Source organism: Danio aesculapii, chromosome 5 (assembly GCF_903798145.1).
Source record: "Danio aesculapii chromosome 5, fDanAes4.1, whole genome shotgun sequence".
Taxonomy (NCBI): Eukaryota; Metazoa; Chordata; class Actinopteri; order Cypriniformes; family Danionidae; genus Danio; species Danio aesculapii.
The window spans coordinates 65,635,593-65,707,681 of NC_079439.1; the positions used below are offsets into that span (position 1 = coordinate 65,635,593).

The 72,089-nt window shown below is 35.4% G+C and overlaps 1 protein-coding gene across 2 annotated transcripts; it reads left to right on the forward strand.

The window, feature by feature from the left end:
• Positions 1 to 5,936: 5,936 nt before the first annotated feature.
• Positions 5,937 to 57,980, forward strand: olfm1a (olfactomedin 1a). Of its 2 annotated transcripts, none has more exons than XM_056458711.1 (6): positions 5,937 to 6,488; positions 22,410 to 22,559; positions 28,728 to 28,883; positions 33,752 to 33,971; positions 52,730 to 52,836; positions 53,880 to 57,980. In XM_056458711.1, the coding sequence occupies exons 1-6, from the start codon at positions 6,423 to 6,425 to the stop codon at positions 54,552 to 54,554; spliced, it is 1,374 nt and encodes a 457-aa protein (XP_056314686.1). In that variant the 5' UTR covers positions 5,937 to 6,422; the 3' UTR covers positions 54,555 to 57,980. The 2 variants fall into 2 exon arrangements, with proteins under 2 accessions (XP_056314686.1, XP_056314685.1); XM_056458710.1 differs by lacking the exon at positions 5,937 to 6,488 and adding an exon at positions 15,608 to 15,958.
• Positions 57,981 to 72,089: the final 14,109 nt, after the last annotated feature.

Here is a 72,089-nt window from a genome sequence, read left to right on the forward strand (position 1 = left end):
TACTAAAGTTCTGTACACACATACACCATCTAAAACAAAGGACAAATACAACAGACACAGGACTCTCATGGTATTAATAGCCAAAGAATAAAAATGGGTTTTAAGACTAGATTTAAATACAGAAAGGGTTTCGGCCTGCCTAACATGGGGAGGCAAATTATTCCAAAGTTTCGGGGCCACCACTGCAAAAGCACGGCCCCCCTGGTTTTTAACCTTGCGCGTGAAACAGCCAAAAGTAGCTGATCAGCACATCTAAGTGCCCTTGATGGAATGTACAATTGGATTAATGAGGAATTAATCTTGGTGCTAGTCCATTTAGGCATTTAAACACCAAAACTAAAATCCTAAAATGTATCCTAAACTGTACAGGAAGCCAATGAAGAGAAGCCAGTATGGGTGTAATGTGCTCCCGTTTGCGTGTCCCTGTCAGCAAACGAGCAGCAGCATTCTGCACCCTCTGCAGACGAGTAATAGAGGTATGGCTAATACCCACATAGAGGGCATTAAAATCATCTTACATTACAATAAGAGTCGAGATAAAAATATGTATTACCCTTTCAAAGTCGTTAAAAGACAAAAAAGACTTTAATTTGAATAATTGCCTCAACTGGAAAAAAACTAGCTTTAATTACCAAATTAATCTGTTTATCCAGTTTGAAGTCACTATCCATAATAACACCCAGTTTTTTTACATTAGGTTTCACAAAAGGATTTAACACACCAAAATCCAGACAATACTGAGTTCCCCCGGACCCAAATACCACCAGTTCTGTCTTTTCTTCATTGCACATTAAAAAATTTGTGCCAACCAAAATTTAATGTCTTTAAGACAGTCCAACAATGGTGTTATGGACCCAGCATCTTTCCATTTAAAGGGCAAATAAAGCTGTGCATCATCTGCATAAAGATGAAATTAAACCCCATACTTAATACAAATAGACCCCAACGGAAGCAGATATAAGGAAAACAGAATAGGTCCAAGAATGGAACCTTGAGGTACTCCACATGAGAGAGGTACTGACGAGGACATAATTTCCCCTAGGCGAACAGAGAAGCTTCTGTCAGATAAATATGACCGAAACCATTCCAAAGCAATACCTTTAATACCAACACAGTACTCTAAACGAGAAATTAATAAGGAACTAAGCCGACAGAAAATGAATGAATGAATTATTTATTTATTTTATTTTTACCCCGTTACAAGTGGACCTCTACATTTTTTTGTCTATCTCTGTTCTTGATGGTTGTTGTTTAAGTTTGATGTATACACTTTAGAGCTAGTGTTTGAATGATTCTCTAGCATAATGTCTAAAGTGATGACAAAACAGGTGATTTTGCTCACATTTTAAGATTATGAGACTGAACAGCATGAAATGTCATCAGTCTACAGATATTTCCAAGTATTTCTCTGTTGAAATCGGGAGATTACAATAATTAACCCCAAAGAAACCAAAGCAAAGCAAATACTACCAGATTACTATGGTATAAATACAGCACTACAATATACAAAAGAGAGAGATGGACTTAGAATGGCACTTACCTGATTTATAATGATTTGTTCAGCTGTAGTTTAAAACGTACCCTGAAAAAAACAACCCAGGCTCATTCTAAAAAAAGTACCTCAACATACATTTCTGGAGACCGCGAAATATGTCCCAGGGGTACTTTTTTTTGCAGTTTTTGTTTTCGCGAAGCCACAAGTGGCCGTTGTGTATGCTTTTTGAGATCTCAAAATTCTCTCAAGATTCTGTTCTCGTGTAAACCCACCAGAGGCCGCTGATGATTGACTGTTTGACTGACTGACTGAATGACTGACTGACTGATCAATTGACTGACCCACCCTCCTCCTTCCCTAAACCCAACCAATTTTATCGATTGACCCACTCACCCACTTCCCTAAACCCAACCAACAATTTTCAAAAGCAATCCAGAAAAAGAAAAGCCCTCGTCTGATTTTTTACACATTTTCAGATTATACCGCATTCTCTCCCTGTTATTTACTTGTTTATTTTATAGCTTCTGTTTTTGTTTTACCTGCTTTCTGGAACCGTTCTTCACCGGACACAAACCCCACCGTCAGGTCAACTCCTCTCTGCATCTGAAGTCCACAGATGTACATGGCTAGCTAACGGGACAAACTGGTTACAGCGGGAAAGCTGTCCATACGGAGGTATCAGCTGGTAAGCACAAAAAGAAACGCCGTCATACAGCCTCTGGCTACATAATTTACGGTCTCCAGAAACGTATATAGGTCTACGTTTTCAGAATGAGCCTATCTTAGAAAAAAATGCTGGTTTTGCTGTCTTGTGGCAGAACATCAACCGTCTTTGCTCTGCTCATTATGGCAGGCTGGCCGCCAACGTGCTGAATCTGAGAAATTAAGAATATTTTAAATAGGCACCATCCTTATAAATAAACTGCATAGTTGCAATCTAAACAACTACACTCTCACCTAAAAAAGCCTCAAAAGTACATTATGTTGTCCAACAGCTGCAATATTTGTCAAACTGTAGTCCTCTGCTTGCAATACACAAGGATGAAGAGGCTGTACGAGAGTTGATATTACTTTAATATCTCACGGCTATCAGCAAATTAGATTCGAGAACCAGACAGAACTGATTACTAATAAATAACTAATTAAACATAAAAAAACTATATATACATACATACACACATATGTATGTATGTATTGTTTTTTATAATTAATATTTTGTCTTATTTAAGGCCCCCTAGAATATTACAGTTCAATTTCATTTTTTGAAGTCATCTATAAATAACTTTATGAATTCCCTTTGGCTGAGAATCACTAGTCTAGTGAGAGAGTTAGTGTAGCATTATGTATACATAGCAGTTGCAGTTAATGTGTTATTTTATGTATGTGATTATACGCCAGTGCATTACTCGACTTTCTACAGTATCTAAGTGAAGATCCCTGATCTCTCTGTATCCTTCATGAAGCCCCGTGTGATGAAAAACGACTATCCTGTTAATTTATTTACCTAGTGTTTACATATGTAAATGCATAAAGTGGTCTTCAAACAAAGGCTGTTTGCTGATTCTGTTTGTTGTAGTCGTGCACCAGCAGGTGTTAATTCGACCTTTAATACAAGGAGTTTGCTCTTGACTGTTGTGCTCCTTGAGGCCACTGTGGTGATGACATTTAGCCCAACGCTCTTTTGGCTCAGTCAATTACTGTCATTAAATGGAGAAACCTTAACCATGGCATTTAAGGCCATTTCTATTGATTAAAGGGGATGCTGAAACTTTAATATCCTGCATGTATTTGGTATAGGCCGGTTTGGTGAAGACTTCAGATTTTAAAGTCTGTGCGGAATCAAAATGAAGATGTTTATTTTGCTAGCACACATTGTTATTCTTTAGAGGAACAATTAATAAGTGTAAATTAAATAAGTGCACCATAAAAAATGTTAAAAAATAAAATAAATCGCTTATTTTCATTTAAACTGTCGAGTGCCGGTTCTTCTCTGATGATGTCAGTTTGGCGGCTTCAGCCACAATATTCATAACCACGCCCTTCTTACCATTAGTTTGCCAAAAGGGAATGATGCATAAAAAGAAAACCCCGCCCCCTATCAATATTCTGTTTCAGTTGTAAGTACATCAACATACTAAAATAAAAGTCAGCAACTTCCGATTTAGGCAGACTTTAAGTCATTGTGCTTATATAAATATTTTTACATTGAAAAAATGCTTATTTCAACATAAATTTGGGGTAAAATATGAACAAACACAACAGTTGATGTTAGGTTATAAATTTAATTGTCAAATACATTATATTCAACTGATATAATAATATACAGTAATAAAAATATTAAATAATACAAAAACTTACAATTTAAAAATAAAAAAATATTGCCGTTACTTAAAAACATTATACTATACCATATATAATAATACTCATTCATTCATTCATTTTCTTTTCGTCTTAGTCCCTTTATTAATCAAGTGTTGCCACAGCGGAGTGAACTGCCAACTTATCCAGGAGATGTTTTATGTAGCGGATGCCCTTCCAGCTGCAACCCATCACTGGGAAACACCTATACACTCTCATTCACACACAAACACCACAGACAATTTAGCTTACCCAATTTACCTATACCGCATGTCTTTGGCTACCCACTGTGCCACTGCGCTGCCCAATACCATAAATAATGATGATAATAATAATAATAATAATAATAATAATAATAATAATAATAATAATAATAATAATAAAATCAGACTCAATGGCTCAGGTTTCCCAGTGATGGGTTGCTGCTGGAAGGGCATCCGCCTCATAAAACATATGCTGGATAAGTTGGCAGTTGTCTCCGCTGTGATGACCCCTGATTAATAAAGGGACTAAGCCGAAAAGAAAATGAATGAATGAAATCACATACAAATGTCATAGTTCTGAATGACTAATCAATAAAAATATAAATCATTAAAGAGATGTAATTACTGGCTTAAAAGTGTTTATTATATTGTATAGCTATACAGGATACTGTTTTGTATTTTTATAAAATCAATAATGCACTGCAAATCATGCTTTGGATTAAAAAAATACTTCTACTACTACTACTACTACTATTACTACTACTACTACTACTATTACTACTACTACTTCTACTAATTATAATTATTATTAGTAATAATATTATTATTTATCACGTAAAATATATATTTTAATATTTTATATTTAAAAATATATATTTTTTAGCCAAAACAATCGGTCCGTGATCACCTGAATGAGGTGATCTCGGCTCGATTGAAACGTACTCTGGAATGGATTGATTGTAGTGAGAAAGCAATACAATCTGAGCCTGGATATATCACAGTGTATTATATATGTAATAGGCATATACAGCTATATGAAGAGATAATTATGAGTAGGGCGGGATGCCATTCCTACCTGTAAATGTGCGTTTCATGACGAATACAAAAGTGAAAGCATGCTAACTAATAACGAGAGCTGTTTATCCGTTAGGAAAACTGACAGAACTGCAGTCTTGGTTTATCTGTTATTTCTTTCTATAATGTAAAGCTTATAATGTATAATTCTAGGCAACGGATATGTATGAGAATGTCTTACCTCTGATTTATATTTGGTGACAATGACAACCGCCGACTTGCCGCAAAGGTTTCTATCAGGTTACCTGAGCCACGACTCAGGACACTGTTCATAATCCTGCCGCCCCACAGAGCGCCATCTGATTAGTTTCATGTTAAATATCATGCGAATGTGCGTGTCTGGTGTGTGATACTTTTAACTGTCATGTGCGTGCCGTGTTGTGGTGCTGAGCGGCGCTTCTGGTGTGCGACCTGCTTATGTCCCCTTGAAAGAGGGTTTTTTTTTTTCAGCAGGGGGCATTGTAAATGTGCAAAGACCTCAGCTTTTAGGAAAGCCTTTCCTAAACCAGATATTTATTTAAAAAAATGTAAAATCCCAGCACAGTCACGGTTTTAGTTTGTTTATATTAATGAGTCTTCTTTAGTTTGTATTCTTCTTTTTTATTAGTTTTTAAAATAGATATTTGATTATGGCAGAAAATACATTATTTTGCAAAAAATGTGCCACATTTAGAAAAATGGAAAGGGCTCTTCACCTTAAATTTGTTTCAAATAATTTTGTTTAGAATCGTGAATCGAATCGTGAGTCAGGTGAATCGTTATATAAAACACTTAAGTTGTCCCAAAAAACTCAAGAATTGTGTTGACTCAGCTAATTTTAAATATGTAACTTAAACAAACAGCAAACGTAATTTTTGAGTGTAAAGTTTTTCTGATCGATTAATATAATCTTGTTTCAGCTTTGAGTTGTTTTGCATTGTGATGCTGAAGGAGGACGCGGTCTTCCTCGCCTCTCCTGCCTGGTATTTATTATTCTCGAGTATACTGTATTGTATTACCCTCATCATTGTCCTAATAATGCACTGAGAGCTCAAGTCCAGCCTCGAGAGCAGATCAGATCACGGTCTCCTGCTCGAACTCCCGCAGCTCCTCCGCTCCCTCGGTGCGCTTTTCTTTCGAATTTCTCCCCGTCATCCCGTGTCACATCCGGTTCAGCACCGCCGCTTGGCCCCGCTTGTCAAATTTCCTGCCCACACCTACTCCCTCTCGTATTAACCAGCCAAGTTTGTCCTAGTGATGAAGTAATATTTACGGCGCTTTCCCCGTTCATCCCTGTTCATTCGCGATCGGGTCCAGAGAGGAAGCGTCGAGAAGCTGAGATGAGCTAAGAAAAAACAATGCAAAGCCAAAACCATCCCAAATCTCATCTTCACCTCATTCTGGCGCTGAATTAAAACACATTGGGTTAAGATCCGTTCAAGAGGAAGCATCGAGCCGGACAGCTGCACGGGAGAAACAGCCTTGCATGTGATTTTTTGTATCCCCGGATCAGGTGGCATCGGCGGCGGAAGATGCAGCCTGCAAACAAGCTCCTGAGTCTCACCCTCCTGGTGCTGATGGGCACCGAACTCACCCAAGTAGGTTTACAAACGCCATTTTCAGCGGGATAATTAGGCAGATATGCTCATAAATAAGCTTATTTTGTGATTATTAATCTGTTTGTTAATACTAATATGATTATAGAAGACAAAATCACAACGGGGTATTCTTCTAGCTTGAGGTTTATAGCGGCACATGGCTAGAAGGGTTATTTTATAGTAACTTTTATTGTGAATTGGTGGTTGAGGATAAATGCATTTTAGCAGTGCGAGAGAGATGGGTTTTATCATCTGTATGATTGTTCTTGACGATAAAGCACTGTGGGGTTTGCTTGTGCAGTGTATTCTCATTATCCACACGCTGTGATTGTCTCTGACACTCTACAATCTCACTTTGAAGACGAGAATAGCAAGTGAATTGCTTTCTCCACACTCCACGACGATGCTCTCTCTATTCAGAAATGAGTTTTCCCTTAAGCCTCTGACATTATTGTGGGAAAATCTCTGCTGGTGAGTTCATCAAATTGTAATAACAATTGAAAGGGGCAAGGTGATTAGACTTACAGGAAATTGAATTAGCACATTCATTCAGGCTCCTTTTTTATGTCCTCCACTAGCTGTTTTGCGTAAAACATGTTTTAACTCCTGCTAGAACTGTGATTTATTGGATGATTCATTTAACTGAGTTTTCTGAAACTATAAGTGCCTTGTGTGTAATTTTAAATCGATGAAAATCACAATATAATGCAATGATTGTTCATCCCTATCTCAGAAATAAAGGTACAGGAGCTGTCACTGGGGCAGTACCTTTTCAAAAGGAACATATTTGGACCTGAAGGGTCCTTTCATGGTCATTTTAGGTACATTTGGGTACTAATAAACACCTTTTAGGTACCACTGTGGACTATTTGGGTACAAATATCTATTTTAAAAAGGTACTGCACCAGTAACAGCTCCTGTACCTTTATTTCTGAGAGTGTATAATCATTTAGGCTCTTTTTGTATTCATTGTGAGTTGTTTTTGCACAAGAAACCAAATGTCATTCATTTATTCATTTTCCTTCGGCTTAGTTACTGATTTCTCAGCAGAATCGCCACAGCAGAATGAACTGACAACAATTCTAGCATATGTTTTACACAGCGAATGACCTTCCGGCCACAACCAACTACTGGGAAACTCCCATACACACTCTTATTCACACACACTCTTACATTATTGCCAATTTAGCTTTTTTAATTCACCTATCTTTGGACTGTGGGGGAAGTCAGAGCACCCGGAGGAACCCGAACATGCAAACTGCAAAACCAAATATGTTATTTCATATTATTATTATTATTATTATTTCAGTTTTCACTTAATAATAGTAAAATAATTTAAACACTTACACAAATGGTGCCAGATTTCTTTTAAAATCTGAAACTAGTGCCTGTGATGATTGTATTTTGTACCAAATTATGAATTACTGGGAGAAAGAAAAAATTTCTTGAATGATGTAATAAAAGCTGTGGTTGATGTGATACATTTTTCCATCCCTACAATTACAATATCATAACTATAGAGTTAGTATTACTCCATATTAAAGAATACAATTTTTTTTTCAAGATGTGAAACATTTTAGGTAGTATGTACTTAATTTTTCAAATTAAGTCTTTCACCCATTATTAATAATTGCTTAAAGATTAGATTAGATTAATTTCAACTTTACTGTCATCACATATGTACAAGTACAAGGCAACAAAATGCAGTTTAGGTCTAATCAGGAGTGCAAAAGCAGCAAGTGCAGGATACAGGTATAAGTTATAAAGTGCAGTTATAGAAAAACTATATATAGGTTTACAGGTTGTATTAGCAGATTTACAACAGATGAATATATGTACAGATTGCTATTAATAATTTGAAGTGTGCAGATACATATGAACATAATTGCAAATGTATATACAGTGAGTATGTACATAATTACAAATGTATATGTACAATTCAAAATGAATGAATCAGTGCAATGAATATGTGCGATTTTAAAGATTTTAAAAATGACTTAACCTGCTATTGTTACTATAAATATCCTGTTCTACCTTATTTAACCCATATTAATAATCAGTTTTGCTAGAATAAATTGATGTAAATGGGTTGAAGGGGGTGATGACTGAATATTTTAATAAAACCAGTTTTATTTTCAGGAGACAGCTGACACAATGCTGCAGCTAAAGTACAAAAGCTACTTATTTAACCCTAAATGGTTCATATAAGTGCATTAAAAAAAGCATATTAGCACCTAAAAGTGTGTCTTTTATTGCATATATTGTGAGAGACTTGATGTTATATAAATACATATATAAATACACCTTTTTAAAAGCTACACGTTTGTATCTAAAGGGTCCCTATTAGTACCTCAAGGGTACATATTAGTACCTAAAAAGTACAAAAGTGTACCTCTTTTAATGTTTAGGTACAAATATAAGCTTTTGATGTACCATTGTGGACTCTTTAGGTACAAATGTGTTTCTTTTGAAAAGGTACCACCACAGTGACAGCTCTTGTAACTTTATTTTCGAGAGTGTATGTGTAATCTGAAAAGTGCATGAAAAAGGACAGGTAATTAGGGATATGAGGATGAGCTCAGACTCATTCTGTGTGAAAGAAGAGTCTGGCTGTGAGAGCTAATTTGTCTGCACTTCATTAGGAATGTGTCTACAGTATGTGAACTAAAGATGTCTGATTGGAAAATAAAGTGGTGTATTTGGGAATGGGGTGCAGGTGGAGGTGGGGACTGATTGGAACTTTAGTCTAAGAAAAAAAATGTTTAAATGAGAATGAAACCTGCACTGCCCTCTGTTGGTTAAATAATGTCAAGTCAATTTAAGAAAGAGTGAATGATAAAATCCTGATAAAATCCCCTGTTCAGAACTGGCTCGTGAATAAAAAGTGTGCATGAGTGAGTTATCTTTTTAATCTCACATCTGCTGATAGTTTAGAGTTTAATGATATGATCAGAGAGCATTGCAAATCGTGGTTATTTTATTCTAGAACATAAATAATGTGTATTCTGTCTACTGCATGCTGTATTCTGTATTTAGGCGATGAGCAGTGATACACTCTTTAAAATAAACATTATTTAGAGTTGAAGTCAGAATTTTTAGCCCCCCTGGATTATTTCCCCCCTGTTTATTTTATTCTGTTTATTTTATTAAGATTTTTTCAACACATTTCTAAACATAATAGTTTTAATAACTCATTTCTAATAACTGATTTATTTTATCTTTGCCATGATGACAGTAAATAATATTTTACTAGATATTTTTCAAGACACTTCTATACAACTTAAAGTAACATTTAAAGGCTTAACTACGTTAATTAGATTAACTAGGCAGGTTAGGGTAATTAGGCAATTTATTGTATAATGATGGTTTGTTCTGTAGACTGTAGAAAAATATATAGCTTAAAGGGGCTAATAATTTTGACCTTAAAATGGAAACTTAAAAAAATGCTTTTATTCTAGCCGAAATAAAACAAATAAGACTTTCTCCAGAAGAAAAAATATTATTAGACATACTGTGAAAATTTCCTTGCTCTGTTAAACATCATTTGGGAAATATTTGAAAAGGAAAAAAAAAAATTCAAATGGGGGCTAATAATTCTGACTTCTAACTGTAACTTGTCCTTGTCGGGTAAGATTCTTAAACGTGAGATAAGGTTGTTTGTTTTTAGTGTTCTTCTCACTTATCAAAAATAATTTAATTATATAAATCACTGAATGGTTCTTTGTGGAACCCCAAAAAAAGGTTTTTCTATAGCATCACTGCAAAAAAAATATTACTTTTAAGAATGTTGTAAACATCGGGCAACATTCATTCATTATTTTTCCTTTGGCTTAATCCCTTATTTATCAGGGGTCGCCACAGAGGAATGAAATGAAAACTATTCTGGCATATGTTTTTATGCCCTTCTCATACACACCGATACACACAATCATACACTATGGCCAATTTACAGTGCATGTGGAAAGTATTCATAGCGCTTCACTTTTTCCACATTTTTTTATGTTACAGCCTTATTCCAAAATGGATTAAATTCATTTATTTACTCAAAATTCTACACACAATACCCCATAATGACGATGTGAAAAAATATTTTTTTTAAATAGTTGCAAATTTATTAAAAATAAAAAACCTGAAAAATCACATGTACAGAAGTATTCACAACCTTTGCTCAATACTTTGTTGATGCACCTTTGGCAGCAATTACAGTCTCAAGTCTTTTTGAATATGATGCTACAAGCTTGGCACACCTGTCTTTGGGAATTTTTGCCCATTCCTCATTGCAGTACTTCTCAAGCTCTATCAGGTTGGATGGGAAGCGACGGCGTACAGCCATTTTCAGATCTCTCCAGAGATGTTCAATAGGATTTAGGTCTGGGCTCTGGCTGGGCCACTCAAGGACATTCACAGAGTTGTTGTGAAGCCACTCCATTGATATTTGGGCGGTGTGCTTTGGGTCATTGTCCTGCTGGAAGATGAACCGTCGCCCCAGTCTGAGGTCAAGAGCACTCTGAAGCAAGTTTTCATTCAGGATGTCTCTGTCCATTGCTGCATTCATCTTTCCCTCTATCCTGACTAGTCTTCCCGTTCCTGCTGCTACAAACATCCCTACAGCATGATGCTGCCACCACCATGCTTCACTCTAGGGATGGTATATGATCATGGTGATGAGCGGTGCCTCGTTTTCTCCAAACGTAACGGCTGGCATTCACTCCAAAGAGTAAAATTTTAGTCTCATCAGACCAGAGAATTTTGTTTTTTATGGTCTGAGAGTCCTTCAGATGCCTTTTGGTAAATTCCAGGTGTGGAGTGGCTTCCATATGGCCACTGTACCAAACAGGCCTGATTGGTGGACTGCTGCAGAGATGGTTGTCCTTCTGTAAGGTTCTCCTCTCTCCACAGAAGTTGGCTGGAGCTCAGACAGAGTGACCATCAGGTTATTGATCACCTCCCTGGCTAAGGCCCTTCTCCCCCAAACACTCAGTTAAGGTGGCCGGTTAGCTCTAGGAAGAGTCCTGGTTGTTCCAAACATCTTCCACTTATGAATGATGGATGTCGCTGTGCTCACTGGAACTGTGCTCAGAGCAGCAGAAATGTTTCTGTAACCTTCCCCAGCCTTGTGCCTCAAGACATTCCTGTCTCGAAGGTCTCCTGACAATTCCTTTGTCTTCATGCTTGATTTGTGCTTTGACATGCACTGTCAACCCTGGGACCTTATATAGACAGGTGTATGCCTTTTCAAACATGTCCAATCAACTGAATTTACCACAGGTGAACACCAATTAAGCTGCTGAAACATCTCAAGAATGATCAGTGGAAACAGAATGTACCTGAGCTCAATTTAGAGCTTCACTGCAAAGGCTGTGAATACTGATGTACATGTGATGTTTCATGTTTTTTATTTTTAATAAATTTGCAACAATTAAAAAGAATCTTTTTTCACATTGTCATTATGGGGTATAGTGTGTAGAATTTTGAGGAAATAAATTAATTTAATCCATTTCAAATTCCACTACCAAATCTAATATTGGATTTTATTTTATTTGCTTGTTTGTGTAAAACAATATAATTTGCACAAAGAAATGATAGGGTTCTTCTCTAAAGAAGCAGTTACTCCACCCCGTTTAGAGCATCATTATGGGCGTTTTACGGTATAACTAACGTGGTTCAAGCAATGGATCTGCCACAGAAACTACGCGTTTTTCTCGTCACTACATCGTTCTTTTCCCAAAAGATGCATCGTACTATGATAGTTCAGCTGCGAGTTAGGCAAGTTATTGCGTAACTATGGTTTGTTCTGTAGACTATTGGAAAAAAAATGCTTAAAGGGGCTAATAATTTTGACCTTAAAATGTTTTTAAAAAAATTTAAAACTGCTTTTATTTTAGCTGAAATAAAACAAATAGGACTTTCTCTGGAAGAAAAGATATTATCAGACATACTGTGAAAAGTCCTTGCTTTGTTAAACATATTTGGGAAATATTTAAAAAAGAAAAAGAATCAAAGGGGGGCTAATAATTCTGACTTCAACTGTATATCGTTTCGATATTGCAATGTGCACATACACAATAGTCACATCACAGGATCCGCAGTGTTGAGTTAATATTTTCACTATTAGCCATGCACAACTAAAACGTATAAATTAATCTAAATTTTAAAATATATAAATTTATCATTTGCATGTGTTTTTTTAAAGGCTTGTCATTGTGTGAGGATTTCAGCAGAGTTTAAAGCATTTAGAGACAAGAATTTTTTATAGTTTGTAACTTCAATAAAGGTTAAAATTATAGAATTGTTAACATGATGAAGAGTACTATTTTACATTTAATTATTGCACTGTTTATTTGACTTGTGTCTTTGATCTGTTGTATTTATCTTGATTTATTATTTATTTATTATTTATTATGAAATCTTGATGCAAATCAAACTATATCTGCAGGGTCTTAAAAAGTCCCAAAATGTCTTAAATGTCAAAAGGAAAATTGTAGGCCTTAAAAAGTCTTAAATCTGCTGAAATGTTGTGTTGTAGGTCTTAAATCTTTTTAACAGGTCTTAATTTTCATTTGTAAAATGTGTAGCTACCCAATCTGGCCATTAACACCCAAACAATCACCAACAGTCTCTCAATAAATCTTTTAACTTTTTATTTAAAAATAGCATTTCATTACTTTACTTACAGTAACATTTGCTTAAAAGTTCTCTGTTAATTTACTGCTGAGGATACTGGCCTGACCTTTATTTTTTATTATTAAATTATTTTATTATTATTATTATTATTATTATTATTATTATTATTATTATTATTATTATTATTATTATTATTGTTGTTGTTGTTATTATTATTACACTGTAAAACTATCAAATGAGCGTAGTTAACTCAAAATTGACTGAAAGTTAATTCTACTCATTTGAAAAGAGTTTTGAGCTGTGTTGGAGGTAATGAGTTAATTAAATACCTCATTACTTCAATTCAAATGGGGTAAGTTCACAGTACTCATATAGATTAGTTTTTTTTAACTCAAATGGTTTGTAGCAATCGGTTTCCTCAAACTTTTTGAGTTGACTTAACTTATTGGGTTTTACAGTACTCAGTTGGTTTGAGTTCTCTTAATTTATTGGGTTTTACTGTACTCAAATTGCTTCGTTTACTCAAATGGATAAAGTTCACAGTACTCATTTGGATTAGTTTTTGAACTTAAATGGCTTGTTGAAATCGGTTTCCTCAAATGGTTTGAGTTACCTTAACTTTTTGGGTTTTACAGTGTATTATTGTTGTATACTGAAGTAATTGTTTTGTTCTATTCTAAGGGTTATAGGGTTTGTGAATGGATATATAAAATATTCAAACAAAACTTTTATTATTATTGTATTATTAAATGTAATAAATTGTAATAATTTTTTGATAAGGCAAGTCAAAATCTATTCGAACTGGGATATTCGGAAAATAATATCCTTAGCATTTAGCGCTGTGTAAGTCTAAAATTTCATTAATAATGGTCTTAAAAATGTCTTTAAAAGTCTTAAATTTAACTTGGTGAAACTTGCAGAAACCCTGACACTAAATTTGAATGAATTATTTCTTAACGGAGCTAGTAAAGTCATCTGGTAAAATGATATTTATATCGTAATATACAGTTAAAATTATTAGCCCTCCTGTTGAATTTTTTTTTCTTTGTCAAATATTTCCCAAATGATGGTTAAGAGAGCAAGGAATTTTTCACAGTATTTCCTATAATATTTTTTCTTCTGGAGAAAATCTTATTTGTTTTATTTTGGCTAGAATAAAAGCTGTTTTTTTAAACCATTTTAAGGTCAGTATTATTAGCCCTCTTAAATTATTTTTATTATTATTATTTTATTTTATTATTATTATTATTATTATTATTATTATAGACTGAAGTAATTGACAGCTATTCTTGGCAAGGGTTATAGGGTTTGTGAATGGATATACTTGAAAATTAACTAAAAAAAATATTCAAACAAAATTATTATTATTGTATCATTAAATGCATTAAATTGTCATATTTTTTTGATAGAGCAAGTCAAAATATATTCAAACTGTGATATTCCAAAAAAAAAAAAAAAATCCTTAGCATTTATAAAATTTCCTTCATAATTGTCTTTAAAAAGTCTTAAAAACCTGCAGAAACCCTGAACTAATAAATTATTTCCAAACGGAGCTGTTAAAGTTATCTGGTATAATGGTATGTTGCAATATACATTCATTTTATTTTCGGCTTAGTCCCTTTATGGCAATATACAGTTAAAGTCAAAACTATTAGCCCTCCTGTGAATTTTTTTCTGTCAAATATTTCCCAAATGATGGTTAAGAGAGCAAGGAATTTTTCACAGTATTTCCTATAATATTTTATCTTCCGCAAAAAGTCTTATTTGTTTTATTTTGGCTAGAATAAAAGCAGTTTTTAATTTTTTTAAACCGTTTTAAGGTCAATATTATAACCCCCCTTATACAATATTTTTATTTCAATTGTTTACAGAACAAACCATCATCATACTACGATTTGCCCAATAACCATAACATACAAGTATCTTGAAAAATATCTAGTCAAATATTATGTTCTGTCATCATGGCAAAGATAAAAGAAATCAGTTATTAGAAATGAGTTAATAAAAGTATTATGTTAGAAATGTGTTAAAAAAATCTTATGTTAAACAGAAATTGGGAAAAACATATATACAAAGGGGCTAATAATTCAGGAGGGCTAGTAATTCTTCAGCTGTATATTGCAGAAAATATAAATAACGCAATGTCAGATTTTTTCCAATATTGTCCAGCCCTAATAATAACGCATTATTATCATTTTTCAAGTATTCATTTTTTAGGTTATTACATATTAAGACATCCCTCTGGAATTAATCCTCTTTAAGGCTTTAAAAGCAGTCTTGTCTTTTAAATACTGCCGACAGCGTGTGTATCGTGAGACCACGAGAAAACTTTGTAGGTGCTAAGTGATTTAGTATGTCCGTGCGTCAAGCGCCGGGAGGAGGCTTTAGTGATATTTATGAATATTTCAGCAGTATAGCGAGCGGGTGGGCGGGGCGCGGAACCAATGAGACGAGATGCTCCGCCGAACTGCCGTCATTATTCGCGTGGAGAGAGAAGACAGAGCAGCTCTCATCCTCACAAAGCGCAATTATAAAGTTCGCTGTATAGTATGGTGCGCGTAGAAATGCCTGAGATGAATTTATTTACACCGGGAGCTTCGCAGGAGCGCGTAACCCCATTCAGCCGCGCAGGTTACCCGCACAGCTCTCCACTGGAATGTGTATAATGAAGGATACTGGGAAAGAGGAGAGCAGAGATGTCGGTGCCTTTGCTGAAAATTGGAGTAGTGCTCAGCACGATGGCGATGATCACCAACTGGATGTCGCAAACCTTGCCCTCTCTAGTAGGTCTGAATAGCACCAAATTAAGCGTGGCACCTCCGGGTGTGCCGGACAGGAGCACTGGCGTGAGTTTTACTCGTTCTCTTTGTTCATCTTCTAATTAAAATACAAACATAATTAATATTTACACTGTATGTTAATTGAAATGTGGTATAAAATATCCACTCAGACTTCGAAAAAGTCAGTTTTTAATATATTAAACAATACAAACATCTGAATTTTTCGACTGTTAGCCTGGTAGTATCGTACACTCTAAAAACGTTATTTTTTAACCCAATGGTTGAGTTAAACATATTTGATGCTTTGTTGGGTTATTTTTAATCTTTATTGGGCTATTTAATAATAACTCAACCAGTTAAGTTAAATATTTGGTGCTTTGTTGAGTTATTTTTAACATATATTGTATTATTTATTAAATAACTTAACCGTACTAAATAGGATAGCTACCATGTTTTATCATATGAGTTATTGTAACATTGTTTTACCATACACCTCTTATATAGGTATTGTTAGTTCTTATATATCAGATTTTATGCAACTGTTTCATAACTATACTACATTATATATTAACTATTTGTTGTGTTTGGCATCTTTGATATAGATTTTTTTATATTGTGCATTATAGATGTCATTCTTTTCTTAAAATGTTACTGCACATATGCATTTTAGTGTAGAAGTACAAAAGGTGGCAGATAATAACATCTCATCTTCTGTACAGGAGTGTACAATTTTGTTATATTTATTACATTTTTATTTAGTTTGGTGATTTTTCTTTTTCTTTTTTTCGTTTTACGGTGTTTCTTGGATAGAGGTGATAGGAACCATCTGGCTAGAGTTGACCTGACTGTGCTTTTTTCTCATTCTCTTTGTTCATCTTCTAGTTAAAATACCAAAATGTTTATTATTTACAGGGCATGTTAATTGAAATGTAATATCAAATATCCACTCCGACTTGGGAAAAGTCCATTTTGAGTATACTAAACTATGCAAATAATTTTTCGACTTATAGCCAGTATCGTACACTAAAAACATTGAGTTATGTATTTAACCCAATGGTTGAGTTAAACATATTTGGTCTTTTGATGGGTTATTTTTAACCTTTATTTTTTCATTTCAAGGTGTTAGTTTCTGGGACAGAGGTGATAGGAACCATCTACTTGACTGACCTTTTTTTCTTATTCTTTTTGTTAATTTTCTAGTTAAAATACAAACATGTTTATTATTTACAGGGTACACTCAGACCCGGAAAAAGTCAGTTTTGAATATATTAAATTATGCAAATATCTTAATTTTTCGACTTAGTTTTGTAGTATCATAGTAGCTAAATAGACTACCTACCATGTTGCTAAATATTAAATGAGTGTGGTTAGGCTTATAGATTGTAACATTGTATTACCGTAAACCTCTTATTTAGGTATCAGTATTTATTATATGCCAGATTTAGTGCTTTAACTATTTAATAACTATTATATTTGAACTATTTGTTGTTTTTGGAAACTTTGATATAAATTGATATTGATTGTTCTGAAAATATATTTTATATTTCTGCACAAAAGGTGGCACATAATAACATCTCATCTCCTGTACAGGAATGAAAAATTTTGTGTGTATATATATATATATATATATATATATATATATATATATATATATATATATATATATATATATATATATATATATATATATATATATATATATATATATATACATATGAAGTTAGAATTATTAGCGCCCCTGTTTTTTTTTTTCTCCTAATTTCTGTTTAACAAAGAGAAGATTTTTTCAACATATTGCTAAACATAATAGGTTTAATAACTCATTTCTAATAACTGATTTATTTTATCTTTGCCATGATGACAGTAAATAATATTTGACTAGATATTTTTCAAGACACTTCTATACAGCTTAAAGTGACATTTAAAGGTTTAACTATGATAATTAGGTTAACTAGGCAGACTAGGGTAATTAGGCAAGTTAGTGTATAACAATGGTTTGTTCTGTAGATTATCGAAAAAAATATATAGCTTAAAGGGGCTAATAATTTTGACCTTAAAATGATTTGAATGAACTATATATATATATATATATATATATATATATATATATATATATATATATATATATATATATATATATATATATATATATATATATATATATGTTTATTTTTATTATATTTATTTATTTTTTTCAATATTTATTTTTAAGTCAGTACTAAAGTCAATCTGGAGCTTATCTAACAAAATAACTTATGATAATGATCCAAAAACTAGTACAACCAAATTTACAGAAAAATATTAAGTACAAATTTAAAAAAGAGGAAAAATCAAGAGAAGCAAAAAAATAAATAAGCTGAAATTTTGTAGGTTGTAATTTATTTTTGCAAAAATTTTATTGTATTATCTTTCCATTTCTAAATATATTTGGTGACTAAAATATTTTAATAGAAATATCAGTTTAATAAATCTGTTGTATCAAAATATTCATTTTCAAAATGGGCGGTATACTCAATTATGCTGAGCACTTATCTATATATATATATATATATATATATATATATATATATATATATATATATATATATATATATATATATATATATATATATATGAGGAGTTCAGATGCAAAAAACTCTAAGCGCCGTCTGACATTTCCATCAAAAATAAACATTTTCCTTTGTTTATATTGAGATATTTCACTTTAAATACCAGGAAAAGGACTTATTTTTTGCCATAAAAGTGAAGTTACTAAACACACATAGGAGCTTGATAAAAATTCTCATTTTAAAGGAAAATATCAGGCGGCATTTAGAGATTTTTGCATCTAAAGTCTTCATTTATATTCTATATTTTAATAGTTTGGTGATTTTGTTTTCTTTTTCTTCGTTTCAAGAGATCTTGAGTTCATCAGAAGGTGTGTGGGACAGGGGTGATAGGAGCCATCTGGCTAGAGTTGAGCCGACTGTGACAGTGTTATTAATTTAAATTGATATCCAATATTATGCAGCTCTTCCAATTTACAAAAACCTTTGTTTCCTCTGGTTCAAACGGCGCAATCAGGTGAAAATGGGTCTCAGCGGGGACATTATTGACTTTGAGTGTGTTTATAAGATTGGCTCATTTTATTATCAGTCACCTGCTACCTTAGAAATCCTGAGTTAAAATCAATACTTGTTTAATCAGTTGGTTGTGAGAAAGATAAAGATGTGATTTTCTTTTATTGTTTTTTTTTTTTTAACTGTATACAATATATTGTTTGTTCTTAGACAATACAACATTGTTTTATAATCTGAATTCAGCACTGTGGTGGTGGCAGATTTGCAAAGATATTCCTTTGACTTTAATAAAAAAGTGCTTTCTGTCCACATTGGATATGAATATGGATTATTCATTAGATTACTCAGGATTAGGGCAAGACATACGGAAACGCTCTCTCTTCCAGATGGCTCTTTTATGTAAAGCCACTGGGTCATAAAATCCCCTTCGAGAAAAAGATCATTTCGCATCAAAGCAGCTACTGTCAAAATCCTTAGAAAAGTGTGTTCTGTCAGTATATATTGACCACTAATACACTGCTCTGCTCCTGATGGACATGAAGAAACAAAACGGGAGTGAGTGGGTGAACATAATAAAGAATACACACACACACACATACACACACACACACACACTGTAGCAGGGTTTAATAATATGATTGTTTCATGTTCTTGATTTGCTGGCCTAAATAGAATTTACTGATACAGTGCTCACAAGTCTCTCTTTTAAATTCATATTTTTAATAAGAAGCTCTACAATATTATATTTGTGCATATACATTAGATTAGTCAGTACTGAAGCCAAATCTGGAGCTTATCTAACAAAATAACTTATGATAACGGTCCATAAACTAGTACACCCAAATTTATATGTTATAGAAAATATTAAATACAAATTTAAAAAAGAGAAAAAAAATCAAAAGAAGCAAAAAAATCTAAAAATTTAGTTGAAATTTTTGTAGGTTGTAATTTAATTTTGCAATATATTTCTTGAATTTAATTGTATTATCTTTCAGTTTCTAAATATGTTTGGTGAGTAAAATATTATTTTAATAAATATATCTGTTCAATAAATCTGTTTTGTTTAAATGCACCAAAATACATATATTCACTGAGAAATTAATCAAAATATTCATTTTTAAAATGGGATGTACTCAATTATATATGCTGAGCACTGTACATACTGATTTACTAGAATGTTTACTGTTTTAATAATGCATAAAAAAAAAATCTTTAAAATTAAATTACAAAATTGTGTGCGTGTGTGTGTGTGTGTGTGTGTGTGTGTGTTGTGTCAGTGTTTGCTGGAAAATTATTGTATATATTGGAGCATGCTATTATTTTCTCACTGAAAAAACTTTCAAGGTATGAAAATATTTTTTTCTGGCCTGCCATAAAATATGCATATCAATTTGTTAACAATTTATATAAAAAATATATTATATTTTTATCGCAACATAATAATAATAATAATAATAATAATAATAATAATAATAATAATAATAATAATAATAATAATAATAATAACAATAATAATAATAACAATAATTATTATTGTTATTATTATCATTATTATTAATAATAATAACATGATTGTTAAATAATAATAAAACAATTGTTATTATTAAATAAATAATAGTAAATTATTAATAATATTATTAGTATTAGTATTAATGGCTTTTCAAGGTAACTTTTAAAAAGAAATATTTTACAATTTATTAGTACATTTATTTATTACAATTATTTATTAGTAATTTATCATTAATTTGTTAAATATACCCCCTGTCTGATTATAATATAACGTTGGATACACACAATTTACTTCTACATTAACTAAACCGTCAGTGACATCATGCGGGTTTTGGAGTGATAACATTTGCTAATTAAATTTGAGATCGACATACACAGAACATGTACACTCTTCAAAACAGCTCTTTAAATCTCCAAGCGCAGACACAGAATGTAATGTTATGAAGAGTATAGATTGCACTGCTTGTTAGCTTGTTAGTTATGGAGCCAGATCAGTCTCAAAAAGAATACATTTACAAAATAGAATCACACAGCACAGCACAATTCACATTTACAATATCCAATTTGTAAATTTGTAAACCAACAATTCTTGAATTCACATGTAAAAATCATAAATATTTTCGGCAAATGAATTGGATTTGCGCATTTATGAATCTTTTTTTGAATTTATTAATTGGAATTGTGTATTTATGAATCGTGTTTTGATTTTAGGTACTGGATTTGCATATTCATGAATCCTGTTTTGAATGTACAAATTTGATTTGCATATTCATGAACCTTGCTTTGAATTTACGAATTAGAATTGTGTATTTATGAATCGTGTTTTGATTTTAAGTACTGGATTTGCATATTCATGAATCCTGTTTTGAATGTACAAATTGGATTTGCATATTCATGAACCTTGTTTTGAATTTACGAATTGGAATTGTGTACTTATGATTCGTGTTTTGAATTTAGGTATTGGATTTGCATATTCATGAATCCCGTTTTGAATTTAAGAATTGGATTTGCATATTTATGAATCATGTTCTGAATTTACTTATTGGAATTGTGTATTTATAAATCGTGTTTTGAATTTAGGTATTGGATTTGCATATTCATGAATCCCGTTTTAAATTTACGAATTGGATTTGCATATTTATGAATCATGTTCTGAATTTACTTATTGTAATTGTGTATTTATAAATCGTGTTTTGAATTTAGGTATTGGATTTGCATATTCATGAATCCTGTTTTGAATTTACGAATTGGATTTGCATACTTTTAATCGTGTTTTGAATTTGCGTATTGGATTTGAATATTTATGAATCGTGTTTTGAAATTACAAATTGGATTTGTGTATTTCTGAATCATGTTTTGAATTTACAAGTTGCATTTGCATATTCATGAATCATGTTTTGAACTTATGAATTGGATTTGTATATTCATGAATCGTATCTTCAATTTGCAAATAGTTTTGGTGTATTTCTGAATCGTGTTTTTAATTCATGAATTGGATTTGCATATTCATGAATCGTGTCTTGAATTTCCTAATGTTATTTTGTAAATATATTATTTTTAACACTGATCTGGCTCCATAGCTAATTTGGTCACCTTAACGATCTGTCCATATGTCACATTTGGAATAAACTATGCTTTAACCACAGATTGAGAGCTGCGGTTCCAATCATAAAAGTTGGAGACGATGTTTGCGAATGTTCATCTGAATGACAGAATTTGCAAACTTAGTTGGCTAACAATAGTTTTGGCAAACTCACCCCTGTTTTAAAGTTCTTGCCCGGTGAAAAGCATCAACTGGCCAAAAACACTCACTCTGCCCTTGTGTAGTGTTCAGGCAATTAACCTTCTCAAAGACTGCAGTGGCAGAAAGGATAAATTTGCTACAAAGCTGCTTCCTATAAAACAAACGGCGACCAGTAACTGACCTTCTTTCTCTTTGTTTATCCCAGGTGCTGCCTGCGAACCCTGAGGAGTCGTGGCAGGTGTACAGCTCGGCGCAGGACAGCGAGGGCAGGTGTGTGTGCACGGTTGTGGCTCCTCAGCAGACCATGTGCTCACGGGATGCCAGGACCAAGCAACTGAGACAGCTTCTGGAAAAAGTAACCTTTAAAAATAATCCACACAAAGCTCTACTGACAGATTAAACCGCACAACAGGTGCTTTTAATAAATCTTTTCAGCAGTGATGCACCGATTTAGATTTTTCACAGCAAAAATCGTCTGATTCCAATTGTCGTTTTACATTTTATAAAGCACTAATTAGACTGCATAATACAGCAAAATATAAACTGAATACATGATTTGACTTTTAAACTATTCTACATAAAGCATGCCTGTACAAAACAAAAACCAACCCAGGCTCATTCTAAAAAAGTACCTCTATGGACGTTTCTGGAGACCGCGAAATATGTCCTGGCGGCACGTTTTTCTGCAGTTTTTGTTTTCGCAAATCAACGAGAGGCCGCCGTGTATGCTTTTTGAGGTCTCAAATTTCCCTCGCGAGTGCCATTTGCGCCTGCTGTTCTCACGTAAACCCACCAGAGGCCACTGTAGACTGACTTTTTGACAGACTTTTTGACTGACTGAGCGAACAATCGACTGACCCACCCTCCCCCTTCCCTAAACCCTACCAATTTTATCAATTTGACCTGCCCACCCACTTCCCTAAACCCAAACAACACGTTTCAAAAGCAATCCAAAAAAAAGAAAAGCCCTCGTCAGATTTTTTTTACAATGTTTTCAGATTTTACCACATTCTCTCTCTGCTATTTACTTGTTTGTTTTATTATTTGGATTCTGTTTTTGTCTTACCTGCTTTCTGGAACCGTTCCTCACCGGACTCGAACCCCGTCGTCGAGGTCAATTCGTCTCTGTGTCTTAAGTCCGCCGACGTACATGGCGTGCTAACGGGACAAACTGGAATGCCGTCCATACGTAGGTAAGCGGTCAGCTTGTAAGCTTGAAAAGGAACGCCGTCACACCGCCCCGTAGCATTCATTTAAAAAAAATGAAATGCAGTCATACGTACCTCTGGCTACGTAATTCGCGGTCTCCAAAAACATCTGTAGGGCTACATTTTCAGAATGAGCCTGTGTTGACAAAAACAGTAGACAGGTTGAATAAAAATGCAGATTCACTCTCTGCCTATAGGTGGCAGATAATAATAAGAACACTTAGGGCCTACTCACACTATGCTATCAGATCCGTGCCCAGGCCCGTTTCCCGGATCGTTTGAAAAGTGTGAGTGCTCTGAATCAGGCTCAAGCATGGTTCACTTGGCCAGCCCTGGCCCGGTTGGAAGAGGTGTGCCAGAGCACGGTTCACTTGGGGACTGGTGCGGTATGCTCATAGTGTGAGTGCAAAGCACGCCAGAGCCCAAAACTGAAGACGAGACATGACTTTCACAGGATTGTTTCATACGGATTTATTAATCATGCTTACTGTTCAATGAACACGAACTGTCGTAGATTATTAAAGACGCAAACCCCTCACTGCACGGCAGCTGCACCTTTAGCAAACCTCCTAATTCCTGCAGCACGAGGACTTTATGATTGTTTATGAGCGTCAAAAGTGGCTGATCTGTTCAGCGAAATATTTGACTGCTTGTCACTGCATATTAAGCGACTAAAACAATATAACTAAAGAAATCTCCACTGTTGCTGAGCGAGAGCACTTACTGAACAGCGCATCATCGATGATGTAAGAGTGCCCAGGCCTGAATGAAATGTGAGTGGCCTGGTTCAAGGCAACTGTACATAGTGTGAGTACGCTATTATAATGGCATTTCTTCTGTGTTTGCTCTGGTATTTTTATTTGAACAACGAACTGAAATTATGAAATTTAAAATAAAATCCAGCCAAAACAAAGTTCATTTTGATTTCATTTTGGCAGTTCAAAACAACTCATCTCAAAACAAACTTTCTGAGGGGAGTTTGTTTTGGCTCCTATAGTTTGTTTTGGCTCCTATACACCTGTGGCGATTATGCAATCAGTGGGTGTGTTTCGAAACTCCGCCTTCTTTGATTGATTCATGTCTAATATCAGTGGAAGTCAGATAGGAAAACAGGAGAACAGCATCTGAAACAATAACTTCAAGATGAAGCAGCATGAATATACTGGAGGGCCGAGTATCCACACCTGTACAATCGCTCATGAAGAGGAGGTTTGAAAACACAGCCTTTTCGATCTTCTTTTGCCCTCAAACGAAGAACAAAAAGATACTTTTTTTGAAGTATACTTAATACAGACATAATCTATAAAGAAAGTACTATCTGAATAAAAAGACATAGTACATTACGAGGTTGATATGTCACCTTGAATTGTAATGCCTGTTTCACAGCGTAAGTGGAAGCAGAGCGTGAGCAGCGCATGTGCATCACATAGAGAGCAGAAGCAGTGCACAGGCTTTTGCCTTTCACACCAGCTGCACCTGCAGTGCGCAGCTCATCGGCAGCTGCTGCACAGATCAATCACCCTCAATCTATTCAATTTAGTTACCTGTATATCTATAAATAGGCCTACACTTTTTTAAACTTTTCATCTGCACCAAGGCCCGCAGCAACTTCCTCCTATGCTGTTTCCTTAACCTGCAAGTGTTTATTTTACAAATTATACAGATCCTAAAGAGCTGTAGCCTATGTTTCTCATGCTCTGAGGAGTGTCATAGATGTCTTTTCATGTGTGCTCGGTCAGAAGACAATCGCCTGTGTGCAATGATATTTATACAATATAATTATAAGGATATTTACACATGATCAAACTAGTGTGCAACTTACTAATACTAATACTAATATTGTTTTAAATTTCGTTTTGTAGATCAGGCCCAAATAAATATTTGTTGTCGTTTTTAATCGTTTAAGTTCATTTGATTGACTATATATAAATCAGTGGATACTATCGATGGTTTTATTGGGTAAAATTGCTACTTTTTACTGTCATTCAATGTGTTTTGTTCATTATCAATGCACTTACTTTAATTGAGTGTGAGCTGTGTGGCAAAAATAGACCCAGCGCCGAAACTATCGCTGCACTGCCGCTTCAGCAACGCTCACGCCTCGCACTGACGCTCTGCTTCTGCATGCGGTATGAAAGCTCTAATCTGTTAACATGGACGCCGAAAAAAACACGTGCTGCTCACGCTCTGCTCACGCTTGAGGTGTGAAACAGGCTTACGACTCTATCTGACATTTTTGTCAAAATTGTTATCTGCATATTCTTATTCTGTGGTAACGTATTTACATCATGTGTTTGTGTGTGTACATTTTGGATCCTTTATTTATAAAAAAATAACTTGATTCTATAAGGTTCTGTTTGTGAGCCAGTTACAAAATGTGAAAGTAGGACCAATCAGGATCATCTCAGAAATTAAGATCAGTGCTGAAGGGATAATAAAAATTCACCTAAAATGAAAATTTCCTCACATTTACTCACACTTAGGTGGTCTGAGTTTCTTTTTTCTATTGAACACAAAACAAAATAAGAATGTTGGGCGAAAAGCAGCCAATTACCCACACGGTAAAAACCTATATGAACATATGTGTTTTATTATAGGTTTTGATATAGGTTTTTAATATATGTGGCATATATAAAAATTTTGGCTGTATTATATGTACATATTTGTACACATGAAGATTTCAGATGCAAAAACCTCTAAATCCATCACACCTCTTTTCTTGTAAATGAGCATTTTCTATCAGGCTCCTCTAATATGGTTCAGAAGTTTAATTTTATATGTAATGAAAAGATTATTATAGAAAATATGAGCTAGGCATCATGACAGTTGCCAAAGTGAGATATGAGCTATATAGGAGACATATCTTGTATGTACAGTGCATTTGGAAAGTATTCATAGCTCTTAACGTTTTCCACATTTTTTTATGTTATGTCAAAGCACAAACCAAGCATGAAGACAAAGGAATTGTCTGTAGGCCTCCGAGACAGGATTGTCATGAGGCACAAGGCTGGGGAAGGTTACAGAAACATTTCTGCTGCTCTGAAAGTTCTAATGAGCACAGTGGCCTCCATCCGTAAGTGGAAGATGTTTGGAACCACCAGGACTCTTCTTAGAGCTGGCCGGCCATCTTAGCTGAGTGATCGGGGGAGACGGGACTTAGTCAGGGAGGTGATCAATAACCCGATGATCACTCTGTCTGAGCTCCAGCATTCTTCTGTGGAGAGAGAAGAACCTTACAGAAGGACAACCATCTGTGCAGCAATCCACCAATCAGGCCTGTATGGTAGAGTGGCCAGACGGAAGCCACTTCCTGCTGGAATTTGCCAAAAGGCACCTGAAAGACTCTCAGACCATAAGAAAGTAAATTCTCTGGTCTGATGAGACTAAAATTGAACTCTTTGGAGTGAATGCCAAGCGTTACACTTGGAGAAAACCAAGCACCGCTCATCTCCAAGTTAATACCATCCCTAGAGTGATGCATCATGCCGTGGTGATGTTTTTTAGCGGCAGGAACTGGAAGACTAGTCAGGATAGAGGGAAAGATGAATGCAGCAATGTACAGAGACACCCTGATTGAAAACCTGCTTCAGAGTGCTCTTGACCTCAGACTGGGGAGACGGTTCATCTTCCAGCAGGACAATGACCCAAAGCACACCGCCCAAATATCAATGGAGTGGCTTCACAACAACTCGGTGAATGTCCCTGAGTGGCCCAGCCAGAGCCCAGACCTAAATCCTATTGAACATCTCTGGAGAGATCTGAAAATGGCTGTACACCGCTGTTTTCTATCCAACCTGACAGAGCTTGAGAGGTACTGCAAAGAGGAATGGGCAAAAATTCCCAAAGACAGGTGTGCCAAGCTTGTGGCATCATATTCAAAAAGACTTGAGGCTGTAATTGCTGCCAAAGGTGCATCAACAAAGTATTGAGCAAAGACTGTAAATACTTCTGTACATGTGATTTTTCAGGTTTTTTATATTTATTAAATTTGCAACAATTTCAAAAAATCTTTTGTCATTATGGGGTATTGTATGTAGAATTTTGAGGAAATAAATGAATCCATTTTGGAATAAGGCTGTAACATAAAAAATATGAAAAAAGCGCTATGAATACTTTCCGGATGCACTGTATGTGCATATATACTGCATATGGGTTTCATATATACACATATATCTTCATATAGGTTCTTTCCATGTGAAGGGTCCATAGTAGGATTTTTGTGTTCAAAGGAAGAAAGTAATTCAGATTTGGAACAAGTGGAGAGTGAGTAAATGATGACAGAATGTTTATTTTAGGTGAACTGAGATGTTTACTCTAGCTGTATTGAATTTGACAAATATAAGTGATCACCTAAACATAAGTTATTATGAAAACATCAAACCTTATTTTTAATTTAATGTCAGTTAAAAACATCACAGAATCACAAAAGTGTAAAATCTACAAAAGTCAGTATTTGTTAAATTTGGTTTGGAAATTTGGTCTATTTTTGTGGGTGCTGCCAGTACGTCTGTTAGGACATCTGTGCTCTGTCTCTGTCCTCTGTTAATGTTCTGTTTACACACTTTGTAATATAAAATCATTGCAGTGCAATTTATATGCAAATCTAGAACAAATTAGGAGAAAAAAATCTGGCTGGACAATCGGTGCATTTCTACATGTTAGGTAAGGTTTTCACCAGCTACATGGCTTAGGCCCACACAGAATCAGCGTTCTCAGAAATCCACAGATTTCCTCAGATTTTTAACCCATCATTAAGTCTATTTATTTACTTGAGTAAATGTGTGTGAATTTATATTTATTGAGTTTTTAAGTTAATTTCAGTAATATTATTTACTAATATGTTCACATGATTCATTTACAATACAGTTTGTAAAGTAATATTTTCTATATAGTAGATATATTATACAAGAGACTTGCTTTGTTTACCAAATAAGTGGATACAATTGGATTTGTGGCGACGCAGTAGGTAGTGTTGTTGCCTCACAGCAAGAAGGTTGCTGGTTCAAGCCTCGGCTGGGTCAGTTGGCGTTTCTGTGTGGAGTTTGCATGTTCTCCCTGCGTTTGCGTGGGTTTCCTCTGCTCCGGTTTCCGGTTGGATAAAATGGTGGTTCATTTCGTTGTGATTAATAAAGAGACTAAGCCGAAAACAAAATGAATGAATGAATGATGAATTGGATTTGTACTGTAAACATTAAATAAACGTTAAAATTTTTGTACAAAATTCTCAGCAGAAATAGCAAAAAATGCTGCAGATTCTGTCTAGCCCTACCTATGACTCTTTTCATATGCATGTTCTTGTTCTCACTGTCTCTCAGGTCCAGAATATGACTCAGTCCATCCAGAATCTTGACCAGAGGACCCAGAAAGACCTGCAGTATGTGCAAAGAATGGAGGTGCAGCTTAGAGGACTGGAAACCAAGTTCAAACAGGTGGAGGAAAGCCACAAGCAGAATATCGCCAAGCAATACAAGGTGCGTACTATGATTTCCATTTAGATTTTGACATTGTCATTGCCATGTATTGTGACAACATAAACGTTTTTTTTTTCTATTTAAAGGCACAGTTCACCCAAAAATGTAAATTTTGTCATCATTTACTCTCCCTAAACATATTTGAGTTTCTTTATTCTGCTGAACACAAAGGAAGATATTTTGAAGAATGTTGGAAACCGGTAGCTATTGACAGCCAATAGTAGATTTTAATTCCTACTATGGATGTCAGTGGCTACCTGTTTCAAGCATTCCTCAAAATATCCTCCTTTGTGTTCAACAGAAGAAAGAACTCGGACACTAGAGTAAATGGTCACCCTCGTTTCATTCAAAACCCATGAAACATTTGTTCATCATTAGAAATCCAATACTTTCACTGGAGAGACAGAAAATAATCAAATTAACACTTCACTTTTTTAAAAATTAGACTTCCCTAGAGATACATTTAGGTTTGACCATTTTTGAATCCATTTTAGCCAATCTTCTGGTTTGGAGGGAGCACTTTTAGCTTAGCTTAGCATAGATCATTCACTCATATTACCATTAGCTTCTTGCTAATACCCTGGCTACAGAAGGCACGGTGAGATTAGGCAGCACCTGAAAATACTCCCCATGCAGCACCAAGCACTACACATTGAACACCAGTTAGAATGTGCATAATATCAATGCACCGGCTGTAGCCATGGGATGGTAGCAAAGTTATTGATTATCACACCGAAATATTCCAGAGAGTAGAGTTCCTAATAGTTCCATATTAGGCTAGAATATAGCAACTTTCATTTTCCATCAGTCTTAGTACACAGTGTAACTACAGAAGAGTCAAGCTTTAAATTGGAAAAGTATCTCTTATCTTTAGTGATGATGCTAATGGTCTAATCCGACTCAATGATCTATGCTAAGCTAAGCTAATGTAAGCTGAATGAAATCAAAAATGGTTAAACGCAACTGTTTAACTCTAGGGGGGTTTTAAAATGAGCCTTTCTCCCAAAATAAAAGTGTATTGTTACTTAAATAATATCTTCATTAGCGTTGAACGAAGATGAACAAATGAAAAAATTCTGGGTGTGGATGATTATGCGGTAGCTGAAGTTTAATTTTGGGGAGAACTGAACCCTTTAACATGTCATTGCCCAATCATTCTTTGATAAACTAGTAAGCATTATCATTTTCTGCACATCTGTGCGCTCAGAGTATATGTTGTGAGTGATTTTCTCATCCTAAGTGGACGCCGCGGGCATTTTCCCTACAAGAAGTGAATTACAAAATATGATTCACTTTGGCGCCATAGCTGCTTTTCCATCTTAGGCGTTGTTAGCTGCTTGACATCAATTGCATCTGCGTGCTAATGAGGCCAGTGCTATTTTTTTTCTAAACGGAGGCACGGTGATTTCTGCGCATTGCAATTTGTAGCCTGTATCGAGTTCCTGAAGTGCCATAGATTTTATAGATCAATCTAGCACAATCTGTTAGCTCCTTTCACATCACTGCGCCCTTCAAAGTCTTTTAAACAAAAATAGCGTGTTGAACATTTAGATCTAATGAAACTGAATATTGTGGTCAGGCAGGTCAGCACCGGCTGCATCCTCTTGTTTATTTATACTGCTCAAAACAATTTATGGCTTGACCTTTAAACATTTATTACATGAAGGCATCAGATATTTGGATGCAATTGCTGGAAAAGGTCAACATATACAACATCATATGATCTTTAAATCAGAGTGCTTTTCATTTTCAGAAGTTCAGATGTATGCCGAGAATATACAAGCATGGCATTTCAGTCCAAGCTGGAGAATATATAGAATGAGTTTAAGAAATGGAGGCCAAAAGGGTATTTTTCTTCCTTTAGTTGTTTTGACATGAGTGATTATAGACTTTATGATGCCAGTGCAATATAAACATGATCTAAGCCAGATTTCAGTAAATTAGGGACAGAAAGACTAAAGGCTGATTTATACTTCTGCATCAAGTGCATGCGTATGATCTACCGCAGCCTTCCCGCGGTCGCAGACCCCCTCGTCGTGGCTGATGCCTACTCTGATGCACACCTCTCAAAAAAATTGAACTACATGTCGCAACGACGCATAGCACAAGCTCTGTGATTGGTCAGCTTGTTAGCGGTGGCGAGTGTGGTGCTGAGAGCCGTGGAGCGAGTGTTTACAAGTAGAGTCCCGTGAAATAGCTCTAGATGGAAACTTTTGTCTTGTGTTTACCGCCGGTTCCCACCTCTGAATGAGTGAGTTTGAGCTTCTTGTACATTAAGGTAGTGTTCAGAAAAAACAAATCAACAGTGAAGAAACTCAACACAGAGGAATATAAAAACCTACTGCCAGCTAGTGTTTTGGAAGTGTTATTGCAGAGCAACGCAAACAGCTTTAAATTCTGATTTATGGTTCTGTGTCAAGTGATCCGTTTCCATCTGGAGCTCCATCACGCAGCGCTACCAAGCCGACCAATCACAGAGCTTGCACTATGCGTCATTGCGAAGGCCAGTTACTTTTTTGAGAGGTACGCATCAGCATCGGCATCAGCCATGGCAAGGGCTATGCGACTGTACGAAGACTACGCCGGACCATATGTGTGCGCTTGATGCTTGACGCTATTTATATGTATATAGATATAATTTTTTTTTTAATTTTCACTTAATTTAATTGATATATATTTATATATATATATATATATATATATATATATATATATATATATATATATATATATATATATATATATATATATATATATACAGTTGAAGTCAGAATTATTAGCGAATGATATATAGTAAATATTGCACAGCATAAATGAGTACCACTTTGAAATTTTTATTTTTATTAATTTCACAGTGATAATTGACATTGTTTTGTTGCATTTAAACAAACAGTTTGGAAGTAGTCCCCAGAACCATTTAAACTCAAAGGAGGTTTCAATATATATATATTTTTTTGTTAATTAATTAATAATATCATTCAGAAGGTCATGATTCGCACTCGTTAAACATTAATTTATATAGCTTTATTTGACATTCTTAGGAGATACAAAAACTGATTTGTTCTGGAACAGTGCCTTCCTCTGTGCGTATTTAATTAATAAGAAAAATATATAATTAAAGAATAATTTTTGCAACTACATTTGAATTTAAATGTATTTAATATGCATTGAAATGCATTAAAATTTTATTTTTATACACACACACACACACACACACACACACACACACACACACACTACCGGTCAAAGGTTTGGGGTCAGTAGGATTTTTTTAATGGTTTAAAATAAGCTTCTCCTGCTCACCAAGGCTGCATTAAAAATACAGTACAAATTGTAAAATTGTGAAATGTTATTACACTAAAAAAATAACTGTTAAAATGTAGCTTATCATTTAATTTAATAATTTATTCCAGTGATTTTAATGATGAATTTTCAGCTTCATTACTCCAGTTTTCAGAGTCACACGATTCTTCAGAAATCACTCTAATATTAATAATTATTGTTATTATTATTATTATTAGTAGTAGTAGTTGTTGCAGTAGTAGTAGTATTAATATTATCATTATTATTAATGGTAATAGTAATAAAAGAAAATAATGACTGGACTTATAATTTCATCTGAAAATAAATAATAAATAAATATTTGATAAATAATATTTAACAATTGAACTTTTTTACATGTAATAAATGCCGCCTTGATCAACAGAATGATTTTATTTAAATTATTAAATGAAATGAATAATTAGAAGAAAAAACTGACCCCAAACTTTTGACTCATGGTTTGTCCTCTTTATTAAAATGTTAATTAATTCATTTCCCCAACATTTTAACTTGTGTCTACTAATTTTCGCACCATGATCTACAGTTATTTTGTTAGGTTAGTTGTAGTCATGGCTTTGGTACTGAAGGTACATATACACAGATACACAGAGAGATCTGTAAGGTGTGTGCTCATCTCTGCTGTCCACTGTATATTCTTCTTTTAACAGAAAGTTAGCAAATTACAATGATTTTGGAAGGATTGCGTGACACAGGAGAAATTCTGCATTCAAACTGTGCTAGTATTTCTTAGTTTTACTGTATTTTCAATGAAATAAATGCCAAAGTGGGAAGCATATGAGGAATACATTTAATAATAACTAAACAGTTTCATTCTTTATACACATCCTTACTTTTTGTGTATAAACTTAGAGTAGAAACCATCATCTCCAAACAACTTCATTCACGCATCTGTGTGTAAATTCATCCTATCAAATTACGATTAACGTACCTTTAAATCATCAAATGTGTTGCATAATTTCTGTACATACAGCTGTATCTGTGAAAATGTGTGTATTAGAAAGGCTAGCGAGTTAGCTATTCAACCCCATTTCGTTTTCTTGCTTGCAGGGCTAACTTTATGCATTAAATCAAAGCTGCAGAGACTGAAGAACAAGTTCAATCCCAGTGTAATCTCCAACTGGTCAACTGATCGCATCATTCAGTTTATTTTAAACACAGAGCACCTTGCCAAGTCTTTTTTGTGCATGCCACTATTTGCAGACTACCGTTGAGTAGATCCTCTTATGTTATGACATGTCTTTACTAACTCCAATTTGTTAATGCACATTTGATATTTGGAATCGAGCGAAGCTATTGTTGTATGTGAAGCATGTAAGACCTGCATTTTAAGCATTGAAACAAAAAATAAAGAGAGTTTTTTCACATATTGCTGGTGTACTGAGAACTTGTTTTACGCCTCTACATCTATTCCACTTGTATAATATATATATATTGTTATTGAGTAGACAAGAGAGGGCAAGACAGGGTGTTTGGACGCGATCGTTTGCACGCATGCCTACTGAACCAAGCCTATTTTAACCTTTCAGGCCATAAAAGCGAAAATGGAGGAACTTAGGCCAATGATACCAGTGTTGGAGGAATACAAGGCCGATGCAAAATTGGTAATGCAGTTTAAAGAGGAGGTCAAGAATCTGACGTCAGTGCTAAGTGAGCTGCAGGAGGAGATCGGGGCCTTTGACTACGAGGAGCTCCACAACAGGGTGTCTAATCTTGAGGAGAGGCTTCGTGCGTGCATGCAAAAATTAGGTAGGATGAGTTTCAGCACAAACACAAGCAACCTTTACGCTTCATTTCAAAACATACAGTATATATGGGTTGTTGACATGCCGTTGCAGTTCCAGGGCTTGCAAAACTGCTAGCCTGATGTCTCAGGCAGTGTTGGATGAGTTACTTTTGAAAAGTAATAGATTACAATTTACTGATTACTACTTGAAAATTGTAATCTGATTACATTACTAATTACTTCATGTAAAATGTAATCAGATTACTAGTTACTTTAATTTGAAGTTACTTTTAAAACATATAAAATATACTGCAGCTCTTTCAGTAATTTAATATTCACTAGTCGAGTTAAAAGCAGTCGATAGTTCATTAAAGACTGGACAAAGATTGCATTTCACAGCAATATTTTTGTTTTTTTGCTTGATGAAATCAAAGTAATGTCTGTATTTCCACTTGAAGAAGCAAACACTCTTAACAGCAACCATTTCAGCTCGCGTTCTCCAGCAACTGAAAAGCACATGCTAATTAACTGAGATTGCAGCTGAAATTTTCTTCTAAACACTATATTTGTATTGTAAGTAACACAATTACATTGACTTTATTAACTGTAATCACATTTAAAATGTAATTCATTACATTACTGCGTTCCCCAAAAATGTAATTAGAATACAGAAACGTGTTACTGTGGAATGCGTTACACCCAACTCTGGTCCCAGGGCTATTATGTTTTCTAGTTGGGCTACCAAAAATGAATCCCCCCTATGGCCATCTTAATGGACGAAAAAATATAGCCTATTTCAGTCTTTTCTCTAATAGATTATGTATGTTGTACGTCATTTGCATGCATTGAGGAGCCACTATATATAACAACATACCAAGTTGTTAAAATAATAATAAAACAATAAAAGCGAGGGCAGGTTTTTACATTATTTGTGTGTAGCCTTTAATGAATGCCATCATAGCTTTTTATATTTAGTAAATGTATGTATTTATTTTTATTTAGTAAATAAGGCTGTTTGGGCCACTTGAATTTATTTTGGGCTACCAAAAACTTGCCCAAAAGGCTACCAGGGATTTTGGAAATTTTGCGACCCAAGGTCAGGTGACTAAAATTCAATGTCTAACCAGTGTTTAAGGACAATGTTATTTTGATGTTCAATAATGACGTCAAATGACGTTGATATTTGGTTGATTTTAGGTTGTGTTTGAAAGTGACCGAAATCCAACGTCAAGCCAACATCTTAAAGCAACGTCATATTGACGCCAAATACTGACATTTATTCGTCAGGTATGGCAAGCAAAATTCAATGTATGATAGACATCATAGTTGTAACATTCACACAACGTCAAGCTGTAACATCATTAGACGTTGACATCTGGTTGATTTTAGGTTGTGTTGGAAAAGTTACCCAAAATCCAACGTCGAGCCAACATCTTAAACCAACGTCATGTTGATGTCAAATACTGACATTTATTCATCAGGTATGGCAACCAAAATCAGCGTATGATAGACGCCATAATGGTAACGTCCACACAACATCAAGCTACAACATCATTAGACGTTGATATTTGAATGATTTTAGGTTGTGTTGTTAAGTGAACAAAATCCACCATCGAGCCAAAATCTTAATCCAACGTCATACTGATGTCAAATACTGACATTTATTTGTCAGGTATAGCAACCAAAATCCAACGTCTGATAGACGTCATAGTAGTAACGTCCACACAACGTCAAGCTGTAGCATCATTAGACGTTGATATTTGGTTGATTTTAGGTTGGACATTGACGTCAGCATGACGTTGGGTTCTGACCAGGGGCAGACTGGCCATAGGGAGCACCAGGATCCTCTCAGTAGCCTGACGGTCAATCTGGCCTGCCACCATGACTCTGCACCCCCAACCCCCCCCCCCCCCGGGTTTTTACTTACCGATCGACCATACACCTCCCCCCCATTTGATGCGGCCTGAATAACAGTAAATTTTCCCGAGTGAAAATGCTGTCCCAGTCCGCCCCTGGTTCTGACGTCAACCTGATTTTCATATCCAAACAAAATGCAACATCCCCCGACATTGCCTGACGTCTGATTGTCTGACAAATCTGTCGTCATGTTGACATCCTGTGCTTGCTGGGATCTTTACTTAATATTCGACTGATTTTGCGCTTAAAAGAAAAATCTTTAATTTGACCTATACAATGAATTTCCATCTATTAACAAGATAATACCCATGCAACATTAGACTGGTTTTGTGGTCCAGGGTCTCAGATGAATTTTCTTTTCAAAAGATGGCAGATGTTCAGAAAAACAAATGTTTTCATTTGTTGTAAACAAAAAGAAGGGCATTTATATTGACTTATAAACTGATTTATTGACATTTAATAGCCACTTTCACACAGCAATATCTGTAAATACATGTAAAATACCATTACTAGTACTTTTAAAAATGGACTGTTCACACATGATGTCTTTCAAGTAAGTTATCTGTAATTTTACGGAAAAGTCTGTTTGTGTGAACAACAATTGTGATTTATGCTCTAAAAATGTCTTTTTATTTTAAAATTGTCAACAATATCATCAGTAGTTTTTAGAATAAATCAGAAATTACAGAAATGCAGAGAAACCGAAAAAATTCTAAGTGTTCTCTTAATTTTTGAAACGTTTAGTTTTTTCCAAAAGTTTTTCTTGAAACCATAGATGCTTATTAAAGGTATAGTTAACGCAAAAATGAAAATTCACTCTGTTTATTCTCCCTCAAGTGGTTCTAAACCTTTATGAGTTGCTTTCTTTAGTTTCCTTTGGCTTAGTCCCTTATTTATCAGGGGTTGCCACAGTGGAATGAATCGCCAACTATTCCAGCATATGTTTTACAAAGCGGATGCCCCCTTATGAATGGGACTAAGCCAAAGAAAAATGAATGATTGAATAAATACAGTCACACTTCAGATTTTCTCTAATTCAGCACACACTCACAAAAAAAGTGTTTACTTTAGTATTTACTTGGAGAAGCTATTAGAAACATCAGTCCTGACAGTAAAACACAATCAGCATCTTTTATTATTGTGCCGCTTTGAGGCATTAGCATGGCGAATTTTACCAACAGAAGATATACAGCGCTCCTGTCATTTCCCCTGTTTGAAATGCTGCGTCTCAGCATAGCTAATCTCGACACAGATTCAGACGTAGCCTTATTGTGAAGCGAGGAACGCATCTCATATGGATGTTGGACACAGACGTGACTAATGAGAAGCCGCTGTGCTTTTCTCTCCATAACAAATACCTTCGGGTCCACCTGAGCCACGGCATGAATTCATAGCGATATTAAAGGTACATTTTAAAAAATCAGCATGACAGGACACACACGCAGTCTCCGATTTATAGACAAATCCTCAGTTAAAACAAGCGTAATACACCAGAAACCATAATAAGCATTCATACAGTGGAATATAGGTCAGCAGCTCTGTGTGTAACAATGCTCTTCTTCTTTTTTTGGAGCGTTTTATTTTAGATTGAGACGAATAACAGATTTAGTACTCATGCATAATGCAACGCAGCCTTACTTTGATTGATTAAAGGAGGACAGCAGGCTGGGTTTTTTTTTCTCTTTTGGTGCTTAACAATAAAAAGAGCCGCAATCTTAAGTTTTCCACTTGAGCCCAAAGCTACACGCAGTGATAAAGAGAGCCATCCAAATATGATCATGGGATTGTATTGAAAGATTACTGCTCCCAGTACTGTAATCTCCTGGCTGCATGAATGTCTAATGCTGCGTTACGCAATGAGGTTAAATCAGTGGACGAGGGAACAAAAACAAACAAAAAAAAGTATGATTATTTGTTCACCAATATAAATGTAGGTAATGCTTTAAATTGCCTGACAAAAGTCTTGTCATCAATCCCAGTTGTATAAGCTTCTTACTTCTAGTTGATCGTTTGGAAAAGTGGCAGAAGGTAGATTTTTCAGATGAATCATCTGTTGAACTGCATCCCAAACATCACAAATACTGCAGAAGACTTATTGGAGCCAGCATGCACCCAAGATTCTGACAGAAATTAGTCAAGTTTGGTAAAGGGAAAATCATGGTTTGGGGTTGCATTCAGTATGGGGGTGTGCGAGAGATCTGCAGAGTGGATGGCAACATCAACAGCCTGAGGTATCAAGACATTTGTGCTGCCCATTACATTACAAATCACAGGATTCTTCAGCAGGAAAGCTTCTCATACTTCAGCCTAGACATCAAAGTTGCTGAAAGGAAAGAAGGTCAAAGTGCTCCAGGATTGGCCAGCCCAGTCACCAGACATGAACATTGTTGAGCATGTCTGGGCTAAGATGAAGGTGGAGGCATTGAAGATGAATCCAAAGAATCTTGATGAACTCTGGGAGTCGCTTTCTTTGCCATTCCAGATGACTTTATTATTAAGTGATTTGAGTCATGGCAGAGATGTATGGATGCAGTCCTCCAAGCTCATGGGAGTCCTACACAATATTCATTCTTTTTCCACTGCACCATGACTTTATATTCTATATTGTATATAAATTATTTCTGTTAAGTGAAGCAAAGTCAGACCTTACTGTCTTAATTAAAGAATTAAAAATCAACTAGATCAACTAGAAGTCAAGATATTATTTGTTGTTCCTAAAACTTGGATAGGCAACAAGCCTTTTCTCACTATTAAATACTTGCTTATTAGCAGAATATTACAATAATATTGACAATTCTTTGGTATTTCAGATGCCTTAATCCTACACCTACACCACTAAACTTACTGTAAATGCACTTTACTATTACTAAGCAGCTAACTAGATGTTTATTTGAGACGTTAATATAGTTAATAGTGAGAATTGGTCCCTAAACTGAAGTGTAACCTAAATATAGTATCTTATTATATGTAATTACACTTTATAATATAATTGATTATCATTGAAAAGAATGTGAAATCATTTTTGTAAAGGACTGCTGTTTAACAACAGAAGTGTAAACTATTCAAATGTTTTTTTCCCCTAAAAATAAGCTTTGTTATTGTAATTATAACATTTTCGACTGTATTTTTGACAATGCCATGTGATTAGACATGACATTAAAAAAAACTATTTATATGACTATTTTACAGTCATTTTTTGTTTACGAGCTAATAATTGAAAGGCCTAATATAAAATTTGCACTTTAACAAATTCATTTATCGGCAAACAAAGCACACCGATCATTAAAATAAGATCAAAAGTACTCTTTTATTTTATTTTATTTATTTATACTATTATTATTATTATTATTATTATTATTATAAATCGTGATTAAATGCATTCAAAACAAATGTTTTGCATAAGATGTGTAATTCATTCATTCATTCAATTTATTTTCAGCTTAGTCCCTTTATTAATCAGGGGTCGCCACAGCGGAATGAACCGCCAACTTATCCAGCATATGTTTTAAGCAGCGGATGCCATTCCAGCCGCAACCCAACACTGGGAAACACCCATACACACTCTTTCACACGCATACACTATGGCCAATTTAGTTTATTCAATATACCTATAGCGCATGTCTTTGGGCTTTGGGGGAAAGTGGAGCACCCGGAGGAAATCCACGCCAACACGGGGAGACACATGCAAACTCCACACAGAAATGCCAACTAGGCCAGCCGGGGCTCAAACCAGCGACCTTCTTGCTGTGAGGCGATCTTGCTACCCACTGTGCCACCGTAACGCCCAAGATGTGTTATATTATATTATATTATATTATATTATATTATATTATATTATATTATATTATATTATATTATATTATATTATATTATATTATTAAATTAATTGTGATTAAATGTATTCAATATAAAGGTTCAAAATATTAATTATGTACATAAATAAACACAAAAACAACATTCTACAAAACATAAATAGATATTTAAATCTGTGTATCATTTTTCATATTTATATATTTTATATCTAAACATAAATAAACTTTCTCAAACGTATGCACATGAGTATTTATATGTAACAAAAAATACATACACAGCAAACATACAGTATATTACGTAAACAGCTGGTCGGCACGGGCCATCTGACAACCTTTCAGACGAAAATGAAGGGGGGGTGGGGGCGTGGGCCCTTAATAATTTCTCTGGGCGCCCCCAAAATGCGTGGGCCCTTAGAATCGTCCTAACTTCCCCCCTAACTTTATGCAGCGGATGGCATTCCAGCAGCAACCCAGTACTGGGAAACACCTATACACACTCACACACACACATGCACCACAGACAATTTAGTTCATTCAATTCACCTATAGTGCATGTCTTTGGACTATTGGAGAAACCCACGCCAAACGGGGAGAGCATGCAAACGCCACACAGAAATGCCAACTGGCCAAGCCAGGATTGAACCAGTAACCTTTTTACTGTGCCACCTACTATTGTACCTACATCCAAAATCTAATCTACAATCTTAATATAAACAGTCAACAAGCATTAATAGTTATTTTCTTGAAAAACATACATACATACACACACAGCGAAATGAAAGACAAATTCAATGTGTAGAGCTAAGAATAAAAATTAAAAGTGTTGTTCATCCATTCAGAAAAGTGCTTTTATTATGTCTTCAATGATGCTCATTATTATAGCATAGATTTAGCAGAGGAAATCTCGCAGTGGGTCGACAGCACTTAATGCCATGACATTACAGTATGTAAATAGCTAAATCACATGAACATGCTATCTGCTCATATATTAGCGATGTCAGGCTGTGAACTGAGTGTTGCTTGCTGTATATTTCGACATAATTGCATCAACAGTTGGCGCCACGAGCACTATACAGTTGAAGTCAGAATTATTAGCCCTCCTGAATTATTAGCCCTCCTCTATAATTTTTTCCTCCAATTTCTGTTTAAGGGAGAAGATTTTCTCAACACATTTCTAAACATATCAGTTTTAATAAGTCATTTCTGATAGCTGATTTATTTATCTTTGCCATGGTGACAGTAAATATTATACTACTAGATATTTTTAAGGTACTAGTATTCAGCTTAAAGTGACATTTAAAGGCTTAACTGGGTTAATTAGGGTTTTTAGGCAAGTCATTGTATAACAGTGGTATGTTCTGTAGACAATCGTACAAATAATGCTTAAGATGGCTAATAGTTGCAACACAGGCTTATTGTGAATACGTAGCCCCATATATATCAATCAATCAATCAAACTTTATTTATATAGCACCTTATTACAACCAGGAGGCTGCCCAAAGTGCTTTACAGTATTAAATACAAAATTAAACCTTAAAACACATTACTGTGCATTCACACTGAAGGTGGTGAGAGCATCAAAGGTGGCTCTGGCCGCCCTGGCGACGACGCTGTCTGCCTTCAGCTCCGGCGGCGAGAACGTCAAAATTCGCTACATTGATCTCGTATTTAAAGGGGGCGTATTTAAAGGCAGCATATCATATTTTATATGTATGTTCCTGTAAGAAAACATTGTAAATAATTGGAAATCCGGCGGCCGCAATAATCAAACCCTTGGGAACAAATGTGGTCAGAAGCAAAGTTATCTGGACTCCTTTCAAGCGGTGGATTTCTACATTTCAATTGCTTGCTGCTGAACTGCGTCATAGCTCAGTACCATAAAGTTGACTTGATTTCAACTCTCCTCAACGCCCTCACCAGCGAAGACGTGCCACGCTGCTCCTCGCCGCTTATAGCCAAAGACTATAGAATACACAAGACATGTCACTCGTATACTTTTGAATGGGAAAAGGTGTAACTGTCAATATGGCTAATGAAGCCCCGCCTTCTAGTACAGAAGCCAATCAGCGATCACTATAGAATGACAATTCTCCAGGGAAGGGACTCGGACCAGATGTGAGCTTCTGCAGATTTTGTGTGATATGAACATTTAGTAATGAAACTAAAGGGAAAGTTGTTGTTTAAGTTTATTGGTTATTCATAATATGTTAGGTAATTGTAAGCTTGGCAAGTAGTTTTGGAGAATTTTATGTTTTCCCATTCAAGCAGAATGCCCAGATATACTGCCCGAGAGGCATTTCAAAGATGGCCGCCGCGTGAAATGACTTTCCTTAAAGGGACTTTGTATAGCCTGGTTTAAGCCTGGTTTATACTCGACGCATCCGCTAGTTTGCTTGAGTGGGCGTGGCAAATGTGATGTCATCACGGAGTTTCGCTTTGAGTGTGCACGACATGATTTCGACAAAAGAGGCCATGTCAATTGGAGACCCAGCTACACAATAACAGAAATATGTTTTTCCACCAGTCATAGGTTTTACACTGTATATGTTTAATTTTGAATTTAAAACTATTTAATAATTACAAAACAATAATTAAGTAACAATTTTTTTTCTTTAATAACTGGAAAGGAATATTTGAACCTATCGATTTACAATATACTGATGTCCTGTTTTTCTTGGCTTTATTGGTGATAATGGTCAGGAATGTTGGATCATTATTGCCTATTTAACATAAGAATAGGACAGAAACTAGCCAGACAGTAATGTGTAAATTGTGGAGTGGGCTAAATCTAAAAAAAAACATCTGTATTTTTTTGTAAGTGTACTTTTTTTCTTTTTTTGCCACAATAAAGAATATATTTGTAGATCAACCCCTGTTCTGTTGTCAATAATATTTTAATAAATTAGGTAGAACTGTCCGAGATATGAACAAAAGCAAGAGATGCATCAAAGTTTGATTTAAAAAAATCTTGAATGGTTATAAAATCCTTATAATCATAAAAAATATATACAAAAAGAATAAAAATAATTAGTTTAAAAATCTTGAATGATAATAATGATATGACGTAGTTCCGGAAACTTCCTACTTCTCTGTTTATCCGTCTGATTTTACAGTCAGTTTCGTTTGACCGCCCCCCTGTTGTTTTAAAGAATATCACAATGGCGAACGCAGCAAGTATAAAAGATACGCTTGTTAAAGCCAAAACAGACCATGGCAAAAGTGTAGACCCAGGTACACAATTACAGAAGTATGTTTTTCGCCGCCAGCTCCCATTGAAAATGAATGACTTCCGGCTACCGTAATTTTCAGTGTGAACGTACAGTAATATGGTAAGAACACAATTACCAATAATACAGCATTTTGACCTGGCGAATATCAAAAGAAAGTCTAAACAAATAGGTTTTAAGTTTAGCTTTAAACAGTGCCACATTTTTGATGATGCAAAGTACTAAAGGGAGGGAAGATTTGTACTACTTGTATTTGTGCTACTGAAAATGAACGATCACCCAATTCACGATCACCTGCATGTAAAGACCTCCAGCAACAACTGGCCTGCTGATTGTAGGACCTTGCTCAGTTTGTGAACCTTTAAAATGTCACATAAATATGAAGGTGCAAGACCATTAACTGCATTAAAAACAAACAACAAAAAAATCAATTCTGAATTTAACGGGGAGCCACAGAAGAGAACAAAGGACGGGTGGGATGTGCTCACGTTTGCGACTATTCTACACCAGTTGTAACCAATGAAGTAAGGCAGGGCTATTTAATTAGTTTGTCATGGGGGCCAGTTCATAAAAAGCATCTCAAATGAAGGGCCAAAGAAATATGACTTGCAATATAAGTGATGACACAACAGCATATAAGGGCCCATATGTTGTATTTTTGCACCTTAAGACACCCACGTTGGCTTTTTCTACATTAAAATGTTAATATATTGTATTTTGAAACTACATAACATCACTGCATTGTACAATGTTGCTTTTTTACAAACACATTCAAATGTTGTATTTCGAAGCACAACAAAATCAGTGCAGTGCTCAAGTAGGCTTCTTTTAGATTCAGATACATTCATACGTTATGTTTTAAACTGCGTAAAAATTAGGGATGCAACGATTATAGATTTTGGTTGTACGATTATAGTTTGAAGAATAATCATGGTTTCACGTTTATCATGATTATTATGCATTTATTAAATTCAAAACACTACTACTTTAATAAATCACAAGAAAACGACTTATATTTTAAAGTGTTGTTTATTGCTGCTCAGTAACCAAATACAGCACAAAATATTAATACAAAACAAACAATAGTCCATTTCTCCCTTTGGACTAAAAATAAATGAAAAAGTGTTTGATTTAAACATGAGTGATAATTTTATAATGAAAATAAACAAAGGAAAAATAAGTATTTTTAAAGTAAAAAGAAGTATTTGTCGAATGTTAATTTAAACTATATATGAGCTAAGAATTTAAATGAAGTGTTGTTATTATCTGCGTTCATACATACATAATCATTTTTAATAATTTGTCTGGCGTATCTTTTGTTTACATTGCACTGAAAGCCACACACAACTCTCACCGCTACAGCATAGTCTACTGTGTCCGCCTGTAGGTCTGCTTACGAGCCATGCGTGCAATGCTAAAATTAATGCTAATAATTAAATAAACATGTAAAAAGCAGGGTGAGAACGTGGTAAGATTTGAAAATGTGGTAAAAATCAGGCAAGGGCTTTTCTTATTTGGACTGCTTTTGAAAACACTGTCGGTTGGGTTTAGGGAAGGGGGTGATCGGGTCAATCAGTGCTTTTTAAAACACTATTGGTTGGGTTTAGGGGTGGGGTGGGTGGGTATTGGTATCAGTCAGTTGGTCAGACAGTCAGTCAGTCAGTCGAAAGCGGCCTCTGGTGGATTAACGCAAGAACAGCAAGCACGAATGGCACTCGCTAGAGAAATTTGAGATCTGAAAAAGCACACACAGCGGCCTCTGGTGGATTCGCGAAAACAAAAACTGCAAAAAAACGTACCTCCTGGGATGTATTTCGCAATCTCCAGAAATGTATATAGGGGTACATATCAATAATGAACCTGGGTTGCATAATATTGACCTTAAAGTGGTTTTAAAAGTGTAAAACTGCTTTTTATTCTAGCCAAAATAAAACAAATAAGACTTTCTACAGAAGAAAAAATATAGGAAATACTGTGAAAAATTCCTTGCTCTGTTAAACATCCTTATAGGGAAATATTTTTTTAAAAAGAGGCAGAATAATTGTGACTTCAACTGTAGATGCTTTCCTTCAGTCCACACTATATTCATCATCCACTAATACGCTAATGAAAGTGCAATCTCTCGCCTGCTACAAACTGTAGAACTAACATTTGGCTATGGGGTCTGGTGTAAAGACTGACCACCTGTGCTGAGACAATTAATCAGGCCGGCACTCACTGAATATTATCTGTCATGGAGTGTCTTTGAATCTGGGTTTTGTTTTCCGCAGTACGTCTGGATCAGAGAACTGGGCGAATAAATGCCAACGCATTCAATCCCAGAGGGATTATGGAATCGTACAGATCAATATTAGCAGATTATGAATAGTCATATAGAGGTCAGTCTGTTCATGGGCTGGCTAAATCGTATTATTTTGATAGTACAGCTGAAAATAGATGAACAGAGATAGGGGGGTGGGGGAGTAGGAGACTGCTTGACAATTGACTATGTTGAGTTTCTTTGGATTTACTGGTTTTATTAACTGTGATGGAGGACAAATTATTGCACAGACATATGCTGCACTGGTATAATTTTGTCAATAGCCAAATATATACACTCACCGGCCACTTTATTAGGTACATCTTACTAGTACCGGGTTGGACCCCCTTTTGCCTTCAGAACTGCCTTAATCCTTCGTGGCATAGATTCAACAAGGAAAAGAGATTTTGGTCCATACTGACATAATAGCATCACACAGTTGCAGCAGATTTGTCGGCTGCACACGAATCATGAGACGAATCTCCCAATTCACGTTGACAAGATGCTTAATTTGTACTAATGGGCCTAAAGTGTGCCAAGAAAATATCCCCCACACCATTACACTACCACCAGCAGCCTGAACCGTTGACACAAGGCAAGATGCATCCATGCTTTCATGTTGTTGACACCAAATTCTGACCCTGCCATGCGAAGGTTGCAGCAGAAATCGAGACTCATTAGACCAGGCAATGTTTTTCCAATCTTCTATTGTCCAATTTTGGTGAGCCTGTGTGAATTGTAGCCTCAGTTTTCTGTTGTTAGCTGACAGGAGTGGCACTTGGTGTGGTCTTCTGCTGCTGTAGCCTATCTGCCTCAAGGTTGGACGTGTTGTGCATTCAGAGATGCTCTTCTGCAGACCTCGGTTGTAACGAGTGGTTATTTGAGTTACTGTTGCCTTTCTATGAGCTTCAAACAGTCTGGTCATTCTCCTCTGACCTCTGGCATCAACAAGGCATTTGCACCCACAGAACTGCTGCTTACTAAATATTTTTTCTTTTTCAGACCATTCTTTGTAAACTCTAGATATGGTTGTGCGTGAAAATCTCAGATCAGCAGTTTCTGAAATACTCAGACCAGCCCGTCTGGCACCAACAATCATGCCACATTCAAAGTCATTTAAATCACCTTTCTTTTCCATTATGATGCTCGCTTTGCACTGCAGCAGATCGTCTTGACCATGTCTACATGCCTAAATGCACTGAGTTGCTGCTGTGCGATTGGCTGATTAGAAATTTGCATTTACAAGCAATTGGACAGGTGTACCTAATAAAGTGAGTGTATTGTATGGGTCCAAATGATTGACTTTTCTTTCATGGCAAAAATGGAAAGAATATGAAGCAAAAATATGAAGGTAAATCAGTAGCAAAACTCGAGAGCTTGCAAATCTAAATGTGAGAACTTGTGATAATAATATTTGAATGTGAAAGTTGAAATGTACACTCACAGCTCTGATATGAACAGCTTTAATCTCTCGATTTGCACACACAGACAACAATCCAAACACCTGTGTTTTGAATTCGAAGTTGCAGATTAATAGTTGTGTATTTGAAAAATGTCATTCACAAATACAAAATGACAGACATGCGTGTGTACGGCAAATTTGATTGCAGCTTTGCTGTACAACCACAAGTCGGCACTCACAACTTCTCAGTTTTGCCAGTTCAACTACACATCTCTCGCGCTCTGACTTTTGCTACACATTTTGCGCGATTCCTGTAGCAGAACTCATTCGTGCACTTGTAGATGCAGAAGCGCGAGCAGCAGGGGGGGGGGGAGGGGCGGGGCAGGGCTAAAGCTGTTTATTGTATATATACACACATATACATATATATATATACATACATATATATATATATATATATATATATATATATATATATATATATATATATATATATATATATATATATATATATATATATATATATATATATATATATATACACACACACACACATATACATATATATATACATATACATACATATATATATATACATACATATATACATACATACATATATACATGCATACATATATACATACATACATACATACATACATACATACATACATACATACATACATACATACATACATACATACATACATACATACATACATACATACATACATACATACATACATACATACATACATACATACATACATACATACATACATATATATATATATATATATATATATATATATATATATATATATATATATATATACACATATATATACACACACACACACACACACACACATACACATATATATATACATATATACATATATATACACATAGCAATTAACCAATAGTTGTTTCTCACAGTTCATACCTGTTTTTGTTATATTTTATTTACTGTACCTACATAATTTCTATCTGTTTTATACGTCTTTGTCATCATGGCAAAGATAAAATAAATCAGTTATTAGCAATGAGTTATTAAAACTATGATGTTTAGAAATGTGTTGAAAAAATCTTCTCTCCATTAAACAAAAAATCTGAGAAAAAAAATATACAGGGCGCTAATAATTCAGGGGGACTAATAATTTTTAATTCAACTGTATATAGCCATTTTTTTCTACGCAAAAACAGCCCTGAACTGCAACACTGTCATTTTATATTTGGAGGAAATTTCATCTGTGGTCTGCAGAGTAGATAAAAAATTACATTTTATTAAAACGCATAACTATAAATCACAAATCCAGAGACAATAGGATCTATCAAATAGTCTCTTAATTCTTTTTCTATACAGTAAGCTGTAGTAAATTCAAATAAGAGCACATAATAAAATGGACAGTCTAATGACAGAAGGGTTTTATATCATCCTGAAAGGATTTATTTTTGCAATAACGGCTGGCCAACTCAACAAATTAATAAATACACTAACATGAAATACTGATTTGAGTTCATGTGAGAAGAAAAAGTGCTGAAGAAAATGAGTTAGACCTACACTCTAAAAATTGCAGCATGTTGTAACTTGGGTCAAATATGGAAAAACCCAAAGTTGAGTTAAAAAGTGTCATTTAAATGTAGTTGAAAAAAAATTAAACCAATGCTGTGTTTGTCCAACATTGGACAACTTATTTATATTTGTAATTAATTCCAGGGGTTTTTATTTGTATAATAAGGGGGCAGCACGGTGGCTCAATGGTATACCATTTGGCCTAAAGTATTAAGCTTTGAGCGCAGAATTCAAGGTCAATGAAGTCACCAGGTCAGTGATATATTTCTTTCACCAGAGCTCCTCCGGTGAGGTTTTGCATAAACCAACGTGATGATCACATTTCAGTGTCAAGAACAGAATATTGGAAAAAATATCATGGGAATTGGAGGAGCAGCTATAAATGTACATTGGTTTAAAAGCAGTTGCTATTCCCCGGTGGGCTGCCAAAACAGCACAGCCAGAGCGAGAGAAAGAGAAAGTGCAAGAAAAGGAGGATACAGCATCAATTCAGCGAAAGACATGAAGTGACAGGAAAAAGAAGTCCAGAAAGAAGCATAAATGAGAGAAGAACAGACATCCTCGTGTATGAGGACTCTTGCAACACGTCTTGCACACGTCTACACAAGTTATGCTCCAGTGCGTCTGTCTGACACTGTCAAAACAGAGAGTATGAGAAACTCACTGATGCCTGCAAACTCCTGCCTGAGTACCTAACACATGGATGACAGAAACTGAAGCGCTTTCCTATGCACCACAACTCATTTACCAGGCCCAAACACTGAGCTCCAACAGCATTAAAGGGTTAGTTCACTCAAAAATAAGTATAATTATTTGACTAGGAGACCTATTGTGCCCCTGTTTTACAAAATGTAAAATATGATTTTAATGTCCCTAGACATTATTGAAGTATTAAGTTTTGAGTATTAAGTTTCAGCACACAATAAACTGCAAATAATTGTTTATAACTCTTTGAAATTGAGTGTTTGATCCAAATTGTGCCTGTCGCTTTAAATTTAAATGAGATTGTGGGGCTACAAACTCCTGCATCAGGACATGTCAACGCTTTATGGAGGGCGTGTCTGAAGTTGGGGCTGACGTGATCCTCATAGCCAATGAAATTAGACTGCAATTGGCTGTCTGAGCTGGGGTATCTGTATAAAGCGGTCTGATTGGTTGATGCCTCTGTTGGGGCTAGAAAAGTTACGAAATTCCCCACTTCTGCAGCGAGGATCGCCGCCGAAGTGCAGTGTTGCCAACTTTTTATATTTTGCAACTTTTCAGACCCCCTTAGTGACAAATTTTCAAAAACGCGACTAGTGGCAAATCTAGAGGCTTTTTTGGGGGTTACTGGAGATTTTTTATAGATTATCATCTGTCCACACTGTACCGTTCCAACTCTTCTCAACGAGCTGCAGGTGATGCTGTCAGCCCCTCCCCCACAGGTGGCCCAGTCCTCATACAGCAGTCTCTTCCACCTGCAGCCTGAGAGCAGATCACCCCTCTTGCGTACCGACGGCAAATTATTTTGCACCATGAGTTAGGGTTGTGCTGATAGACGATAGGCAAAGATATCGCCAAGAGCTGAGAGCTATGACGATTTTAAAGACAATATTCAGCTTGTTTCGCATTAGGTAATGTAGACCTATTACACGTCTTAATTGCATTATTGAATAAATTGAATAGTATTATTATTTTAACTATCATCATTAATAATAAATGAACTACAAATCATTTGTAAGCTCCAGCTGTTCACATCAACACTTGACCAACACTTTCGGACAAAAATTTATTATTTCCATTGCTCTCTCTCTCTCTCTCTCTCTCTCTCTCTCTCCTCTCTCTCCTCTCTCTCTCTCCTCTCTCTCTCTCTCTCTCTCTCAGAAGCAGTTGACAAACGCGCTGCTCTGCACGTGAGGGCACAGCCACATCTCATAGCAAAATATTTTGCAACTTAAAATAGGCTTAATAATAAAACGGAATTTGTGTAATTTTAAAAGGATTTAAATGATTAAATTTAAAATTAAAAACTGAAAAAAAATGAAAGATCTCTGAAACCAGCTCAAATGTTCCCGAATAAAACGTGTTGCGGTAATACACAATCGTTGGTCATTTGAGACTCCTTTATAACAGCACTCCCGCAAGATTCTTTCTTGCTTTCACAAAAAAAAAGTGATTTATCTTTTATTTCCGTTATTAATAGCCTATTTAAGTTTTAAGGAGGCCTATAGCCTATTTTCAAGCTATGCATGCATTGCTTCATCAAAAACACGAAATATACATACTTGTTTTAATTGTGTTTTATTCGATGGAATGATAAACACGGACATGCACATTTTTCAGAAAATAGCATATTTATTTTATTTTAAGAACGTGTTAGGCTTATATTTATTTATTATATAGGCTATTAAAATATATATTTTTATTTATTTAAACTAGCCTACAGTATATTACATTAAATTACAACCTGTATTTTACTGTTCGTTTTGGCTTTAACAAATTATTGAACAGATTATTAATAACTTATCAAAGAACATTTTACTGAGCTCAGAAAAGTTTTGTAGGTCAAATTGGCTATTTAATATTAGAGCTATTGCTGATTCGCCGCAGCCATGTCTAAAATGAAACTATTTCAGATCCCCAATTCTGTTCGGCAATGCTTGATGTCACCCATTCAAAGTGAATGGGAAGCATTGACGCTAACGCCCGTGTGAATCAGGCATTAATGTTGACCATTTTACTCTGCAGTTTTTATTTAAAAACTTTAATTGAGGTTTTTCGTTGTATGAAACAATATTTGCATGAAAATAATGTATACAGCGCATCCGGAAAGTATTCATAGCCCTTCACTTTTTCCAAATTTTTTATGTTACTGCCTTTATCCAAAATTGATTAAATTCATTTATTTCCTCAAAATTCTACACAAAATACCCCATAATGACAAATAGAAAAAATATATATTTTTTAATTCTTTCAAATTGTATTAAAAACAAAAAACCTGAAAAATCACATATCCAAGCTCTATCAGGTTGGATGGGAAGCGACCCTGTACAGCCATTTTTAGATCTCTTCAGAGATGTTCAATAGGATTTAGGTCTGGGCTCAGGCTGGGCCACTCAAGGACATTCACCGAGTTGTTGTGAAGCCACTCCATTGATATTTGTGTGGTGTGCTTTGGGTCATTGTATTGCTGGAAGATGAACCGTCTCCCCAGTCTGAGGTCAAGAGCACTCTGAAGCAGGTTTTCATTCAGGGTGTCTCTGTACATTTCTGCATTCATCTTTCCCTCTATCCTGACTAGTCTTCCAGTTCCTGCTGCTGAAAAACAGCATGATGCTGCCACCTCCATGCTTTACTCTAGGGATGGTATTAGCTTGGTGATGAGCGGTGCCTGGTTTTCTCCAAACGTAATGCCTGGCATCCACACATGATGTACTTGTGTTTCAGTTTTTTTAATTTTTAACATATTTGCAAGAATTTTAAAGAATATATTTTCTCACATTGTCATTATGGGGTATTGTGTGTAGAATTTTGAGGAAATAAATGAGTTGAATCCATTTTGGAATAAGGCTGTAACATAAAAAAATGTGTAAAAAGTGAAGCGCTATGAATACCTTCCGGATGCACTGTAGATATAAATAAATCTGCATTGTAAAGTGAGTTTATAACCCGGTTCTAGTATCATAATTTATATCACCAACCAAATAAACAAAATAAAAATTTTAAACAGCTAAAAACGTCACTGTAAATACATTGTTAAGCGATAAGTAAAATTTTCAATATCTTAAGTAGTTGGACCAAAATTAAGGTTCCATAATGGAATTTGAAAGTGTAAATAAAGCCCCATAAACAACAATAAGCAGGCAACTGTTGATTATCATGTTTTTTGCAGCGTGTATTAGTACTAAATAGGTTTAAAATAAATAAATTCTGGGTACCAAACTTGAGATTACAACTGTGGGAGTGAACAGTCTGAACTGACATAGAAAATGATACTTCAGGAGATTCGTTCTCTCAGTACTGTATTTATGCAGTTGTCACTCCTAAAACTTTATAGTCTGTACATATTGTTTAAATAGATTAGATTCATGTTATTGTAAGAGTTTAGAGTTTACATGTTCTCCCTGTGTTCACGTGGGTTTCCTCCGGTTGCTTCGGTTTCCCCACAGTCCAAAGACATGCACTGTAGGTGAATTGAATAAATTAAATTGGCTGTACGAATGTGTGTTAATGTGAGAGTGTATGGGTGTTTCTAAGTACTGGGTTGCTGTTGGAAGGGCGTCTGCTGCGTGAAACATATGCTGGAATAGTTGGCAGTTCATTCCACTGTGGTAACCTAATAATCAGAAACTAAGCTGAAGGAAAATGAATGTCTGAATTAATTAATTAATGTTAAAGTTTAAAAGTTCTGGTCGTTCACCAATCACTTTCATAAAATGAAAAAGAGCAGCATGAACATTCGCCGAAATATCTCTTTTTATGTTCTATGGAATGCAAAAGTTAAAACAGGTATTGAATATTATACTGAGTACATTTTTGTGACATTCTGCGTTTGACTTCTATTCCCAGCCTGTGGGAAGCTGACAGGAATAAGTGACGCTATCACCATAAAGACGTCCGGATCGAGATATGGATCCTGGATGACGGATCCGATTGCCCCTGATGGCGATACGAGGGTGAGTTTACCAAATCTTTCAGCTTAAAGAAGTTTGAATCACTTCACATCCCTCACTTTAATCAAAACCAGTGTTGTTTTGTGTTTTTCTTGGCTTTTAAGGCTTCAATTTGGGGCTGTTTTGTCCCAGCAGTGTCTTTTCCTGCAAACAGGCCAAGAGCGCGGTTTATTAAATTACTTTTGCGCATTAAGATGCAAATGATAGGTGTAAATCTTGCAAGATTTCATTAGTCTGGCAGAAAAGCCGTTCTCCTGGTAAGATCTGAATGTCTCAGTATTTTCCACTGTATCGCTGCTCCGTTTTCACACTTGCTTTAGCATTCTCTGCTGAAAAAAAAACAAAGATCTTGTAAGTCAATTTGAGTTCCCTGCCTTGTACAAGCTTTCTGTCTTTCTCCAATTTCTCCAACAAATCTAACACATCCATCTTGGTTAGATGTCAGCAGCAAGTAAGTTTGCTTGACAACTAATCCATGATCCCATCATATATTAATGCAACGACTTCAAAGAAGATGGCTGAAGGTGAAGTCGTGGAGTTTTTTTTTAGCCCCGTTGAGATGGATCGATCCAGCAGAAAAGCCCAGAAACTGAAAGCCTTAAATGATTGATGAGGGGTCAGAGAGTTGCCCTTGCGTGAAGCCCTCCGTATATTTCGTCAGTGAATATACACTTAAAAGGGTCAGACAGGTCTGAAGCCGGCTTGTTTCAAGGGTTGGATGCTTGAAAGCAGATTCACAACAGGGAGATGATATAATATAGGCAGATGTAAAAGAAGGAATGTAATACAGCAGTCCCAGAGATGTAGACTGCATGCTGAGCTTGACTCTGAAGGGATCAATGATATAGCAGAGTGTTTGAGGGAAAGAAAAATGCATGTGGCACATGTATTCCTCACAACTTGAAGTCAGAATGATTCACCCTCCGGTGGATTTTTTTTTCTTTTTCAAGTATTTCCCAAATTATATTTAACAGAACATTCCCTTTTTGTTTGTGCTTTAAAATATTTGGTCCAACCCTCACGCTCCTTCATTTCTCCTCCACCAGGTGTGGTACATGGACGGCTACCACAACAATCGCTTCGTCCGCGAATACAAGTCCATGGCCGACTTCATGTATTCCGACAACTTCACCTCACACCGGCTTCCTCACCCCTGGTCGGGCACGGGACAGGTGGTCTACAACGGCTCCATCTACTTCAACAAGTTCCAAAGCAACACCATCATCAAATTCGACTTCAAGACCGCCACCATCAGCAAATCCGGCCAGCTGGATTACGCCGGATTCAACAACCGATACCACTATTCCTGGGGCGGCCACTCTGACATCGACCTCATGGTGGACGAAGGCGGACTTTGGGCGGTTTACGCCACCAATCAAAACGCAGGGAACATCGTGATCAGCAAACTCAACCCGGCCACCTTGCAAATCGTCAAAAGCTACACCACCAACCACCCAAAGAGGAGCGCGGGCGAGGCTTTTATGATCTGCGGGACGCTTTATGTCACCAACGGCTACTCAGGAGGGACAAAAGTCTACTACGCTTTCCACACCAACTCCTCCACGTACGAATACATCGACATCCCATTACAGAACAAGTACTCGCATATCTCCATGCTGGATTATAACCCGAGGGACAGAGCTCTTTACGCGTGGAATAACGGACATCAGGTGCTGTATAATGTCACCTTGTTCCACGTCATTCGCTCGGAGGAACTCTAAAGTGACTTTCTCCATCCGTCCGAAGTAGCACCGATGGAGTTTATTAGCGGAAAATAGAGTAATGCCCGATTGATTGTTCAATAAAAGAAGACGTACAAATGTATCAAAAGTAATAGTTCAAGGCAACGTTACGAACAGCTGCCAAAAAGGTATTTTTTCTTGTTTTTTTAAGCTTTCCTTAGATGATTGTGTTGAATTTCTCGCTGCAAAAACGTTTCGGTTATTAGTGTTTTCATCGCACTGCGCACTAGAAATATCGGCGCATTCTTAAAACAGTATTGGTTTATTTGAGAATATCTTTTTTTCTTATTTTAAGCACTTTGTAAGTGTATTTCTGACAGATCTCTTCTGAAAACAACAACCCAGGCTCATTCTGAAAACGTACCTCTATATTCATTTTTGGAGAGCGCCAAATAAGTCCCAGGAGCTACTTTTTTTGCAGTTTTTGTTTTCGCGAATCCACCAGAGGGCGCTGTGTATGCTTTTTGAGATCTTAAATTTCTCTCGCGAGTGCTATTCGCGCCTGCTCTTCTTGCGTAAATCCACCAGAGGCTGATATCGACTGACCCGCCCTCCTCCTTCCCTAAACCTAACTGATAGTATTTTAAAAAGAACAGATTGACCCAAATACCCACTTTCCTAAACCTAACCGACAGTTTTAAAAAGCAATCCAGTAAAAGAAAAGCCCTCACTTTTTTTAGTCTTACCCACTTTCTGGAACCGTTTTACGATGGACGTCATGGTCAACTCCTCCTCATGCGTCTCAAATCTGCCGATTTACATGGCGAGCTACTGGACAAACTGGTAACAGAGGGAAAGCCGTTCATACGGACGTAAGCAGTCAGCTGATAAGCGAGAAAAGGAATGGCGTCTTACCACCCCGTAGCTTTCATTTTAAAGACTAAATGCTGCCATACATTCTTCTAGTTACATAATTTGCGATCTATGACAGTCAAAAGACATGCGGTACAGGTGAATTGGGTAAGCTAAATTGTCTGTAGTGTATGAGTGTGTATGAGTGTGTATGGGTGTTTCCCAGAGATGGGTTGCAGCTGAAAGGGCATCCGCTGCGTGAAACATATGCTGGAAAAGTTGGCGGTTCATTCTGCTGTGGCGACCCCAGATTAATAAAGGGACTAAGCCAAATAGAAAATGAATGGTATTTCTTTACAAAGTGACATCGCCCCCTACTGGCCTGGCATGCATCATTTTAAGTCTTTTCCATTGATCCGCGTAAATGGGTATTGTTATGCTAACATTTTGCGAACATGACATTTTGTACATTGTTGTCATCTAAACGTACACTATAAATAGTAATCATTACTTTAAATGCTTTTTTCCCAGTATGTTTTGACATTTTTACTGCAGGCTCATAGTATTTCTTTACAAAGTACCGTCGCCCCCTATTGGCCTGGCATGCATCATGTATCATTTTTAGTCTTTTTTTATAAGTTTGTTTAAATGGGCATGGTTTTGCTAACATTTTGCGAACACAACATCTGTTTTTCGCACATCGTTGTCATCTGAACATACACTAGAAATACTAATCCTTACTTTATTTTTTTACTTTTCCGTGTTTAGACATTTTTACTGCAGGCTCATAGTATTTCTTTACAAACTGACATCGCCACCTACTGGCCTGGCATGCATTATTTTTAGTCTTTTCCACTGATCCGCATAATTGGGCATTGTTTTGCTAACATTTTGCGAACACGACATGTTTGTCGTACATCGTTGTCATCTAAACGTGCTCTAGAAATAGCAATCCTTACTTCATCTCCAAATTTTCCAGTATGTTTAGATATTTTTACTGCAGACTCATAGTATTTCTTTACAAAGTGACATCGCCACCTACTGGCCTGGCATGCATCATTTTGTCTTTTTCATAGATTTGCATAAATAGGCATGGTTTTGCTAACATTTTGCGAATACAACATCTATTTTTCATACAAAGTGACATCGCCACCTACTGACCTGGCATGCATCAATTTTAGTATTCTTTATAGATTTGCGTAAATGGGCATTGTTTTGAGAACATTTTGTGAACACGATACAAGTTTTCCGCACATCCTCACCATCTAAACATTCACTAGAAATAGTAATCCTTACTTTATTTGCAACTTTTACAGTATATTGAGATATTTTTACTGCAGGCTCATAGTATTTCTTAACAATGTGGCCCCCTACTGACCTGGCATGCATCATTTTGTCTTTTTCATAGATTTGCATAAATCGACATCGTTTTGCTAACATTTTGCGAACACAACATCTGTTTTTCGCACATCGTTGTCATCTAAACAAACTCTAGGAATAATAATCCTTATTTTTTTTTGCAAATTTTCCAGTATGTTTAGATATTTTTACTAAAGGCTCATAGCGTTTCTTTACAAAGTGACATCGCCACCTACTGGCATGCATTATTTTTAGTATTTTTCATTGATCTGCGTAAATGGACATTGTTTTGGGAACATTTCGCGATCACAACATCTGTTTTTCGTACATCCTCATCATCTAAACGTACTCTAGAAACAGTAATCCTTACTATAAACCTTTCCAGTATGTTTAGATATTTTTACTGCATATCGCCCCCTACTGGCCTGGCATGCATAATTTGATCTTTTTCATATATTTGTGTAAATTGACAATGTTTAAGAACATTTTGCGAACACAACATTTGTTTTGTGTACAACATCTAAACGTGTACGCTAGCAATAGTAATTCCTACTTTGTTTGCAACTTTTCCAGTATGTTTAGATATTTTTACCGCTGACGAATTCACTAATCAATCCAACCGTTTTTGCAGTGTTCTTATCACTACTTGTACAGCTTTCCGAAGACGATTCAGTTACATAATAGAGAGCAAGAAAACGTGACACAAGATGTCTTTTAGTTTGTCCTTTGTATTGAGAGCAATCAAACCATCAGCTAAAGAAGCGAAGGCACTGACTGTTGAAGGCCCTCTGTGTTTTGTTGTGACTGTATGTAGATCAAAGATTTGCATGACCATTTTTAGCACAAGGATTGTATGATTTCATTTTGTTTTGCGCAGTAATATGACAAAGCGTACGTGAACAAGAGATTAGATTAGCGATTGGTTTTGCTATTCTTCCTGCCATGCTTTATTTTTTGCTGTATCTCTTTTGCGATCTGTTTCTTTTACATTTGTGTTTATAAAGTGACTATTTAATTGTAGGATGGATTGTACGAAGCGAAGCGTATCTATTTAAATATAAAGTTGTCAGCAAAAAAAAAAAAAGGTATCTAAAGACAATGTAAAAATAATGTATTATTCTGTATTTCAAAGACAGATCCGTGTGTCAGCTGTCTTAGTTAGAAGAAATCGATGGCGTCATCTAAAACTGTTACGCTTGCATCTGTGTTGTACTTGCAATGTGATTCATATCAATAAAGCCAGTCTTTATTTTACACCTCTTGCTCGAGGGAGATGAAATCATGTGCCAGATTTGTCGATCAACTTACAGTATCGAAATAAAGATCTACAGTTGAAGGAAAAATCGTACAGACAATATGAAACATCATACCAAATGCATGTTATTTTTATTAATTTAATATTGACCACATTTATGTATAGTCCAAAAGAGTAAATAGTTATTCTAAAGTTTACACACACACTTGATCCTTAATCCCTTGTTCGTCTTGGACATTTAAAGGGATAGTTCACCCATAAGATGTCATTTTTTACGTTTAAGTAATCACTTACTCAGCCTTTACTTGTTCTAAACCTATTTGAGCTTATTTATTCTGTTGAACACAAGATATTTTGAAAAATGCTGGTAGCTGGCAGCCATCGGCATTCTTCAAAATATCTCCTTTTTTGTTCAACAGAAGAAAGAAACTAATAAAGGATGAGAGAGAATAAATGATGAAGTAATTTTTTGCGGGTGGGGTGCAAAACTCCCTGTTAATCTTTAGAAAAATCCTTCAGATCCCACGAATTATTTAGTTTGTCCCTTTATTATTTAGTAATCCTTTTCCAAACAAAATGAGGGACTCGTATGCAACTATTACAGGTGATCAACACTCACTGAAGCTCCAGAAAGAATTTTTTTTTAATGTAAAGCCTGGTGGTGAAAACGTTTTGAATTTGGAGATCAGGGTCAATTTAAATTTGGTAAGTATCTTCTGCAATTACTTCTGAAGGACAGTTCTAAATTATATATATCAGCGTTTGTTGGCCGAGTGCCTTTGTGCCCCCTCCAGTGACGATAAACAGCCATATCATACTGCTACAAGTGTGATATTGCGTTTTACAACAGTTCAACGGCATAATTGTGTGTATAAAAAAGAAAATCAAATACGGAGCGTCTCAAAAACCCTTTTGTAAGAGGAACTACTTTCTTCTGCCACTCCTTTACATCTGCAACTGACCAGTCAGAACAGCAGAAACCAATGCTACTTCACAAATGTCACTTTAGAGCTAGTATTTGAATGATTCTCTAGCGTAATGTCTAAGGTGATGACAAAGCAGGTGATTTTGCTCATATTTTTAAATGGTAAAGGCTGATCAGCATGAAATGCCATCCGTCTACAGAGATTTCACAATAATTTTCCTCAAAAAAGCCAAAGCAAACACTACCAGATTACTATGGTATAGACCTTTTTCTTAGAACGCAAAATTACCCATTATGCTTTGTGTGTACGCGCAAGGAGAATGCTAAGAACTTCTGGTCGGCAGCTGATGCGTGTAAACAGTCACATTTGGACAGCTTTGAAAGATAGTTTTACTTTATTTTTAATTTAATGTCTTTGAACTTATACTGTTATCAATCAGCGCCACCTCCTGGACTGATTATTTAAAAAAATGCGATCTAATAGGATGGAAAACAACTGCTGCGAGTCATTTACCCTTACCGTCAGATTGCATCTTTGTGCGGTTTTAATAGAGCCTCACCATCGCTAAAGTCAGCAGTTTCTGTCTTTTTTCAAATATATAACCAACCTAAACAAATGTAATTCACCAAAATGTTTGACACACACACACACACGTCTTGTCCCACTGACACATTGATTGAAAGACTGGCACAAAGTGAAAATAATGAGGCGCTTTGAAATGACAGAAAAAACACAAACCGTTGTAAATACCACACAAACTAACTAAATGAAACAAACTGCTCCCGATTACAATCAACATACAGCCAGCAGAGTATCAGTAATGCACGTTTATTGGTCATTTTTGTAAATTGCATGACTTACACACCTGTTAAGTTTCATGTCAGTAATTCGGTTTGCTCTATAATGCAGTGAAGTGGTGTGTGTGTGTGTGTGTGTGTGTGTGTGTGTGTGTGTGTGTGTGTGTGTGTGTGTGTGTGTGTGTGTGTGTGTGCGCGTGTGTGTGTGTGTGTGTATACTGAAGAGCCGCTGAGCTAACCGCTGACAGGTCGGTAACACACACACACACACACTGTATTTCTGACGGCAGACACGTGAACTAGGAGAGTGTTTTTCTCTCGCGCTTGAACCACATCTGACAGATCAACGGCTTTAACACACACCTTTCAAAGTTGTGTGTCACAAAAACACTCCGTGATCCACTCAAAACGCAATTGAAACCCACATTTGGAGGGCAAATTACCAGTTGTAAATGAAAATTCTAAACAATCTACCGGAAGATGCTGTTCGCTATGGTGCTCTCCATGCAGCAGCCAAGAAAAAGGTCTATAAATACAGCACTACAACATACAAAAGAGAGAGATCGACTTGGAATGTCACTTACCTGTTCTGCAATGATTTGATCAGCTGTAGTTTGACATTTACGCTGAGTTTTTCTCCCCTAAGGACTTATTATGCGGTCTCTGTCGGCTTCTTGTGGTAGACCGTCAACCATCTTTGCTCTGCTCATTATGACAGACTGATGGCCGTGAACGTGGAGAAATTTCTGAAATTATAAATATTTAAAAGAAGCACTGTCCTTATAAATATTCTGCATAGTTGCAATCTAAACAACTACGCCTGAAAAAGCCTCAAAAGTATATTATGTTGTCCAACAGTTGCAATATTTGTCAAACTGTAGTGAGCTTGTTGATCTGCTGTCACTCTATGTGGGCGGACTAATACACAAGAGTGAAGAGGCTGTAGGAGAGCTGTTATTATGGGAATATTGAATGGCTGTCAGCCAAATCAAATTAAGAATAAGACAGAACTGTTATATAAGTGCATGTGATACTTATTATTTCTGTTAAATAATTAAAGGATTAGTTCAGCCAGAATTTTTCATTGTTATTCCAATCCACCTGAGCCATTCATCTTCAGAACACAAATTAAGATATTTTAGATGAAATCCTAGACCTCTCTTATTCTTTTCTGGACTCTGAACTTCTCAGGACTATTGCTGTGCATGGAGGATGAGAGAGCTCTCAAATATCCTAATTTGTGTTCTGAAAACGAACCCTCTCGGGGGAAATTAGGGTAATTAGTTACACAATTAAAACAAGTTATTTTCATTTTGTGAGTGACAAACCCTTCAAAATTGAACTGATTCCGCTAGATGCATGTTAACTTTTCTACTGTATATGCATAAAGAAATCTTCTGTTAGCTTGATTTTTCATTATTCTCTCATTTTCCTTTGGTTTATTCCTGCTTTATAATGGCACCCCACAGCGGAATGAACTGCCAATTTCATTTAATTAATTATTTTTATTATTAATTACTGTTGTTTTACTTTTTTATTTATGTGTATTGAAAAATTGATTTATTTGTAGGCTTATTTATTTATTTACATATTTGTTTACGTATTTATTAACATATTTGTTTACGTATTTATTTATTTACTTATTTATTTATGTATTTGATTATTTACATGTTTATTTACATATTTATGTATTTATTTATGTATTTATTTACATATTTGTTTTGTATTTATTTATATAATGTATTTATTTAAATATTTATTTACGTATTATTTGTTTATTTATTTACGTATTCATTTAAATATTTATTTATTTATTTTCGTATTTATTTACATATTTAATTATTTACATTTTTATTTACATATTTAAGTATTTATTTACGTATTTATTTAAGTATTTATGCATTTATTTATTTACGTATTTATTTATTTATTTACATATTTATTTACATATTTAATTATTTACATATTTATTTACGTATTTATTTACGTATTTATTTATTTATTTACATATTTATTTACATATTTAATTATTTACATATTTATTTACGTATTTATTTAAGTATTTATTTACGTATTTATTTATTTACATATTTATTCATTCATTTATTTATTTACGTATTTATATATTTATTTATTTACGTATTTATTTACATAATAATTTACATATTAATTTACACATTTATTTATTTATGTTATTTTAGCAGGGTACATCAAGTTAAACTAATGAAATTGATATTTATTATGCTAGTAAACAGGTTTAATTCAATTCATTTCATTTGTTTTCAAGTAACAAAAATAAATTGACAATGTATCATTTCACTTAAATAACTTATTAATTAAAAATGTTTGGTTCCTATTCTGGACCTATCTATGAACCATTGCTGTCAATGAAGCCTGACAGAGCTCTATGTCATCGAAAATATCTTAATTTGTTTTCTGAAAAGGTCTCTGGGGTTTGGAACAACATGAAGGTAACAAAATTTTCATTTTTGAGTGAACTAACCCTTTCAAATTTTGCAGATTCCACTTTAGGTGCATGTAAACTTTCAACATTTTCAAGTGTGCAGTATATGCATACAGAAATATCCAGTTTGGTCTGTGCTGGAGCAGATTCCAGCAAATAATGACCAAGCTCTGGCTTTTGGAAACTTCTTGGAGCCGAGGGCAAAAAGAAAAAAAAAGTCAAATGGGACTGAATAATCTGAAGCAAAAAATAAGAGCAGTCTAAAGGTGGATATCATTACCGGCCTATTCTCTTCCTCTATGGCAGAAAGTGATGACCTCATGTGTTTGGCTGCAGGGAAAGAGCTGATCCGGAAACAGCGGGACAGAGCAACTCATTAGCCCTCAGCTCTTCTCTAAAGGCAGTGTCAAATTGAATTGTCTGTTCTGCCTGTGCTCAGCAAATGCACATTTAATTCAGGCCACTGTGACACCGGCAAACTGCTATTCAGGGAAGAAGGCGCTTAAATTTAATGGCATTTCTTTTCCCCTTTCATCTCAAGGTGGCCATCAGATCCAGCTAATCTAATTGGCTTCAAGTCGTCAGTGCCACGGAGTCGCCGGATAATTGAGCTTCTCTGCATTGCACTCTCATTGTGATGATGAAAAGAGTCGTCTCCATTGTTTATAATTAAGAGCTTTTCTACTAATGAAATGATTTCTTCTTAAAATTTCTTCTGAAGTCTTGCGTGCGGAGGACATGTAAAGGGACGATGCACCTAAAAATGTCAACTCTCATCCATTTTGTCAACTGTTATTTTTATATCACTGAAATATTGTTGGAGTTTTTATCATTGTCTTTTATACTAGAATATAATTTATACTAGAATATACTAGAATAGAATATATTACTGGAAAATAATAATTACATTTTTATTAATTATTAATTAATTTATATTAATTATTTTTTATTATAACTTGATTTACTTTTTATTTATGTGTATTGCAATGTTTATTTATTTATTATTTATTTATATTTATATTCATTTATTTATATTTATTTATTTATACCTATATTTAATTATATTTATTTATTTAAATAATTATTTATTTATTTACTTTCAATTATTTACTTATGTATTTATATTTATTTATTTATATTTATTTATTTATACTTATATTTATTTAATTATATTTATTTATTTAAATAATTATTTATTTATATTTATTTATATTCCATTATTTACTTATTTATTTATATTCATTTATTTTTCATTTATTTATGCATATATTTATTTATATGTATTTATTCATTAATTTATTATTTTTTTGTTTATTTATTTATATAATTATTTATATATTGATTAATATTTATATTGATATATTTATATTTATATTAATTTATTTATATTTATTTATATAATTATTTATTTAATTATATATTTATTTATTTATATTTATTTATTTATTTATATTATTATTTATTTATTTATTTATTTATATTATTATTTATTTATTTATTCATGTCATTTTAGCAGGCTACAACAAGTTAAACTAAAGAAAATTAATAAACATTACCTCAGCAAATAAAACAGTTTTAATTCAATTAATTTTATTTTCAAGTAACAAAAATTAATAGTGTATCATTTGACTTAAAAAAAATAGTAGTAATAAGTTAATATAAGTTAGTTAATTATAAGTTTTTTTTATTTAATTGTTATTTTTATTATTATTATTATTTTATATAGCAACCGTAAAATTGCATTGTGGTATTTATCCGTTAAATACCTCATTACTTCAACTTAAGTGAGGTTTATTCATAAACTAATTTCGAGAGGATCACGTGCTTATGATTTATCACAGCCGGTCACGTATTAAGCTAATCAGTATCATCCAATCATATGAGCCATAAGCTACTATAAATAACCACAGTTTTCAGTCCACTTTATCTTCGTTTGGAAGAAACCCCCCTTCCTCCCCCTTCACTATAGATCGGGCGGCACGGAGGCCCAGTGTATATAGCACTGTTAGCCCCACAGCAAGAACACTGCCAGCCCTGGTCCTGCCAGGTCGGTAAGTGTTTCTGTGAGGAGTTTGTATATTCTCCCCGTGCCCGTGTGGGTTTTCCCCAGGTTCTCCGGTTTTCTCCCACCATTCAAATATATACATCATGCATAACAATCAAGCATTTGTCTAGCCCCCTTTTTCCTCACGTGTTCCCTTAGCTACTGCAGACGGGGAGTTCTGAGATCCACCGAGCTCAGGCTCCCCTCTCGCTCTGCAAACGGGAGGAAGCCCCGGGCTCGAGGATCCCTTGAGCTCGGGGCTCTCTCCCTGGACAGCATGCCAAACAAGCTTTTGATGAATCATCGGCTAAGTGTGAACTTTTGAAATATTCACAGTACTCACAGAGATTAGTTTTTAAACTTACATGGTTTGTAGCAATCAGTTTACCTCAAACGGTTTAAGTTGCCTTAATTTACTGGGTTTTACAGTACTCAGTTGGTTTGAGTTCTCTTCATTTATTGGGTTTTACTGTGCTCAAACTGCTTCATTTACTCAAATGGATTAATTTCACATTACTAATTAGGATTAGTTTTTGAACTTAAATGGTTTGTTGCAATCGGTTTCATCAAATAATTTGAGTTACCTTAACTTATTGGGTTTTGCAGTGTAAAGGGTTAGTGTTATGTCAAATGTTTTATTATTAGCTGATCTATAATCTTATCACTTCAATTTTAATATTTTGTCCATCTTCTAATATGACCAGCATAAATGTCACGGTCCTAAAACAAGACTGCATTTCTGCTAATATTAGTATGCATTTTTAATATTAGAGTATTTAAAGCAGTCTAAAATGTTCTCATTTCCAAGCATGGTCCTTAAAGTGCTTCTGCTCTTTCCCTGCCTGCCCGTCTGTCTGCGAGCCCAGTTTTTAGGTCATCTGCTGAAATGTGCTGCCGTTCATCAGGATCTGAGACGAGAGGCCACTAGGGTTTGCTTTTTTCCCTATGGACGGCCTAAATGTGCACTTATCGTTTCAGCATCTGCTTTCTTCCTCTTTCAGCTCTGCTCTCTCTCGGTTTTCTTCCTATAGAATGGCTTTTCAGTAAATCACACCGAGTGAACCGCATTGTAAAGAGTTTTTCCCATGTTGTTTGGCTCTTAATGGCTTTGAAGTAGTAGGGTTTTCTGTTGTATGACTATATTTCATATAAAAATGCACTGCAGTTATTACACGTAACAACACTCATCATCATTCTCATGGTCGCTGGATAAGCTGCTTGCACAAATAACATTATTTTTATTATTTAAAGAGGAAACTTGGAAGTAACTTCCCCACACACACATTAAACACACACAAATGAAAAAATGTCTTCTGAAATATTGCAGAAAGTTACTAAAATCACCTTATGAATATTGTACACACACACACACAAACACTGTAAGGTCCACCCAGTTAGTCTAACCATGGTGTCTGCTGGTGGTTGAAGGTTCACTACCTGTTCGGTTTCCATTCCATGTTTATTTACTTCAAAATTAACTCATATCTGACTCCAATTTTAGTATGAGGTGGTTTATAATATTAATATATTTATCTTCGTTTTATCCGACTCATTATTATATTCATTATTGTATGTTATTCTCATTCATTCGGATTCCTATAACATCCTGAGTCTTGTACCGGCCGAGTATACAATCTCTTAAACACAAGCATGTCAGTCTTGGTCACTAAACAGAGGCGATTATCCACTATTCTAAAAAGGCAGAACCCTACTTACTCAGATTAGAATATTTTTTTTGTGCGGTCCCCATAGATCTGTTATCTACTAAATTAAAACAAAGCTATTTAATCATACCATGATTATTACTATAGAATTAAGCAGACCAATTTACTTAAACTATTAGTACCTTTGAATAATCACCATATGATTTAAATGGTATTATAAGTTTAGAGATGAAGGCCTACCCACATTTAGGTTGGTCTCAACAATACTTTGTTGTTCTAAATAAACCCATTATTGGCCTTTTACTAGTGATGTAATGTTGTGCACCGAGGCTTCGAAGCATGTATCAAAAAAAGATACATCTTGCAGTGAAGCAGTGTACCGGAGCTTGATTCATTTTGCCATCATCACGTGATCAGTGACATCCGAAGCTTCATTTTCACCTTTACCCACGTGACTGCTTCAAATTTTGATTCAAAGATTTGAACACTCTCATGGTTTCATATTACTTACACATTCTTTTTCCGCATATATGTGATAGACACTTGTCAGATTTTATTTTAGAGAGCAGGCAGTGTGCCTGGTGCTCTTCATTTTTCTGTCTGATTCAGGCAGCTAACGTTGCTAACAGCTTTACACAGCGCAAAAGCTTGTGTTTGTAGGGGCGTGACGTGGTGACATGGAACCAATCCGCGAGTCACAGCACATTATGTTAGCTAACCAATCAGAGCCTCTTGAGGGCGAGTCTTTCAGAAGAACTAGGAAATATGACAGTCGTTTTCATGTTAGCAGAGTAGCTGTATATAATCAAAGTAAGATATCTGAAAAAATAACGTGATTTTCTTACAAGTGAAGCATGAGCACACATTGCTTTGCATCTTATAAACACAACCAAGCCTTAAGAATACACTGTGGATCCTCCCTTTAAGGTAGACCATTAGCCCACTTAGCAACATATTTTTTCCTGAGAGGTTATCACTGATGTTTTGTGATGTTTTAGGCTGTAGATTACAATTTTACAGCCTTGATTTTGCAAACCACAAATCATATTTCAACCAAACACTATACATTCAAAATGGAGCCGATGCTAATGCTAACTCGTTTTTAACTTGATGCCATGGGCAAAAGTATTTTCAAAACATGCTTACTCCACTGTGTCTGCAGTGGGTATCAAGAAGAAGTGACATAATTTGACATTTTTTACAGGAGCTGTAACACCTTGCGAAAGCAGAGAGCTAAAGGTTATCTTTAGAAGCGCTGATAAACTGCAAACATGACCAAGTCAATGCATTATTTAGCAGATATTTCATTCAAGCAGTCGAGTTTTCTCTCCCTCTTGCAGCGTTGTCTCTTTCTCACCTCACCTGAGATGTGCGAGGCTGCTAAAGTGTTGCTGTGCATACCTCCACAGCAGCCCAGAGCAACACCTCTCTCCTGACTGATAATGGCTTTCCAAAAAAACAGAGCATCTGCTTGCTGCTATTTTTACCCTCTATTTGATTCCCTCTCCACTCCTGTCTTCAGGGGGAGCTGAGCTAGCATGAAGATGTACTGTCTGAGGCACTATGGAAGATTCAGAAACCTGTTTGGTAACATCAAATTTCTGGAAAACCTGCATGTTTTCTCTGAGGAGGCAAGAAATAAGAAAAGATTTGGATATTAAGAGTGCAAAAATGATACAAAATGAGTTTGCAAAATGTAAATGTTAGCTGTTTTTTTGTTTTTAAGGTGCTTTAAAATAAAAATTTAACCAAAAAATATGTGTAAATTAGCAGTTTTCTATATTCATGTTTTTTATTTTTTATATTTATGCTTTTGAATTGCATTATGGGATCTTGATCTTTCCTCCAACATCTTTTAAACTTGAAAAGTTGATTAAAATGTGACTTTTATTAACATTTGTGGTAGTTTAAAGTGATATATTGTCTGGGCTGATGTTGTATTTTATGGTCAAAAGCCTTGTAATAAACTGCCAGTACATTTTCTGTTATCTTACAGACTTATTTCTCTATATTTTATAAAATATACTATTTCTAACAACTAAAATGCCAATAAAAGTCACTGAAGAGCTGAAGAGTTGAATTTACAACATCAGGTCGTAATGTCGACAGAGCAGAGATCAACATCCCATAATGCAATTCACAACCGTAAATAAATGGAAATCACTTGTGAATCACAAAATATGAAAAATTGTTAATTATGGTTAATTATATGAAAATTGTTCTTATGTAAATCATGTGAGTGTAAAATCCCAGCGAAAAACAGTCCAAATCAAAACAAAACCCAGACTCTGATGTCATGTTATTTTATCTAAGCTTGTGTTATACTGACTATGTATGTGGGACTCTTATTTTGAAAACTGGACAGGCTTTGAACAAGAGTAGGCAGTTATGTGAAGCTGGCAGCCAGGGGTGGACTAGCCATAAGGTTTAGTAATTTTCTCCATAAATGAAACTTTTATCATAGTGACAGCAATGTTTTGTCATCCTCTGAGAAAACAGTTGATCATCAGACATGTTCAGACATGAACAAATTTTGAGCATGCCTGGGGTGAGATGAAGGAGGAGGCATTGAAGATGAATCCAGAGAATCTTGATGAACTCTGTGAGTCCTCCAAGAATGCTTTCTTTGCCATTCCAGACGACTTTATTAATAAGTTATTTGAGTCATTGCAGAGATGTATGGATGCAGTCCTCCAAGCTCATGGGAGTCATACACAATATTCATTCTTATTCCACTGCAGCATGACTTTATATTCTATACTGGACATTATTTCTGTTAAGTGACAAGACTTTTGTCTTAGCAAAGTCAGACCTTGCTGTCCCAATTAAATAGTTAAAAATCAAGGCATGATCATATTTTATTTTGGTAAAATAAGCGTAATCTAGAGGCCTTTGCCTTTCATATAAGCCACTTCTGATACCAAATGAGCAACTACAAGTCAAGTTATTATTAGTTATTCCTAAAACTTGGATAGGTGACAAGACTTTTAGTAAGGTAGTGTATGGCATGCATTTGTGCAGTTGGCATACACCTGATTGATAATAGTTATTATTGTACTGGGTAAGACCCTACTCCGAAGTAGGAAATGATTTAGTTCCCCCCAAAAGGTGTTCCTATAAATAAATCATTCTTCGTTTTTGTAGTACAAACACACACACACACACACACACACACACACACACACACACACACATACACACAACAGGTAGTTATTTCCACCAATAGTTCTAGATATATTATATATTTAAACATTCATCTAGTGTGAAAATGAAAACCATTCTGTCCACGTAACACCTTTCTACCTTTCATCTGAGAATGTTAAATCCTAAAATTATATACACAAGTTGCCCACTCATAGTCCCGAGTGTGTGGAAAATTTCTACCAGTAGCTTGTTATCCAAAAGTGTACACCTCAAATGGAAATGGAATATGAATCTACACTGGATTTAAAAAACCAAACAGAGTGAGTTCTCTGTGTTTCAGATCTTCGCCATACGCTGCCGCTCCTGTCCCATCATCCCTTTAAAGAGCTCAGCCTGAGGACTCTCTCTGAGTAATGGGGGCCCGCTTTGATGTCCTGCCTCATCAATCGGAAAACTCCACCATCTCATCTCCAACGTGCCAATCACACCTGACTTCACTAAACCAAGTGAGCTCATTCTTTTGATTCAGCCATATGTGTTTATTCCCGGATTGTTAGGATTTCTAAAAGAGTATTAAATTAGCGAAGGGAAATTGCTTGCATCTCTATAGAATGCTTTATGTGTTGCTAAGAAAAGAATCGGTGGTTTCTGCGCAGCACCTGTGCTCCAGGGTGATTAGCGGTGATGAATATTGCTGATTTGCATATAATAGATGTTCACAGGGTAGGTTGTTCTCATCTCGCCGGCTTTCATAAGAATCCCACTCGTTCAGAAGTTAGCTGCTGAATCTAACATGACTGGTTTCTTTGATGGATACTATTTCAGGATCAGGACGGAAGAAATTATTTAAGAACTTACATCACAGGGGGAAGAGATTCAGAGACTTCAAAGATGTTCGAACACAAGAAAGCATGCGGAACAATGTCAAAGAGAGAAAGAGAATGAGGGATTAAATCACACGGAAGCACTTTAATGGGAGACAATATACTTAGGACGGTATAATGACGCCTTTTGAAATGCACTTGTCTAGGATCGATGATGAAATAAAAGCATGAGCTTGGGAAAACGGTCACAGAAGAGCTATAGAGTCTTTTTCTGCTCTGCTTTTCTAGGTTTCAGAACAAAATGGAGTGCGTTTAAATGACATTAGACACTGCATTGCTTACTATTCGGTTTAATGATGATTAAAACTTCTAGATATTTGTTCCCTCCTTATAAAGCTTTGATAGGAATAGAGCTCTGTGTTTCAGAGTACTGGATAAGTATCCGTGTGATACACAATCCCAGAGACACTAACCTGACACACGGCATATATCAGAGTGGCATTATGTAATGATAGGATTATCCTCATAAGGACTCATCTATTCACATTACTTTCACCACAGTACTCATTTTTTAATCGATAAGAGACCAGATATATTTTAACCCTTAATTTATCTTTGAACAATGGACAGAAAGCATCTAATAAATAGGGATGTCCAGATCTATTCACGTGATTCTCATGGTTTTTAACACATCTATAGTTATGCAGTGGCACAGAGTTAAACCTTTCTTGACTTTACACAGAAACAGCTACACATGCGGCGTGACATCACTTTGTTGCAGAGACGCTATTGGTTAAATGGCAGCAAAGTAGTGCATGAAAGCAGCTTGAAGCAGAAAGCGCGAGTATGTCTGCGGTCTGGCAGTATTATAAAGTTGATGACGACAACATTGCCATAGCAAACTGTGAGATATGTAAACTCGGCATTGCAAGAGGTGGAAAGGAAAAGGCTACATTTAACACAACAAACCCGATAAGGCACCTAAAAAAACACCCAACCCAATACAGCTAGTTTACCCAGGCAACTCAACTGAAGACAAGTCAGCTCACGGTGCAGGAAAGTTTGAAGAGGAGAGAAAAAAATGCCCCATGACAGCATGAAGGCACAGGACATCACAGCCAAGATAGCACAAATGATCGCAATGAGTGACCTGCCATTCGCCTTTGTAGAGAACCCTGGATTTCTCATGCTTATGGAGCACGTAGAACTTTGATTTGTAATGCAGTCTCACCACTATTTCACAGAGAAAGCTCTGCCAACCATTTTAAAGAAGATTTCTTATAAACTACTTGTGCTGTTATCAGATGTACTTCATGTTTTGTTCACCACAGATATAGAAGTCCATCCGTAGCTCCCATGTCTCTACTTAGACTTACCGCACAATACATTGACTCCATCCTGGGTCTGTTTCTTCGCTCTTCTTTATTCTTTTTTATGTATTATAGAAGTATCGTATCGGGTTTCGGTATCGATAGATACTCAAAATCAAAAGACTTAGACTCAAGGGCAAAAAAAACCTGGTCGGGACATCCCTACTAATAAACATTACTGACTATATTCATAGGTCACTTTATTATGTGTTGAATATAAATAGCCAATCCATGAGAGCAATCAATAGCTGCTTTATCAGGCCGAATGGTTCTGTTTGTTTAACCGTTCAATTCCATGCCTATCAAGGCCAGTCAGTGCGGATATGGTCAAAGTCCCTTTAAAGCAAATCATTTCACTCAGCGGCCATCTTCGAAACGCTCTCGGGCAGCATCAAATTCTCCAAAACTGTTTGCCAAGCTTACAATTACATTACATATTTGGAATCACCAATAAAATTAAACAACAACTTTCTCATAAGTGTCCTTTCTAAACGTTTGAATCAAACAAAATCAGCATGCGCACTCAATAGGAACGAGATCACGACACCAACCTCATTGATGGCCATTCAACACATTATCATCCTCTGGATAAAGATTGTCTGATTGCGCTGCTCTTTTGAAGTAATCCACAACTTGGTCTTGATGGAGAGTCTCCTCCAGAAATGACAGCAACTCTTTGTTTACAAGTTTGTGGGCGACTGAGTAATTGCTGTTGTGTGATGTGCATTTGACAGTAAAGACTGCACCTCACATTCATTTCATACAGATTACAAAACCAAAATACTTTTGTTTTCAAGTGCACTTGAAAGCAATTATTCGCTGAGATTCGTGCGGTTTTTGACCCTAAAAAACTGTGGTAAAAGCACACGTCTGGT

Coding starts and splice junctions, on each gene's coding strand:
- olfm1a (XM_056458710.1), top strand. CDS start 15,809: ATGTCGGTGCCTTTGCTGAAAATTGGAGTAGTGCTCAGCACGATGGCG. Junction 15,959..22,409: donor TGCCGGACAGGAGCACTGGC/GTGAGTTTTACT, acceptor TGTTTATCCCAG/GTGCTGCCTGCGAACCCTGA. Junction 52,837..53,879: donor CCCCTGATGGCGATACGAGG/GTGAGTTTACCA, acceptor CTCCTCCACCAG/GTGTGGTACATGGACGGCTA.